The 72089-nt window shown below is 41.5% G+C and overlaps 2 protein-coding genes across 2 annotated transcripts; both read left to right on the top strand.

The window, feature by feature from the left end:
• Nucleotides 1–35762: 35762 nt before the first annotated feature.
• Nucleotides 35763–52231, top strand: IFNAR2 (interferon alpha and beta receptor subunit 2). The gene is made up of 11 exons (XM_059819557.1): nucleotides 35763–35822; nucleotides 35932–36001; nucleotides 37205–37263; nucleotides 38934–39030; nucleotides 41272–41313; nucleotides 41621–41750; nucleotides 41940–42103; nucleotides 45066–45238; nucleotides 46757–46919; nucleotides 47360–47478; nucleotides 50910–52231. Exons 1-11 carry the CDS (start codon nucleotides 35763–35765, stop codon nucleotides 51591–51593), a joined length of 1761 nt encoding a protein of 586 aa, XP_059675540.1. The 3' UTR covers nucleotides 51594–52231.
• A 1415-nt stretch (nucleotides 52232–53646) lies between these two features.
• IL10RB (interleukin 10 receptor subunit beta) lies at nucleotides 53647–66407 on the top strand. Its single transcript, XM_059822123.1, has 7 exons — nucleotides 53647–53695; nucleotides 56110–56233; nucleotides 57554–57723; nucleotides 59882–60048; nucleotides 61685–61835; nucleotides 63385–63542; nucleotides 65755–66407. The coding sequence occupies exons 1-7, from the start codon at nucleotides 53647–53649 to the stop codon at nucleotides 65965–65967; spliced, it is 1032 nt and encodes a 343-aa protein (XP_059678106.1). The 3' UTR covers nucleotides 65968–66407.
• Nucleotides 66408–72089: the final 5682 nt, after the last annotated feature.

Here is a 72089-nt window from a genome sequence, read left to right as displayed (position 1 = left end):
AAGGGACGCCTTGCAATCAAGGCAAAACATACTCAGGTAAAACTGGTACAAATTGTACCAACACACCAACATGCAGTGTAAAATGTAGAAATCATGCCAGACCTTCTGAGGAAACTGGTGGTTTTTTTCAGAATTACGTGAAACGTGTAAAATTTTATTACAACTTCAAGCATAGGAGTGAATTTTTCCCTTTTAACTTGCTCCAGTGAAAGAGTTTAAAGAGAGTTCTCCTTTCTTCAAGACTCATCACACTGTGTTATTTGAAAACATACAATTAGAGAAACAAATACCAGCCCCGATGTACTGAAATACTGTCAAGCACTCCAGGGGCTTTCACAGTCTGGACTGTGCTTCGTTTGGGCTTTGCCTCATTGCTTCTGGGTATGGACTACTACGCTTTGTTGGGACTTCTCATCAGTCCGTCACACTGAATCTGAAATGTCTGTGTGTTCTCAGGCTCATTCACATTATGGATACATTTTGAAAACAAGTCACTATACACTGCCCATGGCACCCAAACAAAAAAAACCCTATCCTCTACATTAAAAACATTTCTGGGGAAAAAAATTTTAGCAGAAAATTCTGCGTTGCAGAATTTTAGATACTATATGCAACACATGCAAAAATAATCGCAGCTATAGGTCCCCTTGCAAACCAATTTAAAATGACCAGCAATAAAGGAGGCAGCATTTGGAGACCTGCATTAGAAGTGGTATCATGGTCACACTGATGGCTTCCACAGCAAGTTTCAGTCCAAAGAAAAATGTTGACTTACGACCTGCTAAAACTAAAAATCCTTTATGGGGATATCTATGGCTCTCTCATCTAACTGCAAACTGCTGCTTAACATAGAAAGACAAAAAACAATAGAATGTACCATGTAAAATGGCCAGGGGCTTAAGTAACACATCCCAAACACAGCTTTTGCTTTGTTTTAAAATCATTTAATTTGAAAGCCAAGCAAACTAGTTATTTTTCTGACCTCCTTTGCCTTTTGTATCGCTATTTGGACAATACAGGCGGAGGATATTTAAATTTACATTGCACTGTAATCATTGCAGAAACAGAAAACACAGCAGCAGATTTAGAGACAGAGGAAATGAAATTCTTCCCAGCGCTGCAGCAAACAGCTATCTAGCTCCTTCGCTGACTTGCAGTGTGCAGACTTAAACCCATCACTTAATCTGACCGTGGCAAGCTAGAAAGGCTTATCCGCTCGCTGATGATACCTGTTGACCGGTTTCTCTCCCTCTCAGTTTCAAATCCTCTGTTGCTGTCAGCGACACATGCTTTCGTGCTCATCTGGGGTGGCCCAGCCTCATTAGCAAAGGATTTTGTGCATGTTAGTTAATTGAGCCCCATTCCCGCCACCTGCCACTCGCGAGCCTCATCTGCGCACTAACTGCTTCTAATTGTCATCATACGGCCGGCGCGCCGCAACAACTTGAGAACAGACCCGTAGCAGCACGCACCGGGCAGGGCTCTCCCGTGATCTAGGGAACGGCGGTGCGGCGAGCGGTGGCAAGTGTAACAATTTATCAGGGGACCAGATGTTTTGAGAGGAAAGGCACCTTGTGCTAACATCAGGTGCTAAAGCTTTGATGTTTATTACCATGTCAGATGCTAAGTCGAGATGCATCTCGCCGGTAAGGCGACTTGATAAATGGATTGGCGCTAGCTTCTCCACCACCTTATTGACAACGGAGCTATAAACGGGGGGGGAGCAAGTACAATGATTTAAACATATGTGAAGTTTTGCAGCTCATTAATCTACAGCATAAATCCCACAGCAGAAGTCCCATCACTTGCTAGGACTAGACAGGACAAAGCACGAAGAAAAAGGTATTCCGGAGGGACGAGGCTGTGAGAGGGAGTGGACAAATTGACCTACGATGTTTTTGACATCTCCAACGTTTATGCATAAACCGGTGCTGCTGGGCATTTTTTTACGAGCAAATACAAAACGGATGCGGTCTTTAATCTTGGAGGATCCGGCAGTGTAAGTGGGAAGTTCCCGGTTTCCACAGACCTCTTAAATACGCAGGCTGTCCACACACTGCAAAACAGTTCCCTGTTCTGAGGAGCGGTGGTCTTAAAAGAGCAGATAGTAAATAACAACAGCCTTTAAGAAGCAGATAAATTACAATAGTAAATAACATAAAAAAGAAAAACAAAGCAAAATTCATGAGTTTTTGTGTGCATGGCACATTAGTGTTATTAGTTGTAAAAGAGTTTTCCTGTACCACTTGGTAAGATATTTCCAGGTACACTGCGAATGTGTTCTGAGATTTATTTTTTTAAAAGAATACACAGATATTGTAAAAAACAGGGTATTTCTGGGCTACATCTGAAAATGTGAGAGAGTATATTCTGATGATGTGAAAACCTGATTTAAACATTGATAAACTCTGCCATCTGATACTCAGTTGCAGCACAGCATCAGGCTTTGAGATCCATACTGAATGCACTGAAACTGGGACCACCTCATAATGATCCCGCAATGCCCCCTCCACCTGTCAGGATCGATTTCTTTCCACCAGCATGCCCCCATGCCTGGGCTCAGGGTTTTCCCTGGATCCTGGTCCAGGACTCTCCATGGAGACCCTGCAGCTCGGAAGACAAGGGACTTCTCCCACAAAACAGACATTAAAGCAATGGTGAGACAATTGGTCTCTCAGGAATAACCTTCCCATGGCAGCATACCCTGCAATACGATTTTCTCTTTCAGACTCTTTCCCAAGCCTCTGCTCCCTAGCAGACGGCTTCCAGGTGCTGCCTGCAGGCTTCAGGGCACTCCGTACAGCCCCCACCATTCCTTCTTTCCTGCCCTTGGCCTGGGTTAAGCCATTGACCAGTGAGGTTGTGCAGGGTCCCTCCTCAGTTTTGAAGACCTACCTGAGCAAAGCCCGCAGAGCTGGCCCTGCTTGGGGCAGGGGCTGGACCAGAGACCTCCTGAAACCCTTCCAACCTAATTTAAACCCTCTGATAAAACCCACCCAGGACATTACAAGCCAGGCAGGCCCCTGTATGCAAAATACAGTGAAGGATTCAGGGGAAAAACTACTGTGAGCCACCGATCTTCAGGGGGGCTGGCAATCCTGGAGATGGGGGCATCTCTCTTACTTGAGCCTCTTGAAGGATCAGCATCTACGCTGACTGCAGTTGTCCTCCACAGTCAGTGGAAGAACTGGGCACCACCAGAGCGTGAACCGCCCCACGCGTCTCAAGCCCCTGCCTTAAGACAGGACAAATCCCTCTCCATCAGAGCATCAAGCAGTCTATGCAACCAGCTCGGGGTGGAAGTACAGCAAGGCAAATGATGCTTGGGCTCTCTCACAAGTTTTACTTCTTGTCTTTTTCTTTTGCAGTGCAGAAGTGCAGACAAATTCTAAAAATCAATTCTGCTGGCTCATTTTACTAACAAACCCCCCACATTTCTTAGATGATAATCAGGGAGGAAAACAGTAACAGTCAAGGATATGATCTGCAGAGGAGGGTGATGCTCTTAAGCCATAAATACAGTCGATGTGGTAGCTTAAAACACAGAGGTTAAATAAGAATGACCAGTGCTAGTGATCTCAAACACTAGCTTGATTTCCAGATATGCTAAGGTAAAATGGAGTGTTACTGAAGTCCTCCCTGCACCTTGAAAAATCAGACAGCTTTTATTTAGGCATCAAAATATAAGCAATCTCAGTGCTTCATTTTGTGCACCCCGGATTAAGAAGTAATCCCTGTGACAAATGTCAGTTGTACAGTCGCAGCGCAAACTTCCCTGACTCACGTGAGCCCAGGTTTTTAGAAAAAGTCAGGGCTGAGCGAGAACATCTCTTACTGGAGAGTCTTTGAACATCATACTATATTAGCCTTTTTTTCCTCTTTCTTTTTACATCTGTTTCTATAGACACCCATACCAGCAATGAAGCAATGCTGCTTCAGGCTTCAATTCATACTCGTTCACAAATGCCCGCCACTGATCCCTCAGTAAATAGAACCGCAGTCTCTTGAATGCAAAAGATCTAAAGAAATTGCCTTTTAAGTTGCAGACCTAAAGCTGGCCCATCACAATGCTTTTTCTTGATGCCTTGCCTAGGATTTCTCTTTATTTTCCTTTTGTGTTTTTGTTTACTCAGTTAAAGATTATCCTGACAAAGGAAAAGAAAGAGATTTTATTTTTAGAAACATTTGAAATTTTTTTTAGGATAGGAATGGATATATCATTTTGTGCCTGGAGAGTGTACTCACTGTATACCATCCTCTGGTGCAAATGCAGTGTCAAAAAGACTCTACTGGGATATTTTTTAAGCCTCTTGATTAACTTCTACAGGAGAAAGTTTTAAAATGGTGAAGTCAAAACCTGTTTTTATAATTCCAAGACTTTCCTAAAATGTGTAACTCTTTGCAGCATGGTGCTTAGGTACAGCAATAAGCAACTAAGAAATCTGTATGGGTAATCTATATATCCTGCATGTCACAAAATGATAAATATTATGTCATAACACATCTGAATTTTGCCATTTTACACTGATAGCCACAAAGAGTTTTAGCTCAGTTTGGCTTCTGCAGGTGACAGCAATGCAAGAAAGGAGTTAACACCATGAAGTGTCTCTGTAACAGGCAGCGCAGAACTGAGTGGGGTGCCACTGATTATTAATATCACTCTGCTGCCTGAAATTCTGGCAGGTTTTCCAGAACACTAACAGCTCTCTCTAAAATATTTTGATCACCCTACAGAATATAATTTTTTAAAAGAAATTAATAAACTGATGTACTAAGAGTGCTAGATGTAGAGAGTGTTAATTCACTCTGATTTCTTTTCTGCTGTATCACAGAGCTCATATCAGTAATAGTCACGCTTTGTATGCACTAAGTCTGTAGTGGAATTATCTTTTTTTTCCCCCTCTTTTTTTTAAAAGAGCTTTGAGTGAAGTCTTAAACTCCAAAAGCAGAACTCTCCCATAACTGCAGAGCTTCGTGTAAATGCATAATCCTTGATATACGTGATCTTTTTGTCCCCTGGCCTGTGAACCGGAGGCTGGGGCTTTGCTGCTCCAGAGATGTGGCAGACTTCAGAAGAAGAATGGCAGTTTGACACCGTACTGTCACAGTGAAAGCGGGTCCTTCATGTGACCCAGGCTTGGAGGCTGATGCTCTGTACCCAATAACAGCTGAAGCTGCATCTGCCACGTTTCGTGGGCCCGCCACACCATGCTGTGTGACCAGCTGCCTCTGTTTACGCTCGGCCCCTCGCAGCCTTCTGGCCGGGCTGCAGCCAGCCGCAGCCCCGTGCTCCGGCGCGGGACTTCAGATGTCGACGTGCGCCAGTCGCGGCGCCGCAGGACGCCCAGCGCATCGGGAAGGCTGGGAAAAGGTCTGCCGCTCCGCGAGCTGTACAGTGAAGCCAGAGAAGCGTCGTAGCGAGTGGCCTCTTTGCATGGGACAAGTCAGGCTAAAAGCTCTCTAGCAGGGAAAAGGAGCGAGGCTCTGGGACAGCTGCTGAAGATAATCACCTTAAACCCTCTTTTTATTAAAAATAAATCACCTGTGCTGCTCTGCAACAGTGCAGTCTTAATCAAATCAGATGGCATTCTGCGCATCCTACCAACAGCAATAGCTAACACTACTTCCTTCAGGCCAGTTTGCTGCAGAGCAGGTGTATGCACAAGATGATGCAGAAATCCCCGATACGGCGGGGCAGTAAGTCTTTATCACGAGCGTGGTAAATGCCTCCTCCTCACCTCTTTGGAGAGGAAGGGAAAGGGCCCCATCCTGCAGTTGCAGTATCACAAGAAGAATTTGCGGGATCAGGCCCAGGTATGTTTCCATCTACTGAGAAAACAAAGTGATCGCACTTCCTCAGCGCCCCCCCGCTGATTGCTGCCATGTGGCACATCGCTTCCCGTTCATCCCTTAAAGATGGCCCTGGGACGACAGGCAGGAATCCCTTCAACAGAAAATAATTTTGTCTTCAACAATGAGAGTTTCAAAGCAGTAATAAAATTGGCACCGTAATAAGAGAGTGCTGGACTTAAAGGCACGGGACGAGCATCCCAGGAGGCAAGTCCTGGCGCCGCCCGGCTCAGTGCGCTCTGAGTGCTCCTGGGCTTGGCCAAGAGCATCGGTCCATGTGCAACTGGTACAGCCCTCCTTTGAGAAAAACAGTGCTGCACTGCGTGTAACTTGGTCCCTGCAGCTTGGCTGCAGAGAGCGCTGACTCCCGAGCCTCTACCTTTGAGAAAAGTTTAATTAGTCTTGATTACTGCTTTTACCTAAATGGAAACAAAAAAAGCACAGAACGTGGCAGAGTTTCCTTCAAGTCTTCCTTTATGCATGGCAGCAAAACTTCTGTCCTAGTCACGGGTATCTCTCTGGGTAAAATACGGCTGACAATTTAGATTCTTTCTTTGGCAGTGATCTGAAAAAACTTTTGCAAAATAAAAATACTTCTTTCAACATAAAGTAACTATTCCCACAGCCTTAGCTTCTCCTACTCCTTTCCTACCATTTCTCAGTTTAAAAATTACTCTGAAGAATTACAGTCAGGAGCAGGCAGAATCAAGTATGATGCTAATTTTTGCTTCTTTCTGCTGCTAAATTATTGAGGGCAGCAGTCTAAAAATGATTAAGGGGAACTGAGCTAAATTCCTCTTCTCCATAGCTAATCTTGATCCTTGGTAATCCACCAGCATAACAGACATTTAAGGTAAATGCTACCACTCCTACATTGAAGATGCAATTGAGTAGGTTGTCAATAAGACTGCAAACAGCACTCAAGCACCTAAACAGTTTTAAACATGTAATGGACAGAATTGTGACTAGAAATCCCATTCACAGCTCTAAAGTCAGTGAGTAGGACATACTAAGGGAAGACCTGGGACATTAGCCCTGCCTCTTTCATGTTGAGCAGTACCCACTGGCAGTCTGGAGGGATGACAAGTCCACCTCCCAAAATTAGAGCTGCCCTGAATTGCAGCCCACCCACAGATAAATCCAAGAACAGCAGTAATGGTCCCTTACCCAGAACACTCCCTCCCAATCCGGGACCCTAAGACAATCACCTCTGCAAGTGAAAGGGATGGGGACGCACCTCTTTTAGCTACCAAGTGCAAGCTCAAGCCACCGGGCACTGCCACGTCCTGCAGTCTTCTCTGCACTCAGCATGGCGGGTGATAGCCTGCTCAGCACACACGCTTACGCATTGGCAGGGGGAGTGAAGGCCTTTCTCAGTGTAGTGACAGCACTTGGGACAGAGAAACTAGGATAACTTCCCCTGCTCTACTTAATAGATTATATTATTTGTTTTCCTCCCCAGAATGCCTAAGTCTGGTCTTTTAGAAGGCACAGTAGATGCTATTCACCTGGAACCCCAAGTTACTGGATTCCTGTGATTTTGAGAGAGCCATATTCATGATGTTCATGCATTGAGTACTTGTCATAAAGTGAAACAGATTCAGAAATTTGTTTCTACCAGAATACACATTTAAACTGCTGCCAGCCTTCTCTTTAACAAAATATATTAATGCTCACTCTTCCTTTCATATGTTTAGCCCCAGTCTTGGAATGCCTTACAGTATAGTCCTGAGGGCATTCATCACAGTGGTGGAAGACCCAGGTTCAAATTTCTTTGGGCACAAGTGGAAGTTAAACCAACTTGCTGGCTACTAGAAAAACAGCATCTGCAAGGAAAATAGTAGCTATGCTCTGAGGAAGCCAGGTGAGCCATGGCTAGGAAGCAAGACTGGTAGTGAATGACGGATTCATGAGTCTCAGCTCAACATGTCAGGTTGAACACAGAGATTTGGGGATCAGAGCAGTGCTAGGCACGCTTCTAAGCAGACATTTAGACAGGTCCAAGGTTAGGCAGCACCCTGATCATCTAAGACTGTAAGTTTGGGAGCCTATGGGAGCAACTGGAGCCCAAGTCTTCAGGTGGCACAGACTGCCCACCCTCTACTCAGACTGGTCTCTAGCCTGTGGACACTTTGGTGAGAATGGCAGGTACCCACAGTTGTCAGTTGTGCTCATGACAGAATTGCAAAGAGCCTTTGTGATGAAGAAACCAAGCTAGACATGTTAACAGATTAATTGAAGACCTTGCCTCACTTTCATCATTAACAAACACCCGAGAGAAAAAGGTATCCAGGCTTTTTTCTAAGGGACATGGTTTAGTGGTGGACTTGGCAGTGTTAGGTTTACGGTTGGACTTGATGATCTTAAGGGTCTTTTCCAACATAAATGATACCATGATTCTACAATTAAAGCCAGTTGAAAGTTTTGTTGAAAGTTTTGATTGTGTTCTTTGCGTGATTACTGCAAAGTGTCATTTAGAAGTCTCCTCCAGGGTAAATGCTCGAGTGGTGTAAGCTGGCATTATTCCCTCAAGAATATGGCTATGAGTATTTAAAAATATTTAAAACTTTAAAAATGTTTACAAACTCTTGAAGTCATCCACTCATAATTGTTGTACAAAAGCTAAGCAGAGGTATGGATTGGAAGGAGAAGTCAGACATTACTGTAAAGGTTGCTAGTATTTTCCTGACACCAATCCATGTTTTGTGGTGATGCTGCAGCTTCCAGATGGCGAGGGAAGGCTGAACTTTGGCAATTAAATTCAGCACTTATTTCAAACATGAAAGAGATCACCTTCAACCTTTCCTCCACCTAACCTTAAACTCCGGTGAAGAAAAAGAATGGGGAAAGCAGTTCTGTCTGCTCAAATGTTTTGTTAGGGAAAGAGAAAAATATTCACAGCCTAAAATCTCAGCAAGGACAGAAATGGTAGCTGCAGCACAGAAACTAGCAGAGATCCAGCTGGAGCTTTACATCCTACAGATCCAAGGACAGCAGGAGTGGAAAATGCTGAACACTTCCGACGATCAGATCTTAAATGTGGCATGCTGGCAGAGCGTGCTTCCCTCTCACCACGTTTTTGTTTTTAGCATCCACAATTGCTTTCTTTCAGATTCATATTCCACGTATAACAAAGAAGCGTCAGGCTGAATGAGTCTATGCAAAAGTTAGAATTTCTTGAAATTACTGCTCTTTAGCAATATGGAGTGAAGAAACGTGAAATTACCCAGTATACATTTTGAGGATGGAAACTGAATAATTTGAAATAGTCCGTGAAGACATTTCCTAGAGGCAAATACACAGATGAATGGGTCTTTCAAAAATTATCCCAGTAATTTGTAGGTGACAGCTAACTATTAATATGTAAACTGGTTTTAGTACTTCTTTTCCGCCTAACCAGGGAACGAATCTTCTGTTCAGAGTGAGCACCACTAAGGGTTACATAGTGTCACGGCTGTTCAGAGTCAGTTTATGCACCGTTGTGAGGACAAACTCACTAGCACAAAACAAACTTCACTCACTCATGCTTATGAGTGCCTGGGCACCAAAGTCTGACTTTACGTGAGTCACGACCCTGTTTGCTCTCAGACCAGTGGCTCGTTCATCCTCAGTAGTCATGTCACTCACGCTTCCAGTGGAGAATCCACCCGTGCTTTCAGAGCTGTTGCTCATGTCGTGTGTGCTGGGCTGATGCTTCTAGCCCCATGCAGGCAGTTGAGATTGTCTTGCTGGAGTTCATACAGCTGTTTGCAACATGTTTTTGCAACATGCAAAGCTTCCTGTGGGTCTGACTTTCACAAACCAAATGCCTTCTGACCTCACATTGCTCCCTTTCAAGCATTTTTTATTCAAACCATTCACACTCTGAGTTTCACTCCAGCCTTGCTGACTTCTTTCGGTTAGCAAACTGTAATTCAGTTGCTGCTATCTGTGGGTGGCAATGGTTGTCTGCCTGGTTTGTTTAGGATGGATCTTCTGTTTTCATTTCTTTTACCAAATCTCTGTCTGGACTCTTAGCACTGATTTAGACTCCAAAGGCAACACCCTGCCATGTTTAGCCTGGAGAAGAGGAGGCTCAGGGGAGACCATATCGCTCTCTACAGCTACCTGAAAGGAGGTTGCAGAGAGGTGGGTGCTGGTCTCTTCTCCCGAGTGACAAGTGATAGGACAAGAGGAAATGGCTGCACGCTGTGTCGGGGGATATTTAGATTGGATATTAGGAAAAACGTCTTCACTGAAAGGGGTGTCAGACATTGGAACAGGCTGCCCAGGGAGGTGGTTGAGTCACCATCCCTGGAGGTTTTTAAAAGATGTGTGGATGAGGCGCTCAGGGACATGGTTTAGTGGGGGACATAGCAGTGCTAGGTTTATGGTTGGACTTGATGATCTTAAAGGTCTTTTCCAACCTAAACGATTCTATGATTATAGCAACAAAACCATTTTCACTTTCTCTTTGCAATCGGATTAAAATTATGTTACCTTTCACATTTACATGCTGTGCAGAACAACTCTGACATATGTAAAGCATTTCATCGTTCCTTCATTCTCCCAGGTACCCATGGTTTGTAGATACAGAAGGAAGCACTATTTCAAAATATTTCTTTTCAGATGTTTCTAAAAAAGCTTCAGGTCAAAGAGGCTTTTAACTGCTACATCCTGCTGTTCCAGGTATTTTCTTATTTCATTTTCCTATCTGACCCCTTGCATGGAAAGAGAAAAGAATCACCCATAAAATCTGAGAGGTCTGCACCATTCAGAGCTCAGACTATCGCAGAGCACAAGAATTGTTCCAACCAGCTAACACAAAAACCTGTTCAAAGCTGCCGTTTCCCATAGCAAGACTGAAATCCAACATTTTTTAATCTCTCTTTTCCAAAAACAAGCTGCCACACTATCCACAAGATACCACCATAGAGATTTTTTTGGAGAATGAAGCTTGTTTGATTGCAAGCTGAAGGGAAGGTTGTTTGCAGTACAAGATAAATTTCCATTGAAGTGGTTCCCAGGCCTTCAGATTTGCATCTGCCAATGGCTGAGCACCCAGATTAAAATGAAAGTGTGGAATTTGGTCTGTAGGACCTTTCGTGGATTGGGGCTTTTCTCTTTGCAGGGCAGTATGTTTTATCTGGGCCATGCTGACCCAGCTGCAATCCACTGCATCATTTATATTGGAGCTACCAGGAAAGTATAAGGGCCTCTCAGCTTCAGTATCTGCTTCTCACCGGATCAGTCCTACAGCTTTGAATTCTGCATGTGGCAGAGCCCCTCTATTTCAGTAAGATCAGCTATGGGGAGAGAGGAGCTAAGGCCTCGTGGAGATATGTTCTGCTAGAGGTTTAAGCTGAAGGGCTGTTTTATGCTTTTTAAGAACTCACTGTTTCAGTTTGGCTTTCTTAATGGTATGTAAGTGTAATAAGCTGCCACAGAACTGGTATCTTTGCACCAGGATCCTTGCATACTATTTTAAATCATAAATTCCTAAAACATTTATGCTCCTGCCAGTTCAAGATATTTATTCTGACAAGTGAGACAATGTCAAAAGAGTCAGTAAAAACTTCTATATCAATCCAATCACTCCACAAAATTCTGGCCCCACTGAATCAAGTAGCATAATTACCTGTCTTCCTACTAACCAGCCACACCTCAGTAAATGAGACTCTTCACATGTTATATTCTATTCCGATTCTGAGGGATTCTATTTTAATTAAACAGACATTTTAGGAACGACCTCTAAACTTCCTGAAAAATCAACCATGCTGTCCTCCAGTCCAGCGATGACTTTCATATGATGCTTCTCATCTCCTGTAATAAATTCACAGATGGACCATCCTTGTCCTTCTAACGCCTAAGAATAACTCCTAAGTACTGTTCCCAGGGGATTTGATTTAGTTTACACACATCTGCTGAGATACGTGTCTTTGAGCCCAGATTAAGTCTTTGTTTGACTATATTTGAGCATTTGTGAAACTACTTGGCAAGAATGTCCTTATTTTATTCATTCAAAACATATGCTGATTGTTGCCAGTGTGATCTGAACACCTCTGACAGAATTGTTGCCTTTCATTTCCAACCTATTCACAGGGAGAAGGAAACCAATCACAGAAAATGGTCAGCTATATTAGCCCTAAAGCTGTGCTCCCCCAGTCTCTCTTCTTAAATAAAAAAAAAAAATTAAAAAAAAAAAAAAATTGTTCTATTTTTGAGCAAATGCATTTCAGACTCAAATCTTTTCCTAACTAGACTAGTAATTTTTTGCTTTATTAGCCCCAATCTCAGTTTAATACCTGTTTTGCTCGTTGCTCTTTGACATGCTGTGTATCAGACAGGGGATGTTTCAATTAAAGCATTTTATCTTTCGTGGCGGAGAAAGGACTAGGAAACTGCAAAACTTAAGCTCACGACTGGCTCTGCAGGAGAAAGGTGACGATGCTGAGACCGTGGTTGTAGCTTGCAAAAGCAAAACATGTCTTACGAAGAATACATGACACTCCAGCTACGTCCCGGACTGCCTCAGCAACATACAACTTAAACCTTCTTTTTTGAGTGTAAACCACCTAGTCTGTCACATAGCAAGACCACAAAGCTGATGCCACCGAACCTGCAGTGAGAATCTGTACAGCCCAGCACCTCGGGAGGACAGTATATCAGGGCTTGAGGTTTATGCAATTTTGTATTACACAACTGCATTAACTTGTTGATCTGTTCTTCTCAGTAGGTCTTGTCTTTACCCACTAGCGTAAGCTCTCTACCTCATGTTACTTCCATGACTTCTGTTACAACACCATCAACCAGAACCACATTGCCCAGCAGAAGCAATACCTGCATCTTTCTATAGGAAATATGGCACATGATGAGTTGTGGCCTTCTTCTGGTGGCTTATCAAGTTACCGCAGGCCAGCCCAATGACCTTCCTCATCCTTGGTGTGCAAATAGTTAGCTGGTCCTCTCTGCAACATAAAATGTGCCAGCTCAGATCTCTCCTAGAGGGATTATTACTACTATTATTTTCACAGAGAAAAGGGGAGGATCCAGCTGTCTGGGGACACAGGGAGCCAGTTCTTACCCTTTCCTTCAGGAGGAGCTTGTAGTGTAGGTGGATACAAAATGGTATTTTGGGGAAAGACAGAATCAGATTCCTCCTCCCCGCTGTACCCCCACCCACTCCTGAGGTAGGTGGCAGGACAGAGAAACGAGGCTGTAACAGCATCAGTAAGGGCAGGCTCAAAGCAGTGGCTTCACGGCTGTCCCGACAGGTAGGGGTGGTTCCTGTTCATGCCCCTCCAAGGCAAGGACAACCCGGGGACCAGGGCAGTAACCTCCTCGCACCGATCCCTGCACTCTCCCACTGTGGCAACAAACCTGTTTTAGGCAGATTTATCCCATGCCTACGGAGCTCCCCATTGCAGAGCTTTTATCAGGACCTAAGCAGCACCTCCAAGCACAGGCACAGACCAGCACCACGCTGCACGAGGTGGTACACAAGACAGGTCAAAGCAACGGCCTCTCCTCCGAACAGCAAGCAGAGGATACACGCAAATAAAACCACAGGTGCTTGCTGTGCCTTCTAGAAAGGCCTTCTAGAAAGCTGCTGGATGTTTTGTAGAAACAAGTCATTCATGGTTTATAAGTCATGCTTTAAAACCTAACACAGCTGATGTCACAGGAAGCCCAGCCAAGGGAAGTCAGAAGCCCTGGGACGTGCATAACCCCTCACGCTTAACCACAAAGAGCAAGCTCAGGCTAGCTGTAGCTTGTTTCACCAGACGCTCTGCTCACCACAACTGCAGAAATGCAGCTTTGTGTCCACTTTGTGGGAAGAGCTCTGCCTGGAGACAGAGATATTCTGACACTTAACCTGAGCTGATGTTTCTAAGTGCAGATGCAACAAGACCTGCCCTGTTCAGAGCACAGTCCCAGAAGTTTTGGGAAGCATTACCCATACAGGGCTGGTCCCTTCTCAATGCTACTTAAAATTTTAGAACTGAGACATTTTGTTTCTGGTAGCTGTGTAAGTGCAATACTATGTATTTTTCCTTCCATGCAATATTTGTGTTACATTTTCCTCTGTTTACAGCACTCTCTACTTAGGAGTGTTAGTAAAGTTCTTTCAAATTTGCTCCTTTAATGTACTTGGTTTCTGTGGGGAACTTCTCATCTCCATCTCAATCTGGAGACCAACCTACCTTCTACTTAGTATGAAAATAAATTTTAAAAAATGAAAACCAAGTAAAACCTCTCCCATTCCAGCATATTCTTAAGCATTCTGGCCAGGAGCTGTGTTGTCAGCAGTAGGTTGACAAGTCCCAGGCAAGACTGTCAAACATGGGATGAAATAAAGCTCACTGCTTTCAAATCATTAAAAGTTCTTTTATTTCGCCTCCCCGTCTCCTGGGGTGGCCACGTTCCCCTAGTACAGGGTAACCATGCTGCGACCGTCCCCATCCCAGCACTCCCACCTTGCACTGCAGGAGAGAACAGCAGTCAGTCCCCACACTCCTACCCAATTCCTGTATGACTTAGTTTGCTCTTCTTAGTTCCCCCTTATTATTTTGGTTTAATTACTGCTGGAACAAGCCCAAATATCTGAGTAAATATCATGAAGTCTATTTTTAAATAAAGACTTGTTGCATTGAAGTAATTATTTAGTATGACTGAGTCCCCAGGCTGTTCCCCCATAAAGTCCCTCTTCTTCACTGGTAAGTGCCGCTAACAGCAGTCACAGCTGGGAGGGGAGAAAGGGGCTTAGAGGGGAAACATGGACACATTGTGGCCTTGCCAAGGCTCTCTTAAAGTGCAGCTGACAAGTGCTCAGCTGTTCGTGATGGTTATGACCTCCTCCAATGTCCCCATCGTGTAAGCAGAGCAACAGCAAAGGTGGCTGTGAACCCAGGCATTTTCTAGGCTTTGGGAAGACTGAGATCACACACCACAGATTTGGGGTGAGTCGTTTATCTGCCCTTACAGTGCGTCAGTTCCCGGTCCCTGAAATGGAGGAAAGAGCGGTTCTTTACGTGCCAGGGCAGATGCTGCAAAGATAAACCTATAGTTCTTGTGGCAACAGTGACCCGGGTGTGAATACGCGTGATGTGCTGAGCTCACTACCACACTTGCACATCAGGTAAACATTTCCCTCCCCATGTCCCTCTCTGGAGCACTGAATGAGACCTATAGCAGATGAGGGACCAGGGTTAAAACAAGGAGGTGCCGATATAGCTGCAGCCAGAGGAGACATCAGAGAAAGCAAAGGACACAGGGACTGCCAGAAGTAGAGCAAGAGGAGTGGATGTTTTGCAAGCATTCAGCCTGCAGCCATAGGGGAGGGTGTTACCCTGTTTTTTATACCAACACATGGCAGTCTCAGTATGACTCCATGTTGGCTGTTGTGACTCCAGGAAAGCAGAGAAGGAATGCAAACTCCGGCACACGAGACTACCCGTCCATCCTTTGGAAGAACTGATGGGAGCTTTTTGTATGCCTGCCAAAGGGAAAAAATAGCAACACAATTTACCTGGGAACAGATGGGCCTTCCTAGGCAGGCAGCCTTAATTAACCAACAAGACAACTTAACAGCCTCAGGCCGCGGTGCGGCGCAGGGCAGTAGCCCAGGCAGCGAAGAAGCGCCAAGCCAGGAAAAGCCCTGGACTCAGCACAGCAGTGCGGGGGCAGCCGGCGAGTCAAATATGTCACTTGTTCTTTGCTCTCCCTGCTGCTCCTCCATATCACGCTGCTGACACCGCAGCCTGGGGCCAGCGCTTGGGAGGAGAGGCGGCAACCCAAAAGGCCAAGGACGTTTCCCTTTCAGGTCGGGGCGGGGGAAGCAGCACGCTGCGGTGCCAAACCTGAAAGCCTGCCAGGAGAATGCCCCCTCCCCGGCTGCTCGAAAGAGGTCACCTGCGGTGCCTTGTGCCATCTATTTTCTCAGTTTTATCAGAAGTTAAGAGTTGCAAAGTTAATTTGGAAGCACTCAAAGGCAGATGGGGAGGGGTAAAGGGAAGAAGCACAAAGGGATTGCATTTGCGATGCTGGAGGAAGCCTTCTCACTTGACCAATTAACAATTTTCTCTTCATTTGCCAGTCCGTACATGGTTCTTCCCAGCAGCTCTTCCATCAGGCTCAAGAACCATTAGTGAGTCCCCATGTGCCCCTTTCGTAACAGTAGATGTTTCTGGTTATCAGACATGGCTGAGACAGTGCCTCTATTTCAGACTGTGCATCTGCTGGCTTTCAAACACACTCACTCACTTTCTTACTCTTGTCCTTAACCTTTTTCTCGGCTTAAAAAAAATAAATAATTTTGAGGAGAGTCTCAAAAACATCCCTTACACATCTGAATTCCTAGACAAGGAAACCAGTGTATTTTTGCCTTTGAAATGATGGCACTTACTCCCTGGCTGCACACAACTCAAACTGGTTAGATTTACAATTTTAAAGCAACGCACAGCGTGAAATTGTAAATAACGAAATCTATGTATGGGACCTGTTGGGAGTTACACAGGGTTTTGTTGAATCTTCTATTGGGAACCACAGCCCAAGAGCAACTGTAGGTTAAAGACAAGAGACCAGCATTGGTTCACAAATAAGACAATTTGATCTTTGATATATATATTTCTGTACATACACATGTCTATCTGTCTCTGTATACCCAAACACATATGGAGACTGAGGATCTGACTTTTCCCCTTATTCCCTCCCCCATTTTCAAGAAGTTTTTAAAAACTGTCATAAAAACGCTGCAGATTAGACTTGGATTATTCTGTATATTCAACCAATGAATCACTGACCGTGCAGCACAGGGCTATCTATAATTTAACTTATAGATAATCCAGAAAGCAAGTACAATTCTCCCTCTCTACCCGACCATGTGTTGCCATCCTGCCAGTGCCATGTTTGTGGAGGCTATTTCTCTACACCATGTCTGGTTACGTTTGAGGGTGTCACATTCCCCTTGACATGGACCCTTTAAAAGCAGTGGGAAACCATTGTTCCCAGCACAGTAATTGTCAGAGTACACCTTTTCCTACAGACTCTGCTTAGCAATACAAAAAACTCGCATCCACCCAGCCAAAGCAAAACTAAGAGTAGGTACAGTAGTTTCTGTGATTATTGGATTAGTCTCCACAATGTACAAATACGGTAATTTCAGACTCTCTCTTCCTTATGAATGGTTCAGTTATAGTCACTTGCATAGTCATAAATGGGTAGCCAGTTAGCTGAAGAATTTTTTTTTTTCCTACAGAAATCAGATTATTGGGTTTTGAGCTAATCTTTGCATTTAAGACAGTGTCAACTGCCTTTGAATGTCTGGGATTTTCTGTTAAGGCAAATCAGGAAATTTCTAATATGCTGAGTAAAAGTTAATTAGCTTCTAATTTTTTATATCATTTAAAAGAATATTCCCTCCTCTTCTCTGCAAAATGCAGCTGAGCAGAGCTCTCTTTTACATGATGAGCAGACAGTGGGGCAATGCGAAGATAGTCTTCCTCCCAATCTAAGCAAGTCAAGCCCAGTATTTGTAGGCCAAACATTCTGGTAGGTTGTAGTCAGCCAAAAATATGAAGAAAACATCATGAAGGGAGAATATATGCTTTCTGAGACCCTTTCTTTTCCACAATTCTTTATTATTGGCCTTGCATTTCAAATAAGCTCATAGCATAAGACTATAGTTAGAGCCTTTGGACGAACCGCTCTAGGTCTGGCAATATCAGAAGGGAGGCATATTTAGATAAAAAATAAACTGTCTTTTAGCATTCCCCACAGCCAGCCCGATATCCATACCACATGGAAGAATTTTAGCTGTCCCACTTACCTCCCTCAGGCAACTCTTAAAAAGCAACACAGAACTCCTGATCATTAATGATTCATTATCTGTACCCCTCTCTTTCTCTCTTTTGTTCTAACTGTCACAGTGTAATTCTTTGTCTATTTACTGTGTATTATTGGCCAATAACACTTTGTAGAGTCTTTAAAAAGAGCTGTTTACTCAGAGTCAATAACACATTCATCCACGAGGAGTTAATGCTCTCACATACACTAAGGGGGACAGTTTCAGTGGGCTGCACAAATCCCACAGCATTGTTCATGGGGATTTGTGCTCAAACTTCTGCCTACCCCTCCTTGGAAATCTACATTTAATTCCGTGGTGTATGGTAATGAGAGTGCGGTGTGCTAACATTTCCATGGCTGGTAACCCACACAACTTAACAGAATATAGTTTTTATGTCATTGTCAGTCATTGATCGGGTAGTTGGTTGGCTTTAGTTGATAGGACAAAGGTGAAAGTCTGTCTGCAGCTGAAGAATTCCTGATCAGGAGAAGTACTGGAGGAGTTATAATCCAACTAGAACAATGCACTGCAAACGACCAAAGACAATGTGCAGCAACAGCAGCAGTCCCATGCCCAGTAGCAAAGAGAAGCTTGTACACTGCTTGTGTGATAGATTCAAGACATGCAATCTAACCACTGGGAATCTTCATCAAAAGAGACCTTGCACAACAGCAAACCTGCAAAGTTTGAAAGGACTTTTCAGAACCATGGGAAACAGCACATCAGAAACCTGTATATCCTAGGCATGTATAGAAGACATCTTCAAAGCACTACGCAAATTTTACACCCGCTGCAAAGCCCAGTACTTCATTACTGCCCCTACTTAGTAATGAGGCAGCAGTGTTTTGTCTACTCACTTCACACTGCAGGAAGAACTGGGCTAACTGAAGTTACCTCCTCCCTTCAGCATCGTTACCACACAGTATATAAACCTACAAACTCAGAAAGGGCTTCACAGCGTAGGAGGGCAGATAAAGCTCAGTCACAGTTTATCAGAACACCAAATTATTGAAATAGTGACCAATACTTTCATTCAGCTCCCTCTTTTGTCAGACAGCAAGTTTAAAATAGAATGACTCAGTAAGTCTCTCTCTGGCTCAGTAGGTCCTTACCTGTTTTCAAATTTTTTCCCTGTGTCCTTGCCACTAGCCAGTGGTCTCTGGGTTTGAATGAATTATTAGGGTACCCATTTTAGCCTAGAAAAAGAACCCCAGGATCTTGCTTCTTGTGTGTATTCACAGACTTTCTCACAGTCCCTAATGCCACCTGAGGTTGTCAGCACTAACTAACCAAATGGACAGGAGGACAGCAGGTTGTTCTGCTGCTTTTCCAAACCCCCAGGTTGAACACCAAACCTAAGGCAGATCACATCACACTTGTTGAATCAGCCTGGGTGAGCAACAACGATTTTCCCACCTGTGTGATCATCAGTTCTCTCTAATTCACCAGCGTAGCCCTGCTTCATCATCACACACAAGGACTGTGAGCACAGCCAACACCACCTTTGCATTTTTCCTGGTTCTCTGCATTGCAGGTGCTTGTAAAAGCTGGTAGGAGCATTCATGTGTGCCTGGGGCCATCGCATGGAGACAGGCTGTGGGGCTCAATACACATTTCTTCTGACCCTGTACAAACCAGCTCATGCACATTATAGCAGTGGCATTTGCAATAGCACAACTGAGCAAATAAGCATGTTCAATTTATATAGCATGATTTGGAGGGCACAAATGCTCCCCTTCTTTCCATAAGTCTACAGATTTCTTTCCCTCCAGGAATAGTCAGGACAGGTGCTCCCCGCACAGTCAGGTTACTGCCTCTTTGGAAGCCACTCTTGGTGCCTCATTTCCTGGGTGTTCCTCGGTGTTCCCACCTGTTTGAGAAAGAAAAATCTGCCACTTCATTTAATGATTGCTAAATTCTTCCATGCTCCTGGAGATGTCTCACTGAAAATCTGTTTTGGATTAAAGCTACTGGAATTTTTTCAAGAGTGACCTATATCACACTCATACATGAAAGGCTTTCATTCTACCTCAGAGCTGGCTAGGAACAAAATCCAACATCACCTGTCTATTTTCAGTGCCACAGAGAAATGTATTTAGTGAACAAATAGCCTGAAAGTCAAAATGTGGTGATCTTGGAGAAAAAAAAAATAATTGTTTCAATCAAATTATTTGGAGCACAGAGAAGGAAAACAATATTTCATTTCCACATGACAGCATAACTCTAAACATCTAATAAGTACCTCAATAAGCTGTCATTTCACTTGAAAAAATTACATGAGTATGTCTATATCCCATCTTCTACCTTGATCCAAGGAAGAATAACATGAGAAATCTGGACTTCACCACAGGCAAACTGGAGGCAGAATTTAGCAAAGGCTATATAGGAATTACTGTAAGAGGACTTAAGGTTTTAATCATGGTTTGCACCAGCAATTTAGGTATGTCCTACTGGAAAGAGTTGCTGAAAAGGAGAATGAAGGAAAAACATACCCTCAGAGAAGATAAATCTGAATATTAAATACATATATTATATCAAACTTATTTGATTTAAAGCATCATACACATGGATTGTCCTGAACGCTGTCGCTATTACATGCCACTGTTAAACTAAACTTATCAAGCTAAAAGCTTGAAATTAATGCTCTGGGAAAGAAGAACTGCTGGAGGACCCACTGTTAAATCCCAAATATGGGGGATTTATCATTAAGCTTTTGAGATCAATTGCATCAAATCCCTCTGATAAATTTAGTGGATTAAAGCTAATACAAAACTATTAGATTTATCAATGGAAAACACAATAAAGGAACTGAAAAGGGTTATTTCAAAAGATTAATCATATTTTAACATACCTCCAAGTTAAAGCCAGTGATCTTTTTGAAGAAAACACAGGCTCTGGGCATGATTTACTCAGGTAGTTACAGCATGACAAGAAATACTACAATGAAAATTATTTCTTCCCTTATCTTCTGTATTAAAGTATATATTCCTCCAAGAAAGAAATACAATCTCATAACAGAAAAAGCCATGAAAACAAAATGCAACTAGTGAAACTAATATTTTCTCCCCCAAAAAAGCGCTTTTTGTCTTGAATCCTATGAAGTATTACAAGTAAAAAGACTATATAACATCCGTTTTCTCAAAAAACACGCTGTGTGTTGTTTTGAAACCACTCTTTCACAATTGTACTAACATTTTCAATGATCAAAAAACTACTAAATAATACGAGATAAAGTTTCTTTGTTTTGAGCAACACAAGAGGCCACACTTATGTGAACCACTTACGTTATGGATGTGGAGGAGATTAAAAATAAACAGATAATAAAAAGAATGCTTCGATTACAAATACATATTTATGAGGCAGGGTAACTCTCACACAGACACTGAGAAATACTTTTATCCCAAATACATTCTAGTGGTGTTAATTTATTTCTACCAGATTTTACATTTTACAGCAGATCTCACCTGATAGAATAGCTGTAAAAATTATTTACAAATCATAACTGGGATCAAACACAGTTAAAGATAGAAAACTTCTTTTTGAAAGTCAGTATCATTATTTTCGTGTCACAGAGAAGAAATTGAGGCCCATGTAAGTACAGATCAGCAAGCAAGTTAAGAGAAAAGAACAGACCCAAGGTCTCCCAAGTCCAAGGACACGACACTGGGCTTATCATTAATACACAAAATTCAACAAATACCAAATAACCATCTTAGCTGTCCCTGAAACTTCTGGGAACCCTTTTACAACTTCAGGTTTTCACCAACTGTAACACAAGGATAATTTGGAGAACTTTACAAAGGGATTATCAGAACTGACTGCTTTGTGGTATCCGGCACCATGTTTGCAAGTATAAATATAGATTAGGGTAAAATTTATTTTCAAAGCAAATAGATGCTAAGGTTTCTCTAAAACAAAGTTGAAGAAATGTGGTTAGTTCATTCTTTTGTAACTCCAGGAGCTGTAAAGCTTTAGCCTTTGAAAATTATCTCTTCCTTCATTTATTTTAATCCTCTCTGGATTACCATCCATTATTTAGAAGTGTAAAGTGAGTTGTTTATGCAAACAAGAAAATGATAGTTTTCTGATTTTATATGCAGAATCATGACATTCCACTACAATGCATTATTAGCATGATAATACTTTGCACTTTTATAGTGGCTTCCATACAGGAATTCAAAGTGCTCTGAAGAAATTGCTACTTTGGCCATTCAAATTCATATTGCCAAATCAGCTAGGAAAATATGTTTCTGCAATCTTTTGACTGCTCTCAATTAAACAAACTGTATTTAACATAATGTGAATGCTTTATAATTCCAACTGGTTCAAAAACTGTTGCTTTTGAGTAAATACTATATGCAAATCAACATTTACTTGCATAGTAGTTTCCTACAGATCCCTGGATGTTGCAACTTTACAGATCTTCCCCATAGCTCAACTGATTGTATAAAGAGATCACAATTAAGGGTTGTCTCACTAAAGGTCTAAATGCACCAGCAGGTCCTGCTAGCTTCCTATGTATCGTCAGTCAAGCAGAGATTTGATATACATCTGCTTCTCCTGAGCCATCAATCCAAAAAAGCCCAACAGGATACTTGCTTGTTTTTCCTTTTAGAATTAAGAAATACTAGGCTTTTTTTCTGTTCTCAAGACAACTGCCCTATAGCTTGGGAATTGCCAGTTAATTGCAGCCTGGCTACACACAGGAGACACATCTTCTGAGTAAGTGTCTATGGCAAGCTGCACAGGAGCACTTCTGTTACTCTGCAGCTAGCTATCATTTGTCTGTGCACAGTGGTTGGATGCTATTTTCTTGGCAAGTTGCTGGCTGTAGAATTACCGTTATTGTCTTTGTGAAGCACCAGGTACCATTTACTTCATAAGGAAACAACAAAGCATCATCAGTGATGCTTACGTAGCCCTCCATCCCATATTTCAGAAGGGAAGGGAAGAAAAGAACGGGAGATTTTCAAATATGATTGAGATTAACAGGTATCTGATTCATATCTGACTCTCACTGACTTCCACTGGGACCTGAGTGCCCTCTGAGATCTCCCCCATACAAAACACATACGAGAGCTAGTTCAAAAAGGATTGTGATATTGACCCCACCAGGCAATCATGTCAACACTGCAAAAAACAGAATGAACAATGGTGACCACAACTCACCACCAAAAAAATAATGCCAGTACAAAGAGAGACCAACTATCATCCCTGTGACATGGGTCTGCAGGTTATGTTCTGGCAAAGGAATACATTTCTAAGAGCACTTCATAAAGTTTCCTGTGCATTCTTTCAGTTCCTGTATCTACAGGGACAGGAGATATATACATGTATATATATACACACACACAGAATTTTATTTGGTTTTGATCTGGGTTAATGAAAAAAAAAAAGCGATTTAATTCCTCAGCCTTGCAAGCCTGACACAGTTTAAGAAGCAGCTTACTCTTGAGACAAAGATGTAAAGGATGTCATGGCTCTGAGTGGCAAGATGCTGCTTTGGGCGCTTCTCTTAACATTATTGCCTACCCTGTTTCTGCTGCTTTAGAAATCACACAGCAAAAAAGTCTCACCACAATAACACTAAAATCCTCTGCCTTCCCTCCTATACACCAGTCATCCCTTCACTCACTGAAATGTCACATGCTAGCATTAATACTCTTCAGAGTCTTCTCAATTTCTTCCTGTCTCCTTGTGCTACAGTCCTCTCTCCATATGCCCATCTGTCCCTTACTGACCTCTGAGTCCCCTCCCTGTCCTCACCAACACACACAAAACTCAGTTACAATTTTTTTCCTTTTCTTTCTTTTTTTTTTGTTTTGTTTTGTTTAAGACCAGAATATGGATAACCCATACTCCAGGTATGGTGGGTCCCTACTTTTTCAATTTAGATAATAAGCTCTCTGAGTCTAAACTTTGCCTTGTTTGTTTATACAAAGTGGGGTGGGATGCTTACTTGGAGATGCAGTCTGTGGGATGCGCCTGCATTGCACAGGTTCAGTCTCAGCTAGGATCTTCAACATGCATCTTACAAAGCTAATGAGAGAGACAAACCTCTGGTTCAAAAGTCTTCTGTTCTGAAAAGCTTCTGGGATTCAAAACTAGGGATCAATAGATGGAGTTTGCTAGCTGGTTTCTAGTCTCAGTAAAGCCCACCAGTAAAGAGGTTACCTCGTCCCCCAGGCAGCCAGAACTATAATCGTCCACAGGGAGAATTTGGAGATTAAGTACAGCACCTCAAATCCTGGCAGCAAGTAAAAGAGTGACAGGAACTACACATAACCCATCCCACAGGAGAGTGAGGGAACACAGACCCTCATAGGGCTTGTGACAGCCAGCTTGTGATGCAATACAGCATCCACTTTTGTCAGGTCTCCCAGGCAGATGTTACTGTCATGTTCTGGATTTGGGCATCTTTTTCAGGAAGGAGGCCAGGGAGAGGTGCAGCTGAGGGACAGCAGGCTCTTTTCCTGAAGCTGATACTTTTCCTTCCCCTGAGGTGTCCTGGGAGACCATTGCACAAGGAGCTGCTTCTGCCAGCCCTCAAATGAGAGGAAAGTAGAGAGTTTTCAAATACATACACCAGCAGACTCTATCAGACCCTTAAATATATTCAGGTGGCTACTTCCTCTGAAAGCAATATAAGTTTTCTGCCACTAAGCTGATTTAAGGAGCTGGGCTGCAGAGTCTTTCACTTCCTTCTCTTGTGTTTTAATTTGCTTTGTTTCCTCCTTCCTGAGCCCTGTGTCTGCCAGAAGTAGAAGAGTGATCATTTCTCACACGTGTAAATCAAGAAAATTACCAGCAGGAAATGGCTCACACCCACCACACTTCTCACTGGTATCTTGACGTTTCCTGTGCCATCATCCAAAGAGGCAGAACTACCTCTGTTTAGTACAAAGCAACTACCAAAAGTTAAAATAATTACCTACAAAGAGAGTACATGTTTCTTTCATCTAATTAGATAATATGCCCAGGTGTTTAGCACCAAGGCAGCTACTCCTTAATTAGAAAAAGTCAAGGACAGAAACTAATTAGCAGCATTAATCAAAAGCAGAGGTCTAATTGTAATTAACAACACATCCCCACTACAAACCCAATCCCTTTATTATAAGGTGTTCCAAACTGTAAAATTAAATAAACAGAGTTTTACAATAAGTGTTTCCAATTGCCATCTTCTGGCAAAACTATGCATTATTTCCCCAAAATAAAAAATAATAATCAGACTAAACAATGTCATTTTTCACACAATGGCTGTAAGCAGTTTGTCCTGTAATTTGCAAAAAAAAAAAAAGAAAAATCAAATTCCTAGGTAACTCTCCATATTATTGCAGCCACTGAGTGCCCAGTGGCCAGACAGGTCTGTGTCCTTGCTGGGGCAAAATGCTACCTACCATACTCAAGGAAGTGCTCACACTAGCAAAAAAAACCACACGAGGGGAAGGGAAATACACTGAGTCTTGCTAAGGCGGTAATTTTGCTGCTCTCCACAAGCATGGAAAGCTACAGGTCTTAAAAGTGTTGGCAAAGACGTCAAACTATTGTGAAATAAAGGACTACCGAGCTGCAGCAAAAACACATCAGACTCACTGCCCTCCTGCAAAAGACTCTGGAGAAGGCAGGGCTGGAAGGGAAATTCCCCCTCTCCAGCTCTCCCCTTCAACTCTGCCATTTAGGAAGCCCTGCAGTTTTCCAAGCGTGTCAACACATTCAGACACATCCCAGAACACAATTTAAATTCGACTGCTCAGGGTTTTAGGTTCACTGGTGTTCAGTAAACTGAGGCTGCACTGGATTCACAAGAGGGAGAAACCGCTGGGTTGCCACATTAACTACATTCTTCTCTTCCCTGGGACTCTCCAGGGTCACTCCTTCCACCTTCCCTCCAGAATTCTACCCAAACTCCTATTTTAACTCTGCTCTCTTCTGGGCTTCCCATTACAGAGCTAATAGAAATACATTTTCATGGCAAGCTAAAAAATATCATCGCATGTAGAAACACAGTCTGCAGTTGGTTACTGCCAGCTGAGCTGCAAATTACATTATTATAATATTAACAATTATTTTCCTGGGCTCTGACATGCCATTAAGTGATTACTTACAAGAAGGAAAGCTTCGAGGGAGGGAAAACATTAAAACAGTGAGGCTCAATGTTTGAGACCGCAGGAGTTACGCTCTCAAGAACAAGATACCCTCAGAAAGACGAATCTCTGCCCACATGTGTGAAGCCTACTTCCCAGGTCCACCACAGCACATTTGGCACGTGGGGCCTGCAGCCTTTCACTAGCTGGGTAATTTCTAACACCATTCACTTGCTCTTTTCCCATCTACTCAAACACTCCTGTGAGGCAAAAAATCTTAACTGATTCAAAACTTAAAAGGAGTAGTCAAAAAACCGAGAACAGCAGAAATCTTTGCGCCGAACTAACGCATAGGCTGGTCATTTGCAAACAAAGTGTGCAGATCCTGACAGCTTTTGTAGGCTGAGAATCTCACTGCTGGGCAATGGAAGATTTTACACTCTTTCTCTCCCATTTTAAGGCCCTTTACTCACACACACTCATGTAAGGATTTAATAATCTCATTTATTTCACTGAGGCAATTTGTGCAAGTAAGACCAAGGACGTATGTAAATGCTTGCCAGGGCTGCAGTAACACCTAAGTTTCATCACCTCTATTTAGCAACCATACTGTGGTTTGCATGCATTTCATGTCAGATACAGTGCCTGTCAAATACTGAGAAAAACTTCCCAGGGATCTAAGCTGCCAGCTTTCCAGAAGCTGAAGTTTACAAAAAAGGAAAACAGAAATAAAACCCCCTGAGGTACAGTCTTCACATGTCCCTCAAATCAAGGTTGTTGGGATTTTTCATTCTTTTGCACCGAAGAGAGCTGCTACACATCATCCTTCTCCCAAAGGACTAAGGTAACGGAGACTGTTACCGAACAGCACCTGATACAAAATAAATCTAACTAACTACTCTGTCAGCCCGCTGCAGCTCCAACACAGTCTTTTTATTATTTTGGTATTTCCATGTTACATCTTAGCGAAAAGACAAAGCAAAACAGCAAAAATATAAGCATTCACTTCACTTGGTGTGTGGACTAAGAATAATTGCCATCAATATTGATTAATCCTTGGGGACACCACTGAATTTAAAACCCACAGACAGTGAAATCCCAGCTGATGCATGCTCTGGTTTGAGTAACACTTATTACATGTTTCTATGTTTATATTTGTCTGAGAAAACTGTGAAACTAATGGTCTCACAATGGGAATAATATGTTATCGTATGCTCCAAGATTGTGCAGTTTCTGCAGCTCTCTACCCCTACCAGGTACTAATCAAAATAGGTTGCTTAAAGTTCTTCCAAAACTGAGTATTCTGAAAAAAATCAAACCATTTCTGAGTGCTTAGCAGCCCCAGAAAGCATTTGATAGCCTTCTAGCTCAGTGCCAGTTTTTAATGAATATAAATCACCAGAGACCAGATACTGTACCACCCTACTGCAAACCCTGCTAGGTTAATTGACTTCACTGAGGTGGCATGAGTTCATGCAGAATTTGGCTTAACAAGTCATACCTGTACTGGTTTAGTTATTGCACTACAGGCAGTCAAAACTATGGACCAGTTACCAAATTCACTGTTAGTGCGATACCAAATCAGATCCCAACTCAGTTACGGGATATACCAAGGCATCAAAGGCTAGCACAATCATTTTAATAAAGAGGACAAGTTGTTGGTAACATTAGCCAGGCAAATTAATTCTCTGTAATCTATCTTCCAATTAATAAGTATTAAACCAGAATTTTTTCCCATGTATTTTATAGTTAAACTGTACAATAATTTCATCCATGGCTTACTCCATGCCTAGCAATGGATGTTTCACTGGGGCTTTGTATGAAGGTTCCGATGGTTGTTTTGTGATGATACAGTATTGTGTTTAGTTCCTGGAAATACTCACTATAGTAGACGTTTTAAACTTAAGAAAATATTCAGTAAATATCCTGATTTTGGTTTGTTTCGTTGTTGTTTTTTTTTTACTTAAGACTTCTCTGTTTGTATTATAACTAACTCACATGCAGGAGAAAGTATTTAATAGGACAGAAAAGGGCATGCTGTACTCAATCAAGTAATGAAACACTAACATGATTTTAAATTAAACCTTCTACCTGTAAAAAAGAAGAGATCTAAAGTGCTGAACTGTGCATCTGGCTTGCAAACAGCCATGTCCAAACCACAGAGATGTAGTTACATGGAAAAGAGTTCATATATTAACTTGCTTGTACAAAAGCTGTCTTCACGCAATTAGTACTACTAGTATTTGTAAAAGTAGATTTGGATTTATTCTATATGACACAGTGAGAGTAAGTTGTAAAAATACGCAGTAATAGGCAAAAAAGTCCTTTGTCATTACACATAGGAAAGAGTGGCAACTTGGAATTTTTTCCAAGGTTTAGACTTCAGAGACCACCATCTTTAGGAAAGGAGGTGTGGTACTTCCTGAAAGGTTAATTTTACACTGGAAAGTGGCTACATCTTCCCAACCAAAATAAGTGCCCCATCTAGAAGCATAATCATGGACTTCCATTGTGCCATTATAAGGCAAGGATAAGCACCGCTTCCTGCCCACCCTTCTGGGAAGTATATATATACATGGTCCTCATGCATAGCAACCCCTATAACTATCCTAGAACTGTGAAATACTGAATGAACTATACTTCACCATACTTGCTTAAAACTTACTTTTTAATCCCTGACTAGAGATCTTCAGCCAAAGTCTCAAAGCAGGTATGAGTTATATTTTAAAGTTCTCCCTTTTTCATAACAACATTGCACTGAGTGCGACAGCCAAAGAGTGTGGCCATGAGCAAGTACTGTCTAGCACTCCTTTCCTATCTGTCTATATAAAGTTGCACAGAAATTTAACCAAACTTTTGTTAAGACCACTTAACAAGCAGTAAGCTGCCAATACTGATTATCCAACCAGAAATGAAAGGCCTATTCAGACCGCCATTTTCAAACACAAACCATATTTTAGAGAGCACATAAAAGTCACTATAAAACTGAGAAAAAGCTTCCCATCTTTAGTTCTTTTCTTCCAGACAAAGAGTATGGGACACATTTCAAGGTGAAAAGTATTTACTAGACAACAGAGAGTCACCGTTCCTCTTCTACATCTCCCTAGTCCAAGGAGGGAAGTGCAACATCATGTTTCCAGCTGTGAGTCTCTACGTAATAAACCATGTAGAGATCAAATTAAATTTTGCAGATCATGGTAAGCAAGGATTCAGTTTAGCACCTGCATTTCCCCCGAGAAACTGATCAAGGTTACTTAAGGTAGCAGTTTTCAAAGAAAAGTTAGCAGGTTCTCTAGGATAAACAGTGTTGAAAGTTAGTATTTGTCATTGCTGTTACACAAGTGTCTCAAAATCCCAGCCAAAGATCAGAAATCAGCAGTAGTCACCTTTTATATGCACATGGCCTGACGGCTATCTTCACCCAGAGAGAGCTCGTTACCTACATGACTCACAGTACAACGCAAGCAGGACGTAGTGGAAGGCACGTAAAACAGAAGCAGCAGAACCTGTACAGCAAGAACATCCACAACCCAGGGGTAGAGGCTTAGGAAAGGAAAAGATCTGATGGACAATCCGTTTTCTGCAAACATGGAACAGAATCTTTCCCTGCGCAGCTGAAATGCCACCAGGTCTATGTAACATTGAGTTTCACATGCCTTGGCATGCCTGCAGATTTTATTTCTTCTACATGGCAGTTGTATGTAGGAACTCAGCTATATTCCTGGAGTGATTATGCCTATTAGTTTGGAGCCTTCACAGTACCTGAAACTCCACAAGGAACCTCTGGGAGTTCACAGGCACTGAAACAGCCCATGTTCACAAAATCCTGTTATCCTTAAGCACACTTGGCTTGGATGTCGGGCAGTCTGAGTCTGTCCTCCTGATTCTGCAGCCGTAAGGAAGCCATAAGTTTGAGTCAAAACACAGAGGTGGTAAAAACTGACTGAAATGAGTCATTTGCAAGGTTCTGAAGTAATACCAGAAACCTACTCTGTCTCTCGGCTTTGCACAGTGAAATCTTTCAAAACAAATAAGCATAAGCATCTTTTGTGGGGACTTGCACAGAAACCACACCTCTCTCCCACCAACAAATCTGAAAGCATGTCAAAGCACATGACGAACACAAGAAGACAGATTAAAGATATGCATGAATAATAATAAAAAAATTCAATGGCTCCTATTTTTAGCGTGCTGGTCCATGATATGCTGGAAGGTTTAATAAAGTACATTTGAGTTCTGCTAAGAGATGTCTCAGTCTTCCAAAGTGTTGATGAAATCTTACTAACACAAAGTCAAAAAGCATAAATAGGTGTATATCTAATTTTAATGCAAGTACTTTCTACAAGACTTCCAAAGTACTCCTCTTCAATGTCTTTTCCAATACTTTTTCCTAGAGAAACAGCATCACCTTCAGGCCAAAAAAGATCACATTCCAATTTCTTTAGTTAGGAAAGACTTCAAAATTACTTCTCAAAACCTTGCACATTTTTTATTTCTTTTTGATCCTAGATTGCAAAACATGAACATACAAAAAAAAATTTTATAGGGCTGTATAAAAATAATTAAAAATATGGGGAAGGGGCAATCTCTCCTAGTTTTGGATCCACTGAAGTTTCAGAACAGTCCACACGAGCTCAGAACAAAAGAGACAGCAAAATCAAAAATAAGATTTAATAGAAATAGATGTGTCAGAAGTAAATAATCAGGGAAAGTTATATAAAGATGCCTAAACCTGGAAATTGTATAACAATGTTCTTCCCAACACCATCCCTAAATCAGGTGCACCAGTACTAATGTTGACAGTAAGCATAGCAATTGGAAGACAGGCTCACAGCACTTTACACTAGTTTTAATTAATTCCCAGCATTTATATACTCAGTGATACCCTGCCTGTATAGAGGATCAGCCCTTACTAGAGGTATCAGTGGTGGGAAAGTAATAGGGTGTAAGGAGAAGAAATGAAATAATGCAGGACATAGAACAGTTGAGGATATCTCAATTGGATGTGTGAGATTAAATAAGCACCCCATGAAATCACAAAGAAAATAAGAGCACCTCAGTCCTGTCTTTCTACATCTTTCTTTAGTCTCTCTTTCTTTGCAATGGGCCAATTTTATCAACAAACCTATCAGCAGTCAACTACTATAGCAATTATTTTGCAACTTGAAATCCCCAGTAACAATAATACGGTCAGAAAGGTCAACATGGTCTATGAAGGGCAGAAAAGAGGATGTTTCAAGATGTGCAAGCAGAAGAAGCTATCAGCAAAATTAGGTCAAATCAAACAAGACCTACATGCACACTAGGAATTTCCTTCACATCAGGATAAAAAACAGATGCACCAGTGCATAACTTCAGGATAAATACCAGCTTGTTGAGCTATTCTGAAATGATAGTTTGAATTATTTTCATGCTATTGCCTGTCCTGGGGTATGGCATACACACATGATCATCCTTAATAGTAAAAACTATTGAGCATAATTAGGCTCAGCAGCCACAAGAGAGGAGGTGTGACAATGGTCTGTTATTCCAAATAGGTTGGGAACTACCATTCCATGCAGCACAGCATGGGGACTGCCATGCATGTTTAGCTGCTGGGCTTACTCCTACAGTTCTACAGCAGCAGTTGCACCCACAGATCTGCCCACAGCTGGCAATTCTTTGGCTTGTCTAGATACCACAGTAGCTCCAGAGAGGAATGGGATGATCTTTTTGTCATGTCCCAGGCTGGCTTGTTGCGATACACTTAGAATAGTTTGGGTCTCTGAACAATCACCATAAGCTTTGGCCTGCGCAGACAGCGACAGTCTGACCTCATGCTGATCTAGACAGATGAGACTGTCCTTCCAGACAGCCCTGCATTCAAAAACTGAATAGCAAAGTGACGACTGAAAATAGAGGGTGCTTACCTTACCAGTGTTAAAATCTAACTTTTAACCCAGGCGCTGTGTGCTAAGATTCCTGCTCCAAATTCAGACATAAAGTACTAAAACACGGAAGGAAATGTTTCTGCCATTGCTCTAATGAAAGAGCAACCACCTCTCTCCGCCCAGAACAGAACAAATGGATGACAGTGACTTCTTCTGTGTTAGTTAACCTTTTGTAAACCTTGCCTTTCTTATATTAGTTTTGAATCTAGTTTTAAAACTTCCTGCTCTTTTAACAAGCATGCATTTCATGGGTTAGCAGTAGCACATTTAATCCTGAGGAATAATTTTACTGTAAACTAAATTTGATTCATTGTAACAGACAAATCACAGTCAACTCTCCAGATTATTTTATGTAACCTTCTATCGCAACAAGAGAAACTGAGAAGTAGAGGACAGATGCCTTCATTGAATAGGAAATTTAACATCTCAGTTACTTCCTCAAAATGCCTTCCTTCCTACCCAGTATCAGCTTTACACAGCATGCTTCACATGTAACAAGCTGCTCTTCATCCAGCATTGACCTTGTGCAAGTAATGCATCAGATGGTATCTCAGAGAGCAACTGATCAACCAGTTACATGCCACTGATATTTCTGTAAACACACACGTGCACACGCACACACATTAACAGAACTAAGAAAATAATTGTCTGTGATACCAGTGGATTTAGTCTGTGCAATTTCTTCCCAATCTTCTTTGAAGAACAATGTCAGCATTCACTATGGCAGAGCCCAAGGCCAGGCTCCCCATTTCACTTACAAATTATACAGGCAATTTTTCACATGAAGTGCAACAGATGGAGCCATTCTCTACATTAAAAAACAAAACCAAAATCAAACAAACAAAAACCACCAAAAAACTACTGGAGTTTTCATTACAGACTCTTATTCCTGGTATAGCTGAGCATCCCTGTGGCTTCAGCACAATTTTTCTTTCATGGGAAATGCAAGCTGAGCTGCCAAAATCAAGAGGCTTTATACTTTGCACTAGCCAAATCTTCACTATTCCTTGCTTGTAGTCCTCCCCTCCTCCCCGTCTGCATTGGGTCAGCACCTGAGTGAGAGTGCTTTGCTGAGTGCTCCAGAATCAGGAACAGCTAGGAGTGGAAATAATATTTCAGGACCCAAGGATACATTCACCTGTAAGTCACAGACAGATCGTTATGGGAGGCAATTTATATTTATATTGGTAATAGCTATGACCTGGTGACTTGACCAAAAATTTGTGAAAACTGAGTTCTAGCTCTCCTTTGCCACCAACATACAGGATAACCTTGATTAAAGTCATTTCTGACTTTAATCCTAGTTACAAGAACTGCCAACAATCTGTAACTCACCTTAAAATCACCAGGGGTTGGAAGGGTCAAGCACCTTTGAAAACAGACCTTCTTACCTCTCTGCCTTAGTCATCTCACTTAGGAAATAATATTTCCGCATCCCCTGCAAAGGGCTCTGAAGCCCATGGAAGGAAAAGCCTACTTAAATAGAAATAACAAGTATGATATTATGAAAAATTAGTCCAAATAAGGAAGAGTTTTCTTATTTAAAAAATAAACAAATGCAGGAAAGGCATAATTCCAGGAATGGGAAACAATGTAAGAAAGAGCCTGAGGCTAGTTAGAAAGAAAAACATTTTGCATGGAGGAAGAAAGCAGAATATTAACAGATACTGCATGTAAGTGAGAGGGATTTTAACTTATGAAAAGGATCAAGTGCTCTTCAGGTAATTCAGCAACCTTGCAGCTCAAGGATATGCTACCAGCGAAGGGAACAATTCAGCTCTGGGTACTCTCTGTTAGTCTGAGCAAAAAGAATAAGCCGGCAGCCATGGAAAGGAAAAAGCAAAGGCAAAAAAAGACATATCCTAAAGTTAAAATATTCAGTGATATCAGAGATCGTGAAGTTGGCTTTGAGCATGGGTAAAGGACAACACAGATACCAGCACACAACTGATACGGCAAACTGCAATTTTATTGTAAGAGGTTTGCAAACAAGCTTACTCAGCAGCCACTGCATGGATGTAAACAGTTCCCTGTAGCCACTAGCTGGGGACCTGTAAAAAGGGAACCTTATCCACTGGATGTTCTGCTACATTTTTTCCAAAAGGCTTCCTTGGAAACATTTTTCAAGGTTTTTCTGGCTTTTTTGCCAATCACTCAGGCTGAAGGCTGGTGTCCTTACTCCTCCCAGCAAAATTCTTCTCCCTTTACCCGTACGAATATTGGTAAATAACAATTTCCCATGACATGGTCTCCTTTTTGCTGGCTTCCTCATCATGAGGTAGGTAGGTAGGCAAGCAGGTGGAGTCCCTGCATCTGAAGAGTCAAAGGCAAAGTAGCTGATTCCTGCATGAGCCAAAGCTGTTGAACTCTTTCCCCTCCTGCTGTTGCTCACTTAAGCTTTTTTCCCCTCACCACTCTCCTTCCCCCATACAATGGAGCCAGTGACTTGAAGGTTGCTTCCCCCCTTCTGTATCTAGGCCAGACAGAAGATTCACTGGATGACCAAGTGACAGCATTATCACTGGAGACAATGAGGAAGGCTGGTGAGAAGGCTGAAGATCTCACTTTTTGCCGTACTTGTAGTTTAAAGAAGTGGAGAGACAAGGAATAATCAGAAAAAGGGAGAAGGAAATGTAAAGAGAAAAAAAGCGCAGCTAAATTTCAGCATCTTCAGCACAAAGTGCTAAGAGACCACAAGAGCCAGTGAATTCATCTGATAGGCAGGAAAGAACAGAGTTTGGGGGAACTTCTGCAAAGACAACAGGAAATTAGAAAGAGGTTTCACTAAAGATGATGCTGAAAAAGGAGTTAACAAAAAATAGAAAGGCTCACAAGTAAAATAGCCTTAAGAAAAAAAATGTGTGCTGGAGCAAGTGAAACAACAACAACAAAATAAAGTTTAGGAGACCTTTAAGTTTGAATAGGCAGAAGCTGAGTGAGCCATGGGAAGGTAGTGTCAGAGGTATAAAGCAGATGTAAGCATGCTGAAAGGCACGGTACTATTATTGCAGAACTGATCAAGGCAGACTATCATTAAAATTTTGACTGTCCTTCTGATTTTCATTCCAGACTCTGCTTCCAGGTAAATGTTCTGCCCTTCAAAAAGTTAATTTGGAACTAGAATCAAGAAACACAAATAATGGTGCCACACTCATGGGACAAAGTCATGCAAAGACATACAGTGAACTTAGCCTGTTTGGAGTTTCTAGTCAGAACTGGGACTTTTTCAGTTTGCATCTCAGATCCAAGGTTATTTCTTCATGAAGTAAAATGGAGAAAAACTGTCTTCACTACTTTTGAGCTATTATTCATGGGTTAAAGCAATATATCTATTTAAGCAGAAAATGTGTAGAAGCTTAAGAGATGGTCATTAGAAATCTCAGGTTTGCTTTGCCCTGTATGGCTTAAGGAAATGCAGCATAACCTCATGTCCAACCGCCAAATGACTCCCAAAATTACACGTGCCTCAATCAGTGAAGACGCAGAAGCCAATGGACAAGGAGGTGTAGTCAGAGAGGCCGCAGGTGCAGCAGGACACGGCCACTAAGCAGACCTGGTCTCTCACCCCTCGCTTGCTTCAGGTAGGCACCAAGATCTTCTCATGAAGATCCCTCACATGACAAAGGCAAGTATTTACAAAACACTCAGAAGCAGCACCACCCTCTCTCAGCACTAAGGCCAAGGAGACCACAAACGAGGAGGGCGATCAGCAGGCGCTTTCGCAGCTTTCCGCCGAGACGACCTTCACAACAAGCATCAAAGACCGGGGGCGGGAGGAGCGGGTAAAAGAAAGCGAAACAAGGGCAGAAACCGCTTTCCGCGAGTGGGGGAGGGAAGCTGTGCTTCGCCGGGGGAGCCTCCGGCCACCGGCGCGGCGCAGCCCGCGCTCCGGCCGAAGCGGCGCCCTAACGCCGGTGACCAACGGCCCTAACGACCACTGCCCCCCCACACGTACGCTTCCCTACCCCCCGCATCGGGCGGGGCCAGCCGCACGCCCTGCGCTGTAGCGCCGCTTCCGCCGTTTCCCGTTAGGGGTGGTGTTTGGTGCGTCTCCCTCGGCCTGACAGGGGAGCCATGGGGAGCCGCAGCGGAGCGGAGCGGAGCGGAGCTCTCAGGGATGCCGCCAGCTGCGAGGTACGGCTGGGGAGGCGGCGGCGTGCCCCCACCGCTTTCCCTTAGGGGGTCGCCGGCCTTGGGGCGGGGGCGCCCGTCTGTGGTATGGGCGTTGGAGCTGTTCCGTTAGAGCCGCCGGAGCGAGGGCGGGGGGAGACGAGACGAGACTGTGGGCGCCAGGCCGGGCTTCCTGAGCAGCGGTCAGCCCCCGGGATTTCCTGGAAAGGCCTCTGGTTTCTGTTGGCGCTTTGCTGGGCGCGTTGTGGAGGCTGCTGTTGGCCGAAATCCGTGTCCCCGCAGCACGTTTTGGCGTAATCCCGGCTGAATCGTACGTAAAACCAGCGGGCTGTTGGGATTGTTTCTTCGGCAGTGTCACTGAATGCACAATTGACCCCAGCGATAGGCGGTGAGGTGCATTGTAGCTGGTTTTGATGCAGGTACTTGCGTAGCTCAGGGGCAGAAATTTCTAAGGGAAAATACACAACGGTAGACTCTGACAGAGCTGGTTGTCGCCAGTGCTGTTTCGTTGTCCCCCCCGCCGTGCCGGAGCAGCACAGGGCAGCCGAGGAGTCTGTTGGTGTGTTTTAATGCTGCATGTCCCACACTGGTTCCTCCAGGGGCACGTTTGGCTCACCAGGAGCACTGCTGGCAGTGTATGGAAAATGGACTTCTGGTTAATGGACTTGGATTATTAAGGGTAAATGAATTAAATATCCTTAGAAGCAACTTATCCAAAGTCCCCTAGCAAAGCCAGGAACAGAGTGTGGGCATAACATTAACGACCTACAGTGCGATTCCCTAGTTCGCATGGTTTCAGTAGTAAAGTTGATCCATACATTGCATTACCTGTGTAGGTTTTGTACATTCCTCTGCTGACTTCTCTGCCTGAAACATCTCCTGTGGTGTCTGTCTCTCTCTCTGTCTCTCTTTCAATACTCCAATAAGTAGATTTCTATAAATAAATATAGCATCTGCTTGTTTCAAAGAATAGGGTATGTTTTCTGCTTTACTGATATGGAGCTTTTCTGAAACACAAGCCAGTGACTTTCAAAACTTCAAAGCCTTCTTTTTCTCCTGATTGGAAGCAAATGCAAAACAACTCAGCCTGAACTCCAGTTAAATATGTGCTGCCACTGAAGATGATGTGGAAGTGTGAAGCTGAGTTTTGAAAGTGCTGGGGGCTTCAGGCAGCTCACAGGAGAGTTACGGTGAGACCAGGCTGATGAGGTGAGTGGAGGCTGGACTGACTAGTATTTCCATGGCTTCTCTCCAGGGATTGCTGAAGCTCTGAAGAGGAAGAGTAACAAAAACTAATCAGAGTTCTGACCGAAATGGTTTTCCTCTGGAATTTCTCCTGGAATTTCACTGGCATTGACAGATCTGCAGAGGACGTCCAGATTGAGGCAACTGTGCAAACTCGGAGATAAACCTGTTTTGTGTCATTTTTCTTACATATTCTAAGGTGCTAAACCCATAGCTTGGCTTTGAATATACATCATGTAAGATACATGTGTTGTTCAGCATACAGAGACATACACAAGTCACTTCAGATTCCAAGAGTGGGATAGTTGTTATTCATGATAGCATGCACATCAAGGATCGAAGGTAGCCAAATACATATATTGCATAGTACTGTATATGGAGTGCTTTGAACATGTGATAATTTGCGAGGATTAAGACATAAAGGAAATATTTTGCTAAGTGAATTCTGGATCCTCAAAGTTTTCCCCTTAAGAGAAAATTTTGAACAGCCTGAAAAATCAGATCCTGCAGGTGTAACTGTTCTTTAAAGGGACTGTGAAAGTAACACTGTTTGGTTTTAGGTTTCTGTGTGGCTTCTGAACAAAGCTGGTAACCTTGTTGAAGTAGAAAGATTTTTTTTTTTTTCTACTTGTGCAGTCTGTAAGCTTGATCTGAACGAGAAAGTCAAGTTATTTTATCTTCTGTCACATTCATTAGTGCCAAAACTAAATGGACTTGATAGATATGTGTGACTTTATCGTTTTCCAGTTAGCTGACATCAGTGATAAAGATTTTGTAACTAGTAAATCTTATCTTCTTATCTCCATAATTTTAAATTTTGATTTAAAAGGGGAAGACTGGTATTTTATACTCCGAAATATTCCTCATGCTTAAATGAATTAATAAAATGAACCAAACTGAAAGGAAAAGAACGTTCTCTTTGCCTGTGGAATTACAATTATCGGTCGCACAGATACAGGTTCTCAACGTTTATCCAGTGACTTCCTATAGCCATGCTAAAACTTTGAGCAGAGGAAGATATACATCTCAGATAAGGGTTTTTTTAATTAATCTGATTTTAACATACTGTGTTAAGTTTGATCGTAGTATGCCTTGTCATGATTTTAAGCTGTTTTGCTTTGCAGAGAAAATAATTTAAGTTGTATTTAAAAATAATTTTAAATTAAAAGCCAACTTACTTGTATTAAACCTGAGGCGAAGATTATTTGGAAATAGTTATACCCTTGCCCAGCTGTCCATAGATTCACAGTTGTTCCTTAGTACTTTGCCTGTAATTCAAAACCAGATCCTGCAAATATTAATGCTATGAGGATAATAAATAGAGTAAAATAATAACATCGAGGAAAGGGAATATTTTAATATATTTTATGTATTAAAAATTGTAACATAAACTTCATAACTTCCTTATAATTAATAATTTTATAAATTTTTTTTTCCTAACCTCCCTCTTGATCTGCCCTCTTTCTGGAAACATTTTTTAGAACAGTGATGAGTTCTTGTAATATTTCAAATAAAGCCAAGCAATGTTTATTTTCATTGTATTTAATAAGTTGGAGGGAGTGATGTAGGATTTTCAGATGTTATCTTCATGCAAAATTAATACAAATAATCACACAATACTTTCTGTATTTATTTGAACTGGTACAAGCCCTTTCCATGCGAAAAAAAGGAAAGTGCTATTGTCATAAATTTGCCTGTCTAATTTGAGGATCCTTGCCCCACCCCGATAGCAGTAATTGTTTCAGTACCACTACCTCCCTCCAAACATTGAAGAGGTTAAAATAACTCTTTGTACATAGACTTCATTTTACTTGCAAGTAACTTACTAAGATGATTTGCTGAATGTGATTGTTTTTAATGTATTTTTAGGTACAGAAGCAAAATGTTTATTTTACCATCAGTAGGTTGTATTTCTTAATCACTCTGGAAACACTGATGGGTGGACCAATGCATTTTTATCAACTTGGTAAGTTGCCTGTACCTTTATATTGTAAGAGGAGTAGTACTGCTAATTTTTTACTAACACTCCTTCTGAGTTACTGAAGTAAGATATCATCATCATTTTACAGAGCTCTCCCTGGAATAATTCACAGAATCAAAAATCTAGTGTATTATATTCTACATACTCCATTCTATACATAAACCATTATTTTCCCGTAAGAAAGAAATGCTTTGAAACTGCATACTGCATTCTCCCTCTCTAAGTGTCCAGTGAACTCTTAGTTGGATGGTGGTGTTTTTCATTTCTTGTTCTAATTTTTTTTCAGGACTCCTTAGTTTCTGGATTAGTAGGCACAACGAACATAGTTTGTTGGCTGAGTTGTAGTTGTAGTGGTAAACTGTTTTGATAGGATCATTTAATTCTGTAAAAAGGATAAGATGATAAAGAAGATTCCCCATTCAGTTTACAGACAGTCTTTATTTCTCCGGTCTTAAGTTTCCCAGTTACTTGGTCTAAGATTTTTTTTTTCTTGTCTGTGTCTCTTGTGTAAGAGTGTAACCTATACAATTTTGCAACTCTCCAAAAATCTTTGCTAAACATGCTTATTGAAACAAAGTTCTGGGGCAGTTTAAAGTATAGATGAAAGGAATTTGATTTTGATAGGGGAGAGGCATTTGAAAGTCACAAATATGGACAGAACAGAAAAAACATTTATGTCAACAGGAAATACATCAGCAAGACAGCAGACACATGTGAGGTGGCTGGCATAAGAGAGAATGGCAAAAGACTGTTTGCATCTCCCAGTACGAAGGGCTTAATCCAAGGAAGTGTGTCATTACTAGAGTCTGTGCACTGACACTATCTGCTTCTATAACGGGAATATCCTTAGTGTGCTAAAGGCTGTGTGCCTGTTGGGAGAAGGGAGAATTCCTGCCACAAATTATTACAAATCTGAGCTTGTGTTCAGGTAAAGAACAACAACTGTTAAAGTATTGCTTTATTATTCATACGCACTGGATGTTTTTTCCAGATAGGTGATCTGTTACTATATGGCAGGAAATCAGTTGTTCTACTTTTAACTGCACTTCTGTAAGGGGATGTTTATTACTCAGCAATAATGCAGAAGAACAAGTGCAAAAGGAAGACATTCAAGAGAGACAATATCTGTGGTTTGAATGGTAAAATGAAGCTTGGGAGAGATGAGTTTTTTGTCTTGTGGAAATACAAATTTGCTGCATGTGCAACTCAAGTGAGCTGCTTAATCTCTTTGCATCTAATTTCAGAAGGGATGCCGGGAGCATAGTTTAATATTTGTGAAACAGATGTCTGAAGAGCCAGATTTATAAGAGATACTTGGCTAAGTATCCATCTCAAATGGGTTCAACAAACTTAAGTGCCCAAGTGTGTTTGTGTGTGCTTCTCTGTGTGCCTACTGCTAATTAAAGGGCAAATTTTAAGGCACTTCTCTGCAGCCATAAAGATTCTGTGCAGGTACCTCCTTATTTAATTAATTGAGTAGGAATTTTTTCCTTTCCTCTTCCAGTACTCTTTGCAAAAGTAGACAAGGATCATAAAATAACTACTTTAATGCATTAGGAAAAGATATGAATGATGCAAGACTGCATTTGTCAAGGAAAAGAATTCTGGATACAGTGAGAATAGAGAGGGAGTTATGAAATAGAGCCTGAAATAGGGAGTTACAGGAGTTAGCTGTCTGAAGACAGTCAGTCAGTAATACACCAAAGTTGTTAAACAACAGCCTTGACGACTCCCCACAAGTAGCAAAGAAGGGCATCTGTGAAGATGATTCAATAACGTTCTTGAAGCAGTAATAGTGTCTTTTCCCAGACCAGTTTTAAGATTCTTGTCATGACTTAAAATGGAGTTTAATAGACAGAGTGACCTACCTGAAATATAGTCAGAATCCTTTAAGACAATATTTAGTAAGAACATCTTAAGTATGTTTATTCACACTGAGTCTTGAACCTCATCTGGCAGGGATCAGCATAAGCCTGAACCACAGAACTAGCTCCTAGGAGCCTCGAATTAATGACAGAGGTTGGAAGGGGACATCCCATACTCTGGGGAAGGAGGGAAGGGTAGACGAAAGTAGTAGGAAGAAGATGTGAAAGAAAGAAACTGTTCTTTGTTTGAGGGAATGCTGAGTATTGTCTCTAATTGTTGCAAATTAATATTGCCGATAGTAAGCTAATAATCAGATGTTGTAGACATACAAATGCATTAATACGTAGTTTCATTTTCCAGTGTACATCAGCATTCTGTCTACAGCTTGTTGCAGCTTGCCTGGTAAGAGTTTTTGTTGTCTTTCAAATGCTTTTCCTAACACAGTCCAAAAAATTTGTATATTCTCACCAACCATCATTTTAAAACTTTATGCTTTTTGAAGAAAGAACTTAATAGAAATATAATACAGGAGGACAGTCCTTTTGCATTGTTTCTGTTGTGCTGAACTCTGTTCTATGGTTGCTTTATTTTGGGGCAAATATTGGGCTGCTCTAATTTGGTTTATTGATGAGAATTGTTGCAATCTCACATTTGTTTGCTGTTCAAATTGGTGGGTTGTTTGTTTTTGGATTGTTTTTTCCCTTTCTAGAAAGATTTCTCGGAGGGCCACCTCACAACCTACAAATGCAATCCAGCAATTTTCAGCACATTTTGTCCTGGCAAGCAAAAAGTGATCCAGCTGTGCCAACATACTATCGTGTGCTGTACACTGACCGCAGGCAAGTCTTATAAGGCACAAATTTTACTTTTAATGTTTATCAACTCAAAATACTAAGGCTGGGGTTTTCTTGTTTGTTTGTCTGTTTTTCCACTTGGAAATGCTTCCCCCCCCTCCCCACAATGCTTTCTTGTATCAGAGAATCCAGATAGATTATTTTGGTCTTTTTTTAACTTGTTTTGATCTACAGGAACTGGAAGACTGCTAAACAATGTTCAAATACTGCACAACTCTCCTGTGATCTGACAGATGATTTTGAAGATATTTCCACTCAGTATTCTGCATTGGTTCAAAGCTTCATAGGAACTGAAGTATTCAATTCTTCTGTACTTCTTTTTATGCCATCTACTGACAGTAAGTTCTCTGTCTGCATTTGCTTGTTTAAGTAGTTTTTATTCCTAGCTGATGTATAAATGTGTCGTGGTTTAATCCCAGCCAGCAACTAAGCACCACACAGCTGCTTGCTCACTCCCCCCACAATGGGATGGCGGAGAGAATTGGAAGGGTAAAAGTGAGAAAAATCTTGGGTTGAAATAAAGACAACTTAATAGGTAAAGCAAAAGCCGCACATGCAAGCAAAGAAAAAGCCGCACACACAAGCAAAGCAAAATAAGGAATTCATTCACTACTTCCCAGAGGCCAGCAGGTGTTCAGCCCTCTCCAAGAAAGCAGGGCTCCATCATGTGTAACAGTTACTTGGGAAGACAAATGCCATAACTCTGAATGTCTCCCACTTCCTTCTTCTTCGCCCAGCTTTATATGCTGAGCATGATGTCATATGGTATGGAATATCCCTTTGGTCAGCTGAGGTCAGCTGTCCCAGCTATGTCCCCTCCCAACTTCTTGTGCACCCCCAGCCTACTTGCTGGTGGGCTGGTGTGAGAGGCAGAAAAGGCCTTGACTCTGTGTAAGCACTGCTCAGCAGTGACTAAAACATCCCTGTGTTACCAACACTATTTTCAGCAGAAATCCAAAACATAGCCCCATAGTAGCTACTATGAAGAAAATTAACTCTATCCCAGCCAAAACCAGCACAAAACTATATTCTGGTAGCTTTACAGTAAGATACTGGAACCTAACATGGTCGGAAGCTTATTACTTTATCTAAGAGAATATGAATTTGTATATAATCTATCGCATATCAGTTACAAGACATAGAATATATAGATAGCTTTCTAAAATTAGTGGCTACAGTAGTTCTGATAAATGGACAGGGCTCTGGTTTAGAAATAAAATATCTAGAGAGAGAGAAAATAGCATCGTGTCAAGCATTGACAAGCACAAAGTAAAAATCTCTAAGTGTGTAAGATACATAACTTGAAAACAATGTTGGGGTTTTTTTTAATGTCTTCAAGTAGTCAACGTTAAGAGTTAAAGAAATACCATGTCTGCAGTAGGTGTAGGGGAAGAGATTTACTTGTTTGTTCAACCTGCTCTTTTCCCTTTCCTTGCTGAAAGAAGTTGCTTATTAGCTGTTACATCTAATGCCAGAGGTGGCTTCACCCTTAGTTATGCTTGGTATTCAGTTCTGAAGTAACAGAGGCAGAGATTGAGGAACAGTTGGAGGACTGTGGAGGAGGAATACATCATGTTACCTCTGAATTCAGCACAGAGGTAGCTGCTGCTATGTCCACTTATAGCCTCAGAAATCATGAAAAATTGGAGGGGATGGGCAGAATAGCCACAAGGATAACTGAAGGATTTGAGAACATCTCTCTGAGGTGGAGGCCTTCAGTCTTTCAGCAGTTAGTTTATTAAAGAGAAGGATCAGAAGGTGCATTGACCACTAGTAAATATGATGGCAGGCTTCTTCAGTCTTGTGAACAACTCATAACAGCATGCCCTGACTGGAAGCTGAAGCTAGATAAATTTTGGCTAGGAACAAGAGGCATATTTTGAATTGACCACTGGAACAAACTGTCGGGTGCTCTGACTGATTGTCCCTCACTGGCGACTTGTAAATTGAAATTGCATGTTTTGCTAGTAGTTCTCTAGTTGAAACCATAAGCAATTGAGTGAGGTCATGTTTTCCAGGGCGTGGGACTTAAATGAACCCTGTAGTCCTTTTTTGTTTTACAGTGCCTGAATAGAACAGAATCAATATTCTGAGATACTTCCTTACTGGGTGTAGTTGATATCTACCTTCAAATACCTATGGTGGAATCTCACTTCTGTTGACAGACAGATTTGAGCAAGGACAGAAAGGCTTCATAACAAAGAGCCAGGAGAACAACCACATTTGACTGTAAAGAGATTTAAGCTAATGTTTATTTGTAACTTCAAAGATGAGAAAGGAGTAAGTGTGCAACCATTTGACTAGGATGTGCTTTCCTGTTTGAGGGTAGATGAAAGCTCACATTCGTTCTAAGTGTTAAACTTTTTTTTTGCTTTCTACCCTATTTCAGGAACAGAAGTAGTTAACAAATGTATATTGCTTTTTTTAATTTTGCAGAGGTTGGCAAACCAGTCTCCACCTTGATCAAAATGTACGTGCTTCTAGAAAAGACAAAAGTTAAATGCAAACTCTAAATTTTCATGGTCTTTCCCCCCACAATGTAGTAGGCAGAAATGGAGGATTATGGAGATTGTTCTCACCCGTTTTCCAACATTCCTACTTCTTTCCTGTGTTGGAGGAGAGAAGATCTTAGGCTTGATTTACTACAGAAGTTCCTCTGATCTTGATGGATGGGTAGTTTTGGAGAGAGGAGACAATTAGTGTGCATGGCTCTTCAAACACATACATGTTCTGAAGACCTGAACTTGAGAGATTACTTTGAACTCAGTGGAAGTCTCACAGAAGTGTAACTGTTTCACTAGCTCCTCCCTCCTACTGTCAGTAGAGTTTTTAGTCTTTGGAGCTCAGCTGTCAAGTTTAGACCTATAGCCTTCCTTGTAACCAGTATGAATATGTGCAGGGATACCCACCACTGAATTTCTACAAAAATTCCTTCCAGAGAGTAACTAGAAGGTGATGATGATGAGCAAGAAAGTAACCAGCTTTTCCTATATATTAACCTCAGCTTTCCTCTCAAATAGATAAAAAGCTCACATCTCTGTGGAGCTGAAGCAAAGCCTCTGTCACCTTTCTGCTTCTTCCCTCCCCTTCACTGCTTTCTGTTTTTAAAATCTAGTCGTGTGAGAAAAGATCGCTTGACCATGGAACTTAAATGTTGCAAGGCCTTGTGGATTTACAACAGTGACGTACTCTGGAGTCTGATTAGTCACCTATATATCCGTCGCTGAAATAGAATTGGTACTGAATACACAGTGTATATTTTTTTCCATGATTTTTTTTTCCTCTTTCTTTTTTCAATAGCATTCCTGGGACCACCGGAAGTAAATATCAGTTCCTGTCTAAACTGCGTAAATGTCACCATAAAGCTGCCAACCTCTCACTTCAGAAAAAATGGAAAGCGACTCTCTTTAATTGATATATATAAAGAGCTTGATTATGATATAACATTGAAAACACTTGATGAAGAGCATAAGGTAAAGAACATTTTGTTTTATTTGTGCTTTAGGGGAAAAATACAGAAAGCATAAAATGGCTTTGATGGTTAGCAGATTCACAGAAGCAAATATGTGAATAGAAGATACTTAGAAGAAAACAAAGAGAATGGCCAACATAATCTTAGCTTCCTTTTACTGCAGAGTAGCAGACCTAGAAGAGGAATACTAGTTGTCCTGTATCCATACTTGAAGTAAAGCACAGGGCACTGGCTCAAGCGATTATTCTCTGGGAAGACAAGGGAAAGGCAGTTGAGCACAAACTACTAGCAGGTGTATGCACAGCTGATAGGAAAATATGTTCAGAAAGCAGTTCAGGAGTTTTCTGTCTAACTGGAAAAATGTGTCCAGTTAGTTTCTGAAACAACCTATTCTGTGTCTGGTACTATCTAATTTTTTTTTTTTGTATGCTGAAATACAGGGGTAGACAGGCGTGATTAGAGCTTAAAATGATCCTCACAAAATGGAGAAACAATCTTAAAATAATAGGAGATAATTCAATAAGGACCAATGCAAGGCATAACACTTAAGAATAATTGTCTGTGTAATAAGTGGAGTGGTAACAGCTACACAGGCAGCAGTTTTGCCAGAGAAGATGAGAGCATTCTATAATATTACAAGCTAAACATGACTCGCATGTTGCTGAGAGATAAATCCCATATTTTTACGTACTCAGTACTTGCAAAACACACCTACCCTGCACCAGTCTGGGGTTCAGAAAAGGCACAGACCAGCTGAGCAGGATCCAAAAAGGAACAGTGAGGACAGTGAGGGGATCCTGACACATGACCTGTGAGGAAATGCTGGAATAATAGGGGACCACTTAGTGTAAGCACGCAAAGCACAGTTAGAGGCCAGAGTCTCTGAATATGTAAACATTTACTACAGAAAAGGAGGAAATAAACTATTAACTGTGACTGTGACCAAAAACAGTGAAGTGAGATTGGCAGTTGTGCAGACTTCAGGTTAAACATCAAGAGGGACATTAATACCTGGGCTGGCAAAGCACTAGAACAAGTTGCCTAACTAGAGCATGGGCTGTCTGCACTGGAAGTTTTGAACAGCGGGTCAGACTGGTACCTGTTGGGAATTTAATCTCTGTAACTCATTCTGCAATGAGTCACAGAAGAAGGACAACAGCTTGCCTGCCATGGATATTTTTCCCCTGATTTCTGAATCGGAATATCACTTACAGTTTCAAATCTGTAGAATCTATGTGAGGCTACTTCAAGGAGACATAACAGTGATCAACAGTTGAAGACAGAAGGCAATTTATCTTTGATAATATGATGTTTCACAAACAGGTGTAAGGTAGATATCTTGACATCAGCTAGAACTAGAGATGAAGCAGTTGTCTAGGTAAACCACTGAGTTACTGCGTCAGTTTTTACAGTTTCACGTGCTCCTGCATTTCTCTGAAATAGCCGTAATCTTTTATCAGTGGCTGGGGATCTCTTTATAGGCAAATAGCTAAGTTTAAAACATTGTCTTTCATGGCAGAGGTCACGTGAGAAAACCACAGAAGACATTTTTAATACTGTTATTGAAGAATTGTATGCAAATAGAAATTACTGTGTGTCTGTTACGGTCACTGCATCTCTAAACAAGCATTCCATCCCATCACACTGGAAATGTATAACTACAGACTCTGTAGTTCGACAAGGTAACTGTGCTGTGGTGCAGGAATGGATTGTCTGACTTGATTGTGTGCAAGTGTGTTCTTTTTACATACGAAGATTTACAAGTCAATTAATCCTAAAAATAATGAGAGAGAAAGTACCGTCTGAGTGATAAACATTGTGGGGATTTATAAGTGAAATATAAAAACCCATCCACTTTGGGGCTACAAATCTATTCTTAATCCTGTGAGCCATACAAATCTCCACTAACTGCATAAATAATTATCAAAGATGGTGTAATTTCTTTTTTAATTCCTGAATCTAATTTGAGATTTGGTCTTATTTTGACTTTGAACCACATGACCTCCAGAGGTCCCTTCTAACCAAAATTATTCTGTGATTCTAAATAGCTGTTCTGAATGTGAAATATGAAATGTGGTCATTGGAAACTTCATTCATGTATGTTTGTTTTTTTCACTTGCAGATTATCATACAGCTGCAATAGCAGGTGCTATATGTTTTTCACTGATGTTAGCTGGTGCCCTGAAGTGTATGCATGCAGGAGGTTATATTCTTCCAAAAGAATCACTTCCACGTACCTTGGTATGTAATAATTCTCATATTTAACCTTCCTGGTTGGGAGGAGGAAGTTAACCATCTGAAATTTCTAATCCTGTGCATTAGGTGCAAGTTATGTAAGTACATACAGTGTTTTAATTTGCAGTTTACCTTTGCCAAAGACAGTTTGTAGGCTGCTAAATCTTGTCTGTTCCGCGGAACAAATATTCAGTCTTTTTCAAAACCATTTCTTGCTACTTCTGTGACAAGTTACTAACAGAGATAAAGAGGTGATCATCCCACCCTACTCAGCGCTTGTCAGGCCACACCTGGAGTATTGTGTACCGTGCTGGTCCCCACAGCGCAAGAAAGATGCAGACAGACTGGAGACGGTCCAGAGGAGGGCCACGAAGATGAGCAAAGGGCTGGAGAATCTGCCCTGTGAGGAAAGACTGAGGAGTTAGGTCTTTTCTCCCTGGAGAAGAGAAGGCTCAGGCGGTACCTCATTACAGTATTCCAGTACTTAAAGACCGGCTAAAAACAGGACAGAGGCTCTCAAGACAAGGGGCAATGGGTACAAGTTGCACCATGAGAGGTTACATCTTGATACAGGAAATTTTTTACAGTGAGAACAATCAATCACTGGAACAGCCTTCCCAAGGATGTGGTAGAGTCCCCATCACTGGAGGTTTTCAATATGCAGTTGGACAAGGTGCTAGATAATCTCATCTAGGCTCCCTCTCCCATGAAAGGTTGGACCAGATGGTCTTTCGAGGTCCCTTCCAGCTTGGGCTGTTCTATGATTCTATGAAGTTAGAGGGGGCAAGCAGTAGTGAAGGGGAGACACCCCCCCAATGTAACTTTAAATGAACTCTTTAGGGTCACAGAAGCAGGCTAGGTTCTACAGCAGAGCACTCAGCATAAGACAATTAACCCCTTGTCCTTCAAAAATTACTTTATATGCAAATCCTTCCTGCAGCAGACAAATTTCTTCTACTATCTGAGCCAGGGCAATAACTCCAAAAAAAACCACCTACTCCAGTTCTTAGGTGAAGTGCATAGGGAGAAGACCTTTTCTCCACCAAGAAGGTTGCTCTGAAAACATTCAGGAGCAATGTGTATCCATTGCTCCTTAGCAAAGCAGTTTCTGGCACATTTTGCCTCCATTATTTCACCCTGCAGCATTGTACTCCTCTCTAAGAACAAAACCAATTACCCCTACAATATTTTTCCATTTATTACACCAAAAATCAGAGCGTTCCCTGAAAATTTGAGCATAGTTTAGCCAGGTCCCTGGCTGCTGGAGCTTAAAGGCATTTTGAGAGATTCTACAACTGAAAGCAAATATTTTAAACTTGCCTTCAAGGTCTTTTCGTTATCACATTTCCATAGGAAAGCAAGCTGAAAAGACAAAAGGTAGCTTTAAGACCCAGTTGGGTATGGGCCTATTGTTCCTGTAGTGATGTATAAAAGTGGCCTAGACTTGGGAGTTTTGGTCTCATTATCCCCAGAAAATGGGCCAGTTATTTAGGCACATCTGGAGAAGAGTCACTGTTAGTGCTCTAAGACTTTTTTTCCTAAAGCTATGCTTCATGGTTATTGTCTGCAAAAAGAGTCAAGGACAGCATGTGAGAAGTGTTAAAAATAAAAGTTCAGCAGCCTGGTAAGAGCAAGATCTGGATGGTTGTTGGAAATCATCTCACACACAACAAATAAGAACTTACTCTCAATTCACCTCAACAAGGAGATAAAGGATAGACCATCAAAGACCTTTGTAGAGATGAGACACTGCTTTGAGGAAGCAATCTTTAAAGCATGTTGTTTCTTAGGTTTCTGAAGTCTGCTTTGTAACATCAACAGTAGCTTCTCAGTCAAAAGGAAAATCCTCTTTACTGAAATCAGATATACCTTGCAGGTCCCCAGCCTTCCAGTTCCACATGTACCTCATACCATAGATTGGGATGCAGTTATGTGCGGATATGTCCCGGCCAGAAAAGTATCATAGTTGTTAGTTCCAGAACTGTTACTAGCAAGTTCAGGATCACTTCTCTGGGTAGCCTGATGTCTGTCTTCCTTCTCTGGTCTCAGTAATGATTGATTATTGTATTCTGTTACAAACAGGCATCAGTGAAAAGGATGCCTGATAGTGGAAAACTTAGTAGGAAAAAAAGGATATTTATATGCAAGTTGTCTCTGCCAGAATCTAGAGCTGGCCTAGTTAGGATTTTAGAAACTAAGTCCTGGACCAGGCTGTCATAATCTACCTGAATATTGGAGTTGAATGAAAACAAAAAGCAAAGGAAAGAAAAGAAACAACATAGCTCTGGAAGAAGACGTACTCAGGGTGGGGGTAGGGGGGAGGATGGGCACATACACAAGGCAAACAGTACCTGCATCGCCTTCTAAATGCTAAGGTATTCTCATTAGTCACATATAGTGATTGGTAAAAAAGTCCATGATTAAGGAAGAGTACTTAAGGAAGATAGAAAGGTAATGGTAATACATCACTCAAATTGTTGCACTGTTTTGAAGAAAATAATCTTTCTTTGACCTTTTCTGTGATCAGGTGTCATGTTTTAGCGCTTGAAGAAGCCAGTCCTGAGTCAGCAAATTTTTAATTTTAATAGAAGAGACGGAACTGCCACTAAATTTCAAGCAAAAATAACAAGATTCCTGGGACTTGTTTCTATCCATCTTTGCTTGCTTTCTTTTTTTTATTATAGTCTCTGATTTCTTTTACATTTAATTCTATGGGGTTTTTCAGCATAAATATTTTCCATTTTCTACAAACATATCTAGAGCAGATTGGTATCAACTTTTTCTAAGGCATTTTTCCTCATGTTTCTGTCCTTTGCTATGTCATTACCTTCATATCCCTAAGATCACTGAACATGATTTTGCCAAGTAGTGTCTAAGGTTAATTTTTTTTATTGTCAACATTTTCTCCCGATGCTTCAAATACTCCGTAATACTCAGAAGTGCAGAGTAAAACTGAGAAAATGAGACTGAGGATATTACACAGTTCGTGGCTTCAAACGGTACATTTCTAAAGGACATTAAAATTGATCATCTGTGTAAGGTTTCCTTTCTGCATGGTAACTGCAAGAGCTAATACAGAGTTGCAAGACTCGCATCAGGTTTCAGATGTGTTTCTAAAATGAGCTTTTATTCTTAGAAAGATATCTCAAAAGTTAGAATTGAAACATTTCATACCTGAAACTGCTTGGCACTAGCATAATTTCTTTGAGGCTGTCCAGTGCTGTGTGCTTTGATTTGTAGTGAAGTCTGTCATGTTTACAGGAATGGAGAAGAGGGAACAATCCTAGATGCCCTGAACTCTGCAGAAAAAGCCAAAAATGTGGCACAGAAGGAATAATTTGTTTGACAACCTCATGATTGAGGGTATTTTTTTCATATTTTTCCATGTGTGTGTGCAAATTTGGCTATTTTTTTTTTAATTCACTTTGTTCTTTTAGGTATTCATCAGGACTTTAGCCTATTCACCTTGGATATTTGAATCTGAAGAAATAACCTTTGTAGAGGTCATTTACAAAGAGGTTAAAAAACAGGCAAATGAATCCAGTGGTGGTGTCAGTGATGGAGATGACAGCGATGACAGTGATGCCATAAGTAATCATGACTATACAAGGCGTGATATCATAAGTAAAGTACCTCATTCCTCTGACATGCCAAATGTATTTGTGCAGTACTGTACAAGTAGTACATGTGACGACAGCAGCAGCCAGGCAAGTGAAAATCCAGATGCTGACCCAGAAGATTTTGAAGAGCATGAGATGGACATTGAAGACAACAAAGACGCAAGTAGTGGGTTACTTAATCCTTTTGCTGAGGTAAATTGTAACTATTCTTCTAGGCAAAGGAACAGTGCTTGCTTTACCATTAACTTAAATACTGTGCTGTTGGGAGCCTCTGAAGAGAACGTGGATAGTTCTGCAGCCCTTCTTTCTTCCCAGGAAGGTGCAGTTGACTGGCAATGTACTCGTGCTTTTGAATCGAAACTCCTGGATGACACAGAAAGTGTGCCGGAACAACACTGTCATAACGGCTCTCGTGGATGGCAAAATTCCTCTTGTTCTTCTGATGAAAGCGACTCGTCAGATTCAGATATGGGCCAAAAAACTGAATACATAAGAAGATGAATAAGTGAGAACCACTGCTATTTTATAACATATGAATTTATATTGTCCAACTTTATTTCTGGACTCAACATACAGATCTTGTCTTTTTCTTTTTTTAACATTCTGTGAGTATATGCCTGAACACTGAAAATACGCAACACTCATTTTTAACAAATATTTCTCTTATCTCTCCGGGTTGCTCCAGGTATGATTCAGGTTGGATTATCCACAGAGAAACAAAAATGACTGTTCAGATGCAGCAGAAAGAATGGCTATTTCATTTTCCAGTTTGATAGTGATTTATACCTTTTAGCTGTTGGAAAGTACATCTTTTCTATAACTCAAGTGAGAAGTTAGTTTGTAGTAAAGGGAGTTGTGAGTGGCTGGTCTGGTTGAGAGACCACTTTTTTAATTTGAAAGGACTCTTCTATTATTCTCTAGCTCTCTTGATGGATTAGTCTGAAACCTGTGCTGCTGGATGGATTGCTGTATTCCAGTCAGTGAGTGAACTGATTTCTACATTTTTGCAGAGAAAGCTGATCAAATGAAATAATGGGGGTGAAGATAAGACTACTCAGCTTACAAAAGAGTTCTCCTTACTGTGAATCAAGGCATTAAATATACCTTTTTATAGTTTTTTTATATATGATTTTGTGCAATTATTGAATACTACACTTTTTAAAAAATTTTTATAACACTTAAACGCTACTGCAGTGTACAGTTATACTTCAACATTTGTGCTTTGTAAAAAGACAATTTTTCATATCCCTGTCTGAATTTTTACTGTGCCTCCTACATGCCTTTGAAAAGCTACATGAGTTAGCCTGCTAAGAATTTACTCCTTACGGGAAGGCTTTTATGTATCATATGGCTGAAAAAACAACATTTTTCACCTTGTGTTGATCTGCTTAGGTACTACTCTTCTCCCCACATGCAGTTTCTGGCTGTCGTGGCTGGCAGTCATTCTGTTGGTCAGGATAACTGAGAGTAATTCCTAAGGTGCTGGAATATAATCTGCTGCTGCGCTACTGTTAAGAACTAAGTAGGTGTAAGTACCTGACAGCTTGGATCGTGACAAGTTAAATATTTGCAGATTTATGCATCCGTAGAATTAGTGGATGAAGCTTCGGCTCACAGTGACCCTGTGCTGTTTGTATAGTGCAGTTGACGTGCCCCTCTCCGCAGGGGTAGAAGTCAGGGGCATCACTCGCCCGTAAGTGAAGGCAGCGGGACTGCGCCCATCCCAGGGGAGGCCAAACCTGCCTTGTAGCCTTGTTTAGTAACAGGAGGTGACAAATGGGCCAGAAACAAATGTATTAACACCCCCCAAAGAACTGGTATTTTCAGTTGGCAACAGTAATCGCTTGAGAAAGAACCCTTTTTACTCTGCGAATAATGAAACTGCTCTCCTTTTCCCCCCAAATTTATGCTGGTTTTGATCAGAGATAGTGAGTGTTCTGGTAGAAGAAGGGGAGATAAACCTTTTCTTAGGTAACATTTGTATTGCCTGCAGTGGGAGTTTCACTCAAGATGAAGTTTGACACTATGCATCATCTGATGCCTGTTTATGCGTTATTTATCTATCTGTCCACTTTATGCTGCCCTCCCCTCTGCTGTCTTCCCTGCTGCCAGGCTGTATGCTGCGAACGCTCTTTAGAGACGAGTATCCAAGCAGCCAGGCATCGCTAATACATTTTAAAACACAGCACCGATGAACAGCTTTCCAAACCTGTGGGGAAGGTTCAGGTGCTGGGTATACTCTTTCTGGAGAGGGGAACGCAGCCATGGCGAACGAGGGAGGCTTCAGAAAAGTTGGGGTGAGCAGACGGGGTGCGGGGGATGGCCCCCCGGCGCTCGGAGGCGGTCAGCCCCTCGGCGGAGGGTGAAGCCCCGCAGCCCGGGCGGGCGCCGTGGCCTGACACCGCCCCGGCATCGCCCCGCCCCGCCCCGCCGCGGGAAGGCGGAAGGGTTTCGGGGTGGCCCCGCTCCCCCGCCTGCGAGGGCAGCGCCCGGTGCCATGGCGCGGCAGTGCCGGCGCCTCCGCTGCTGAGGGGGGCCCGCGCCGGGAGCTGCCATGGCCGCCGCCCTCCGCTGCGCCCTCTGTAGCTGCCTCCTGCTCTGCGGTGAGTCCGCCCCGGGCCTGGCGGGGGGGCCCGGCCCGCCCGGGCGAGGGATCGCCCTCCCGATACCCGCCTCGCCGCGGGGCGCGGCGGCGGGAGCAAGGGTCGCTGGGGGCGGCCGGCTTCGTTCTCCAGGGCCGCGCTGCCCCGAGAGCCCGGCGGCCGCCGGTGGGAGGGGCCGCAAGGAGCCGTCAGCCGGTGGCGGCTCCGCGGGGGGCGCCGCTGCCGTGACGAGCCGAGCGGCACCGACGGCGGGCGAGCAGCCGGGCGGGTGTCCTCCGCCGCGCCGTAAGGGGAGCGGGGAGAGGCCGGCGGCCGCCCGCCCGCCCTTCGCGGGGGCCTTGGCTGGAGGGCAAAGGGCTGCCGGGGCACCGGCGGGATGCTCCGTTGGCGGGGGCTTAGCTCCTCTGCCCACGCGCTGCTTTTCCCCGAAGGCTGTATCTGTGCCGAGAAACTGGAACTTTCCTTTTCTGTTTTGGACACTTGTGCAAGCCCCAGTGGTGAAACGCGCGTGTGGGAGCGAAACCACGCTCTTCCAGGCACAGTAGCCGCGAGCTGTGGGAGCGCGGGCGTAGCCGTGCCCGCAAAGGCCGGCACGGAGTGCCCTTCCTGGCACAGCTTGTGCTGCTCCGCGCAGGGCGAGAGCGCTGGCAGGGCAGCCACCGCGGCCGCTTAAGCTGGCCTAGGCCGTACGTTGCCCAAAACAGGCCGTATCCGAGAGTGTGATGCGAGCTGCGTACAAACCTTCCATTCGCAAAGAACAAAACCACAGAAGTCATTTTCTCAGCTCTTTGGGTCCACAGTGTGGAATAGAAAACTACCTGGAGACTTTTAAAGTAGAAGACCCTGTCAGGGAAGCGAGCCCTCAGAGGCGTCATGCTTTTTACTGGGAATTCACAAGCCTACGTCGAACCTTTGGAGGGAGCTTCCTCAAAGCGCAGGCAGCGCCCTAGAGAGGGTCCTTTGTGGCAAGGACCGTGTCGTGCGGGAGAGGAGAAATCAGATGCCTTGTACTAGCCAGGTTCTTTTTCAGCTGTGTTGTTCACGCTGAGTCTTTGCAGTATGTTACCTGCACCCGTCTTCCTCGGCGTTCTGCATACGGGGGATTTTGCAGGTAGGAGAAGGTACAGGAGCAGGAGGCCAGAGGTGCCTTCTACACTCCAGGCACAACCCTACATAGGGGCAGAGTGTGTGCGCAGGCAGAGATCTCTGGAGGCGAGTGCCCAACGTGGGTCAGTCCTGGTGGGGCCACGTACACACAGGGACGGCGTCTCTCAAGTTCTGGGCACAGGAGACCAAGCAACTTCTGCTTTTCCGATGTGAAGCACGTTTGAGTTGATTTGTTGGGCGTGAGGGTAGCATTGCAGGAAAGGGGTCTGCGAAATAGTTTTTACTTAAGCATAGTTTTTACTTAAGCAGGGTTTAGATTTAAAACCCTTGCTTGCTAAAGGTGGGTAACTGACACATTCATTTCATGTATTTATGTGTCAACTATAAACATGTAAAATAGGTTATTTCTTTTTTTCCTTAGAACATTTGTCATTAGGTTTTTCTCCTGTGACATTTAAGCACTAACCTGATCTGACAGGGTTTGTTTGCATTGATAAGGTGTGTTGCAAAAGTGGGCCAAAATATTTTCTATTTTAGTTTCAATACCAAGAATTATTTTAAAATAATTAAATCATAATAGTAATGGACTGTTCATCGATACTACTTTAGGGTTTCCTTTGTTCAGTTTCAATAAAGTAAAACAATTGTGTTTTCATCACTTGTGAAGAGTGCCAATTAATGATACATTTATCTGTATGGTGTATTTAATACCCCTCTTGCCTTCGAAGGTACTTCATGTTTATCTCTGTTTTTCAAAAGGGTGGTTTAATAACAGAGTGAGTAAAGCATTTTAAATGGCAGTGCTAATCCCTGCAGTAATGATATAAACATGCTTATAGTGGATTATTTTTTTTTTAATTATTTCAGTCTTATACCCAGGTATACGTAGTAAGACTGTTCATATTCCTCTTCAGAAAAAAACCCCAACAAATCAGTCCACACACCCGTGTTGTTTCCATAGTGCTACTGGAGCACGACTTAGAAAAAATTGATTTTGACGATCTCAGTGAGAGTTCATGCATTGTAGCCTGATGGGCCCTAAGTCTTGACAAGTCAGTCATGAATAATAAATGATGATATCATAAAGACTGTACTTACTGGAAATCATTGACGCTGGCTAATTTGTTGTTGTTGCATAAGCTCAGAAGGAACGATGGCATAGGGATTTAAATTAATTATATTAAAGTCTGTTTTTAAAAAAAGTGTCTGAGGCAAGGAAGAGAAGGGCGGCTCTATGGAAGTTCTGGATGATGAGAAGTTGCTGGAGGAACACATACTAAAATGTTTGTTTTTTATTGCTCCCACAGTATCTGGAATAGTGCCAAAACCCCAAAACGCAAGAATTATTTCAGTTAATCTTCGTAGCATTTTACAGTGGGATGCACCTAGGTTTCATGAAGGGAATATAAGTTACACTGTCCAATCTAAGAGGTAAGTCTGGGGGAGTTGTGCTTTCCTTAGTTCACGTTTTACAGTTGTGTGTGTTTGTGATTTGTTTCCTTTTTTATCGGAAGATCAGTAGCTGTCCTTTTCTTTTAGCTTGTGAGAGGCTTATCTTCTGAGCTAAGTAACAGGGCAGATGCATTTTCTACACATTTCACACCCAAGGCAGCTTCGTACGTACTTTTTTTGGAACAAGAAACACATTTTATTGTTGACTGTTATTAGCTCTGTGTGTGTTTTTTCTCTATCACATAGCTGTTACCTGCGATTCAAGAGACTTAGTCCTGCTGAGCTTAGGACCTAATCTGATCTTTCACTCCAGCAGCATTTTGTGCTCTGCCACCAGCGCAGCCCAGCTTGCCAAGCACCCTTAGTGGAAATGCCCGATGAACTGCAGGCAGGTGGCTAGTTCATTCAGTGCCTTAAACTTAGGGCACATGTTCTGAGGTCTCCTTTTGTTGTTTTTGGTGGGTTGATTTAGCTTTGATTTGGTTTTGCCAGTGTCCTTCCAAGTTGGTCTTTCCTGTTGGGAAAAGTGGTTTGTGCGGCTGTACTGAGGAAGGTGGCGGCTTCCCCATCTGAGTGGTGGGCTCCCTGCCTGCCTCCGAGCTTGGCAAGGAAGCCACACAACAGGCCAGAGGTCTCACGTTCCTGCTGGAGGTTGAATTCTTTGGCCAAGACAGGGTAGGATGTAAAGCGGAGATGATGGCACCCACAGGCAGGTGCCTGCTGAGGAGAAATCCCCAAACCAAGCATACTGGCCGTCTTAGTCAAAAGATTTTTCTGGGTTCTGGTAGCAATTACCTGTTGATCACAACATTCCTAGATGGGCCTTTGATGCAAACCAGAAAGAGTATCATGTATTATACCGTTCCCAGTCAGTTCTCCAGCTCTATTTTCTCCGGCTTTTCCTTATATGCATGTCTTAAAGACAGTTCTGAACAAAGTCCGAGGTAGGCAGCAAAGCCATGCATAGTGATACTGTCTTAATGTTTGCAGACTTGTCTGATATCTACTACATGTCAAATCAAGTTTTGTAACCACTGCCAAGAAAAAGGCATCTATTTACTGAATCATAATTTTAATCTCTAGCTTTATCACAGATTTATAGATGCATATAAAATGCTTAATGTGTGTGCACACATTAGTAATGATGTTTCTTACACACTTGATCTATTTTTTCTTGTTCATGAGTCATAATGGTTGTATTAACAAACAGATATGCTACTTTTCCAGTTAATTGAGAAGAAAGACATGTAGTCAGTTGTAATTTACACATCATATACATTTTGTTTCTCTTCCATACAGCATCAATTTCCCTGGAGACACATATGAAAATGTGAGCACAAACTTGAGACTCACAGAGTGTGATGTCTCTTCTCTGTCTGCGTATGGAGACTACATTTTACAGGTCAGAGCAGAGTCAGAAAATAACTATTCAGACTGGGCGACCATCAGATTTAAGCCAATGGATGACAGTAAGCCTTTTTCTAATCTTCCACAAAAAATACTGTCTGCTATTAATGCACCTTTACAATTTGGCTCCATAAGAAAAACTAGAGCATGCAGATAATTTTAAAATTTAATTACACTGAACTATAAAATCTTAGTTGTAACACTTCCATTTTTTGAAGGTGGAAGTTGCTGTCAGAAAGCATAGTAGATTCACTGTTACAGCTAGATGTTAGATACTCAAAACATCTTTTGAGGAGGTTTTCAAAAACTGTATATTTTTCCCTTAAAATAAGGATAGTTTATATTTTTCAGCCAGGGAAAGCTTTTTTCCAAGGATTCAGACTTCCTATATATCTACATAAGTTCAATTACTTTCTTCTTCATTGCTGTGTCAGGCAAAAAGCTTTATTTTTTAAATAATTTCACAGAGAAATATTAATTTTTAGTTAAGAAATCTTCATTGCACAATATTGCCATTCTTTTAGTGAAGCTTTACAGTCTTTTGTGAGAGGTGATTTAGACATTGCCTTGCATTAGAGTGCACAACAGAGATCTTAATCATGTTGCTGTCACCTGAGCTTGGGAATGAGGGAGTGGTTTTTACCAATGAGCGTCCTTTGTTTTGTACATTCTTACTTTACTCATTAGCAAAAGTCAAATTATTTTAGATTACACAGTTAATGTTACTGAAGGCTTTTTTTGCCTCACAGCTCACATTTTTCTCCTCACATACAAAACCATGTTGCACCTCATCTTTGAGAAAAACTTTTAAAAATCCTTTTCTTTCTTGTTCTGCCTTCATTTGCTTGAATTTTATCATTCTGTACCTTGAATTTCAGAGTGTAATTTTACATTTTACAGCCTTGTTTTTCAAAATGCTTTTATTGGTTATCTCTCTCCAAAAGCATAATGTTAATATAATTTAATCTAGAACAGAAGCACTGAAACATAGCACAGGAAAAAATCCCACAACAACATTGCAAGTATAAATTACAGCCAAAAGAAAGTGTAATACAAAAAGTATGGATGGATTTTCAGAGCAGAGAGCAAACGTGTAAATTATTAACAGAGTTGTGGTTTGACATGTATTTGAAAGAGCGTGTGGCATTCAGAGCAGGCTTGGCTTTGGAAAGGCAGCTTATTCCTGAACTGAGAAAATCTGGATATAAAACTACCTGGAAAGAAAGACCTGTGAGTACTGGCCAACTGGCCAAATCTCTGAGGGGGACATGAGGTTTTTTAATGTTGTCATAGCTGATCTGAGCAGGGCATCATGATAAAAATATCTGATATTCCTTTCTGTGTTATTATTTCTGCTAGTGCTTTTGTAAGAATTTCCACACTGTATTGTAGGAATAGCCTAAGAAAACCATTCCTCACATTATTTTTCACAAGTTCAGCAACATATTCATGAGCATTACATCAATGCATGGTAGAGCAAGCAGATTTTTTTTTTTTTTTAATTTTTAATTAAAGAAACACATATTTTTAGAGGAATGCAAAATTGCCTGTATATTGAGCTCTTCCTTTGTTAGACACGTGGTAGTCTGGCTGTAGCCAGGCCGAACTTTAGTAGAGGCAGCCAAGGCAGAGTTCTTCATTGGAACTACAGGAGACGTTAATGGAGAGCTCATTGCAGACACAACGTAGCTGATAACTAAGCTACTCATGAATTAATTTAGGTAGTGGCACAAAAACCTAATAAGGACAAGCCATTTTCAAAATACGAGAATATAATATTCAGTCTAAGGAGCTCAATCTTTAAGACATACAGAAATAATTCAAATGTTTCAGTTTTTCAAAGTGATCACAATGAAAGAATTGTTAAAACACTTCACTAGAGGGTCTCCTCAGAAAAGACAGATGTTGCAACAGCTTGGCCCAGAAAGAGAAGTGAGTAGTAACCTATAGAAATAGTTCTTCCTCTCCCAGGAGTCACTACAGCTGGCAAAAGAGAACTGAGTTAGTGTATGGGAAATGTAGTCTGCAAAAACATCTGTTAGTTAACAGAAAAAATAAATCCCTTTCAAGACCAGTTCTATAAGGAAAGGATTTATTTATGCCTGGCCATGAAAGGAAATTTAAAGCACGAATTGTCATAGGTTGTGTAAAAATGTTAAATTGAAAACAACGTAAAACTGAATTCCATTCTTTCTTCTCTTCCACCATTCCAATGTATAGCAGTCATTGGGCCACCTGATGTAAAAGCGAAGTCAGAGTCTGGGTCCCTGCATGTGGATTTCATAGGCCCTTTCGCTGAACATGAACATGACAAGTGGCCTCTAAAGCAATATTACGGCTCGTGGAATTACAGAATACTGTACTGGAAGAAAGGCAGCAATAAAGAGGTAACTTCTGCTTCCTGGATGTTGTGACTCCATGACTTTGATATATCCTTTTCTTGGTAAAATACCGAACTGATGAAGTTCTGAAGTACTGAAATAAAAATATATCTCTACTAATTACAGTATAGTAAAGTCTAATCATTACAACTGGCATTCAGAGCAAGTGGCAGATAGCTCTGTAGTTAAACAGTAGCATGGATATAATTTACTCTTTCCATAATTAGAAATAACTGCTAAATTGTTAGAGTTTCTTCCCTCAGTTTAGTTATGTGTTTATTTGCGATGCAGTCTTCCCCGCCAAATCTCTGTATTTCACATATACAAGCAAGAACATAGAAGCTGCAACATCAGCAGTATCTGCTGACTTAGATTCAAATCTGATGTAATTCAGATATTTGTGCTCTTCTTGGGACTTTGGGCTTTGAATACCACCATGAGGCCTTATATTAACTGTGGTCACCTTCACCTCTTCAGTTTCTATCAGTTGTAATTCGCTTTCTTCCTTTCGTGGACAGCCTCTTCCACAGACAGATGTTACTCAGCTCAAAAGACTTCTCCATACAAAATGCATGGAGAAAGATCATAAATAGTATATTAATTATAGGGTCGTGAGTTCTATTACAGGAAAAAAGGAAGCCCTTTACTGGAAGGTATCAGTCACAGTATAATTAGTGCTTTGTACATCAGTGCAATTTTCATATAATAGGACTTCACTACATATGATTCTGATTTTTATTTGTTACCCTGCAAAATTATTTGGCATTCAGTTCCAGAAAATGAGGGATCATCAGTTCCCAAAAACCAGACTGGTTTTCAATTCCCAAACTACAAAAAAAGAAGGTATTTCTGCATATGGGATGCAAACTTAGGCAGATTACAAGAGAAAGCAGAAACTTCAGGTAGAATCTGTGCTTGTAACACTTCAGAGCAGAAGTCTGGGAAATTTCCATAGGGATCAAAGAAGCAAAAGGCATAGACTATGTAACGTCATCCTTTTTTTTTTTTTTTGAAGTGGATGCTTGCTCAAAATGTTGAAACTTAGCTATAGAGTCTTCTCACCCCTGAGAAAGAATCTGTTGTTATGTAATGGGGCATGTTGTAGGCATTCCTATACTCTGCAGGGGCAGTATAGTTACAGGGACATAACCAATCATGCCTTTAAACAACAAGCTGCATCAGCTGTCAGTTACCTAATAGCTTCCACAAGCCTTTTTGTTTCTCTGATTTTTTTTTTTTTTTCATCTAGATCATCCATCCTCCTTGCTCTGTCTCAAATTTAATTATGTTTGCCTGTGATTTGCCTGATCTCGTTTGGTTAAGCAATTGTTTCTCTCTGCAAACAGATCTCATTTATCACTTCTCTGTAGGCCTCTTCAGCCTAAAACTTCATTAATGCTGCTAGAAGCAGCCAGAAAGTCAGTGGTGTGAATGGTCTCACACTCTAACCATAGGTGAAATCAATGCAGAGTTATCAGTTATGTCACATAGGTAGGGCATTTCATTCTGCCTTTAAAAGCCTTATTCACATAGCAGCTATAACTGCTAGGATTTGTCCTACTAAATGTAATTTTAATTACTTAGCTAGTCCATTCACTGGACTTGTGCTTTTCAAATTTTTTTTATTCTTCTCTGATATTAGGTAACTCACATAGATACTAGACATAACTCTGAAATACTATCTCAGCTGGAGCCATGGACGATATATTGTATTCAAGTGCAAGCAGTTATCCCCGAGTGGAACAAAACAGGGAAACTGAGCGGAGAGCTTTGTGAGCAGACAACCCACAACGGTAATACCTGGTGTATCAGAATGGGACACGTGCTGTAGGGAACTGGGAAATGTGCAAAGCCATTCAAAATGAAAATCGGTGTAACGTGTAAACCTTCCAAAACCGGATGTGTTTTATTTTAGTGCTGTTTGGTGGTTAATACGTGGGTACCTTTGGAGCGAAGGAGTTGGAAATGAATTGAAAACTACAAGCAATATAGCACCGATGGCATGATCTTTTACTTTGCTGCAGAGGCCTCTGCGTTCCTCACACTCTGAAAATCAGAGTTAAATGGAGTATAGGCTCTTCACTGGCCACACTCTGTGTCTGAATCTCTTTTACCATCAGCTGTATTCATTATCCTATGAAAGCCTTTGTTCCGTATAACTGAGAAAGGAATTGGACCCTGTGTTGCAGTCTGGTTCATCTGTGTCAATAGTGCCATGATGCTCTTTCTCTGTGAAACACAGCAGTTATTAATCAAAAATACAAACAAATATTTTGTTTAGATAGTTTCTTTCTCATTTTGGGGGCAGTTAAGTACCAAAAGTGCTCTCCTTTCCAGCCATGCCACCTTAGCTGCTGTCTGTGGAGTCCAGCAATAATCACCACGTTGTCTGACCCTGTCCTCTTAGCAGGGAGCTTCATGTCCCTAGTTAAAAGAAAGGATGGGGTCCTAGATACTGTCTTTTTCATAGGCATAATATGTATTTCAGCTAACTTACACCCTCAGATAACGTGTGGAAAATCAGAGGCAGAGAGGCAAGTTAATGAGGAAGTTATCTAGGGGAAGCCTGGGGAAGCTACTGGGCTAACCTGTTTCTCGTGGTTTTCCTCCTAAAATGTTTCCTCATATATTTTTCCTACATGTATATTATCTGCCTGCACTGCAGTTGAATTGCAGGTGGGTTTTGGTGGTGGTGTTGCTTGTTAGTTCGTGGCTAGAACAGTGCTTAGCAAGCGTAGGTTGGTTTAAAACATTTATACAGTGATGTATGGATACGTCTTCATTCCCATTGCCTGTTGCGAAATCCCTGTGCATGACATAATCTTTTTAAAGTCTCAGTAGTTTAGAATTTTATAGACTTTTGTCCCCTGCTGTCTTGTCTTTGCTGCCGTTTTTACAGATTTCTTTAAGAGAAAAGTGGAAGTCTATACTCTGGTAGTGTTATATGCCAACTCCTACACTCCAAACACCGAAGACTGTACACCAAAGAGTGTACAATAGCTTTTTACATGCTATCACCTTGTGGATAGTTCTGTTGATCTTTTTTCCTTTAATCATTTGTCTAGTATTGCATGTAGAGTCACCAGTATGTGTAATTGTAAATGGCTAAATATGAAGGCTTGTAAGCTTACTTTATTGAGAACTTCCTCAGCCTATTCAGGCTAGAAATTTAAGAGCTAAGAGGTATTTTGCATCTGGAAACAAAGACTTATGTTTGCAGTTGCAATTTTGTAACAGGTTGTGGGGTTTTTTTAAATTCCATAGAGAGAGTGATTATTTGAAAAGAATATGTTAAGAAATTAATAATCACAGTTACTATTTTTTTTTTCTTGTCTCTTGCAGGTGTAACTCCTGTGTGGATAATTGTGACCATTCTTATAGGATCAATGTTGGTTATTGTAATAGCTGTTCCTGTTTGTTTCTTTTCCTTTTTGTATCTGTATCGACTCACCAAACATGTTTTCTGCCCTTCGTATATTTTCCCACAACACTTGAAAGAGGTTTGTTTCCTACCCAACACAATTCTTTTCAGCAGAACTGCCTGCTTTTCAAAGGCTCTCTGTGCCAAAACCTTTAGAGCTTCTTTTATTTTGCCTGGTTTCATTTGCACTTGATTGTTAGCCATCTGTAAAGTGAGGGGGTTTTAGACTATAAGGAGTAGTGCTGGTTATCTGTTGTTATACAGTTGTTGTTTATGGTAAAACTCGCTCTTCTGCCAAACATAAAAAGCCATTCAAATAAGCATAAATGATAAAGTCATGAACTTTGGAAAAAGCTGACAAAGGAAGGTACTTTTCAGTGTGAGAAAGGTAGCGGAAGTTAGTTCATTTAATATTTAATTTCTGGCATTATAAGGTCATACATTTTGCATGAATGTTACCTCAGTTTTTTCATCAAGTTCTGTGGCGCTGCATAGACATAAGTAAGAAGCAGTGAAATTAGACTTCCTTTTGAAGTATACCGATGTATAATAAACTCTAAAATACTGTCATTTTGAATTGTTCTGCACAGAATGGTCCAAAATATTGAAAAGCTGAACAATTTAAAAACTTGGCATAGGCTTTTATTCCTAAAGCAAATGCATAATTTGTAATATGAAGCTTTATATGGCTTAGAAACAGGACGTTTTCTTTCATTTTAAAGTGAGAGAATAACAGGTGTTAACCTTCGGTTCCCCTTTTTAGATAGTGGACAACTGAGATATCTGTCTCCGCTGTCTCATTTTAGACTTAAAATTGCACATTTGTTCTCCTGAAACAAAGTTCTTTTGCAAATATAATAATGAGTTTTAACTTCAGTAAAGAATGTAGTGAAATCTGAAAATTCAAGATAAAATGAGAGCGATGAATGTTAGCCATTACTGTTCGGGAATACCACTGACCCTGTTAGCCATACAGCAACTTCGGAAGGCTGTATCATAATCTCCTCCAAGAAACAAGGCTATACAAGAGTGTTAGGTATGCTAAAGTTTCCTGCAGTTTCTCTGGGTCTTTCATTTTGACTCATTTAGAGTGCAGCAGACTAAGGCTTTGCAGCTGACTTAGCGAGCGTCTTGTGCTTTAAGCTGAGCGCATGCTCAGCACACAGTAGCTTGCTGAACCTGGAGCTCAGCTGTTGGAAGGTAGCATTGCTCTGATCAGTACAGGATATGCTCAAATTTCAGTTTGCTCACAGGTTTCTTACAAGAAAGGGAGAATTTTCATTTTGTGCTAGTGGTTAATCACAGTAATCAAAGGTCAGTCGTGCTCACCTAAAGTGACATTTATCAAAGGCAGTGGTTTCACTAAATGAACATTTGAGATTGCAGGTTACTGACAGAACATTTCTAATCACATTTTGCTAGAAAAAGGTCTAATAGCAATAACATTAGTATTTATTTTTGTAATTACAGTGAACAGGACTCCTGATAGAGCAGCTTGTTTCTTATGTAAAATGCACTAAAGTAATAGACAGGGGTCAGGTCACAAGAACAAAATGCAGTTATACTCCTCCAGCCACTACCAATAAAATGAACTGCCACTTCAGCTGCCAAAATGAGTGGTTGACATGTTATTACTGTGTTGAGTAGGTGTGCTGTTCTTGTGTTGACATTCAAAATACAGTCATGACATCCTGCGAAGTCCATGTTGATTCTTGAGGCCAGTTCCATCTTACCAGTAGAACAGGGAGTGGGAGGAAGTTACGGTGTTTCGGTACTAAAATTAAGTCATCTTTCTCACTGAACTGCATAGCCCCGCAAATCTCCCTCCCTCTCCTTTACTTGACTAAATGGTTATGGTTTAGGTTGACATTTAAAGCATCACTATTTGATGTCTGAGCAGACAGTTCTCTGAGATGGCAGGAACAACTCACATCTCTTGGAGCTGTTTGACAAATCTCTCTGCGAACTCCTTCACCTACAGTGAAGTCACCGTTTTTAGTTTTTGTTTCCAAACAAAACCTAGGTATTTTATTTTTTTTAAGAAAGTTTATGTTCCAAAGAAGTCACTAATCCCTGGAGTATCTTCTCGCAAATAAGGGCACTGCCAACTTGCTTCCAAGCCTTGTACAGGATGTTAAAGCGAGCAGAGAGGTTATTACAATGTCACCACTCTGGGACTTCTAAGGATTGAGAAAGCCAATTGATGTGTGGAAAACAATATAAAACATTTCTAAGCAAACAGGATGGTATGGCTGGTGCAGCCTAATTCTCATTTCCTCTTTCCTTCACAGTTTTTGAGCAAGCCTCCCAGTGGTTTGCAAGTTTTTTCTCCACTCCCACAAGAAGAGCATCTTTTTTATGACAAGCTAACTGTCATTTCAGAAGAATCCAAAAATCACGGTGATGAGACTGGGGATGAGGCCATTAAGACAACAGAGCACCTTCAGGACTCTGAACAAGCAGATTCTGATTCAAGAATAGTACCAGCTTCAGCAAGGGCTTAAATGCCCTCCTTGTACTTCACTCGGACCAAAAGAAAAGGAAATGAGCTGCTGACTTTATTTTCTTATTGCTGTATTCTTAAGACAGTAAAAATTCATATACTGAGATGTGTACAAGACTTTTGACAGAATCCTATTATTTTTATAAAGTACAAGAAGCTTGACTATAATGAGGAATTAAATGATACGTAATTTTTGCCACTGTTTGTAGTGGCTCACTGTTAAGTTGTAGCAATACCTAGGACTGTATTATGACATTAAATTAAAAAGCAAATATATATATATAAAAAATACTAGATAATTTAACTTTGATGAACTATTTATTGCAAAAGCTAATAAAAATGGCATATTATATAAGGTTTGTAAAAGAAAATCGTATTTTGTAAAGAAAGACCTGATCTGACTTTTTTTTATGAGAAATTGTGTGTATTTCTTAAGGATATTCCTAGTGGTATAATCTTTCTATTGAATATTTTTTTACCTGATGCAAAATTGTGAAGTTATTATGACGGTATGAACTTGATACGAATAAACCAAACACAAATACTCAGTGTGTTTTGCCTTGCAAGGTGTTACTCATACTTCATTGCTAAGGGTAATGGGAACATACCAATGCACTGCCAGATAGCCCTCTATGTTCAGGTATTGCTCAGTCTCCTGAGCCTCTGCCCTGCAGTTTCTATGGGTAATTAAATTTTGCCTACCTAATCCAGAGTCCGCTGAAGTCTGTGGAAAACTCCGCAGCTAAAGTGGGAGTTAAAAAGTAGGTTCATTTTATTTATCTACTGATATATAATTCCAAAAAGTAAATCTAGGTTGATGTGACCTGTTACAATACACTCCACTCTCACTAATGTTGTGAGTGACACAATTTTTTTTGTGTGTATTATTACATCAAAATGAGAGTGAAAAATTAAATTCTGTCAGCAAAAGTAACTTGCCATGAGTGAAGTTGTGTGTAAATCGTAACTTGATGTGGGAATTGCAAACTTCTTTGCGATGGTTTTGAGGTTTGTTAATTAATGCATAAATACTCACTTTTTGGGAACTGCTGCAGGAAGAAAACATAAGGAGAACAAGCATTGATTCTTTGTATCACCCAGCTATATGTAATTGGCACATGGTTTTTTCTGCGCTTTTTAATTTTCTTCATATTTTGGTTTAATATGAAATATGAAAAAAATGGGGAAGCATTTTCATTTTGGATTTTTTAAGACATTTTGTTTCACTGGTGCTTTTCTTCACCTCTCACCAAAGCTGCTCTGTGAGTGCTGATCCTAATGAAGGCCGATGTCCTGTTTCTGGTACACCTCTCCACAGTAAAAATTCAGCTCGCTGTGTGTTCCCTATCCCTCCTTCCACAGTAGCAGCTGCTTCTGGGTTTTTTGGGGGGTTTTTTGGCTTTCAGAAAGGCAAAAAAACCATAGCATAGCTCATATGACCAATGCATGTGCTAGTTGGCTGGCGTGCTGCTGTCAGAGGAGAAAAGGGTTGAGATTTCCCTGCCTTTTCCTCGCTCTTTTAGTAGAGCTGCTTTGATCTATCCGGCAGCTGATTTTCGTGGAAGAGCAAGAAATGACTGTCTGTCGAATGTGGCTGAAATCAATCGGCTGGTTCAAAGGTTATGATGAAGGCACAGATAAGGCTGTGCCACTTCATTACAGGTTCATTGGTAAGCCATATTAGGGGAGAGAAAAAAAAATAATCTTGGCTTTTCAGAGATACAGTCTTTTTAGGTTAAAGCAGGAAGAATATATGCAAGAACATCGTCTCCGAAATTTCGAGAGGTTGGCTTCCCCCATTTAAAAAAAGGAAGCATTTTTCCTCGTGTCTTTGCCAATACCAGTTGTTGTACTATCACATGTGAGGAGAGGGAAGGACTCTATTCTCAGAATACTGCTTCCTCTTTCAACACATCCAGACACATGGGGAAAGGAAGGATTTGTCATGACCGCTTTGTTTAAGTTTTCTTTGATACGGAACATGATGTCTTTAAAGAAACAGCTGTTTTAAGTTGATGCGAGCCCACCTTTAACCTACTGTCTATATCATCATCAAAAAGCCTTTATATAGTGAATTCCAGAATGAATAATATGTTAAGATTCCAGCTGCACCACGACTAGCATGAAATAGGAATGAATTCCCCAACTCTGCATCTCAAAAGGTCACCAAAGTTTCCAGAAAGTCCAGACATCCGTTCGATCCTAGCAAAGGTACAACCCTCGATCATACCATGCTCCAGTTGTCTGAGGACATCAAGCTGACAGAGCTGTTAGGCTACACCATTGCTAGTGTTGATCTAATGCACATAACTTGGTAAATAAAGTTAGGAGATTATACACCACACCGAACAGAAATGAAGGCTCCAATGCAGAATATATTTAATAAAGATCAGCCTAAAAGGGCAGAGAGACATTCTGTGAATCCTGATTCGATTATCTGGTGCCGTAAGTCTTATTTCACGTAGAGCTAACCTTGTCATCAGGGCATCCTCTAACACTGATGTCTGCTTGCTTGTCTGCTCTCCCTTCATCACATAAGCATCCAGCAGATGCATTTGTGCAGTGTAGCAAAGCATTGTTTGTATTCCTGTTTATAAAGGCATTCAAAACCAATGTTAAATAATGATTTGACCTTGCAGAGGACTGTGATTAATGCTTCATTGCTGACTTCTCACCTCAGGTTAAATCGTTTAGCTGCGTTGTCCTTATACTTCCCTCAGCTCTTAAATGAGGATTATGGTATGCAGATCCCGAGTGATGGGAGAGGCAGAAGCTCCCTAAGTAAGGTGGGCATCGTGTGAGTAATGACAGAGCAAGCAGGAGAGGGGTAAGGCCTGTAGCTAACGCATACAGCGCCTGAGAAATCTCAGCAAGGCTGTTCAACGCACTGTGAGGAGGACGGGAAGCTGTACATTCAGTGACTGTTGGAAGACAGATGGAGCTTGCTGAACCAGGCAAGGCATTTCTTGGCTGACTCCTATTTTCTTTGCTAAATTTCACTCTTCTGACCTCAGAAGAGGGTTCATGACTAAAAAGACGGTGATAAGCTGTACTTCAGAGCTCCTACCTGTGGTGCTCATCTGACTTGCAGTAAATGTGGAGCGTGTCACCTCCAGGCATGACCAACAGCAGTTGACGGAACCTGCCACAGACAAACAAGGTTTTTCCTTCACACATAGAAGGAACTTTATGTAAAATTTCAGGCACATGATGTGAAGAGCAACTACAGAGCAGTGCAACAAGGATAGGAAGCGTTCAAAGCACTATGAAAAGGGAAAGCCCGGCTCATTTTTCACTTCTGACTTCTCACCTCTGACATATTTTATTCATCTCATTTCGTATTAACCTGACTAAAACCCAGCTAAGCCATAAATGTCTACAGCTTTTACTCACACTTTGCTAAGCAGCTGTTCCTGGGGACTTCGGGTTTTTCCAGTGTTTTGTAATTTAATGGGCTAAGACCCAGTACATCGGTTACAGTCAGATAAAAGGGCTAAGTGACAAGGGGTGATGTATTCAGAAACCCTAATTTTAGCCCCATAAGGCCAATCCTTCAGACTGTCCCAAGACAGTACCTCCTTTAGAAGGCAACTGCCTGGGATCCTTCTCTGGAAGAACATCCCTGATGACTAGAAAAAAAACCTAGGCTACTTTTTCCTCTTAGGCAACGTTAGTCCATACAAATACTTCTCGGACATCTTGTATTCCTTCCTTCTGCCCTGCAGGGAAGTTGGGAATCTAGTTGTGACTGGCACTGGCATGGCTAAGGTCAGATACCACAGTGCCACTGGAGAGGAATTAAAGCTGACTTTTACTTTTAAAGGTCACCCTTGCCTAAGAACTCCTAAAAGCAGTCCAGATTGTTTTCTTCAGACTGACTTGCAGTTTGGTTTGCTTCAGATGTCTTCCTGTTCCAAACTGAGTCCTCACAGGAAAGCATTTGTAGGTGAGAGCCCTCTTCTTCAGCCACAAAAGCCACAGCTTCACTGGGATGTGGACAATGAGCCAACAGGCCTGGGGACAAGGTGCAGCCTCCGGCTGTGCCCAGATGGGCTGCGTGGCCCCACAGATACCTCAGGCAGTACATGGCACCTAGAGACTCTTCAGAGAAGCAATAATTTAAAGAAGAGTTGATCTTGAGCTAAGCTTGTGGAGAGGTCAATGAAAACGAATCAATAAAATAGGTGAACTTCTAACTGTGTTATGATTTAAACTGCAAAGTACGGAAGCACGCTGCTAACTCTGGCACAGTGTGCCAGGGGTTTTGGCAAAGTGATGAGTAAAACAGACTACTTTGAAGACCTGGGAGTTATTGGAAAAATATTTTAGACATGAAATGCAAAGCCGAACAGGATGATTAAGGAATGGAGAAGTGGGGAAAACTGAGGGAGAGCAGTCTAGGCTTGTGGTGAACAAAACAGATTATAGAAGAGGGCAATAAGGTAAGACAGTAAGAGAAGGAACAGGAGTTTAGCACGTTCTGGTCAAGGGAGTGGAGTGACCATTTCAGGGAGAAAGGGAACACTGGAGCCCATGGCCAACCAAGGGACTAGGAATGTGCCCACCAGCTCCAAACTCTTCTTTTACCTCTCCGTATTGGTAACTTCAATGTCTTCCCTCCCCAGCAGGTCCTAGAAGCATCAGGGAAGGCTGCCTGGCTGCAGAGTGCAGATCTGCATCTACTGGCTGCCTGGCCATGAAGAGTCCTGCTGAACAGCATAGCCAGAAAGGCTTTTGGAAACTTTAACTCTACATCCATGACAAGCTATAGAAAAAGCTTTTAAACAGATTCTTAACCAGAAATACAGCATCAGAATTTGTGATATTAAGTTACCCATTTTTTTTCTGAGGCAGATTGGGAAATAACCATTATTACTTGGCAAAATGTAATTTTCTAGTAATCATTGGTTATTGAATAAGTGGTATGAAGTGGCTGTGCAAATCAAGGCTCCTTCCCTTAATACTGCACTGCCATGAAAAAGAAAGGTGAACATAGCTGTTTTACAGAAAGAACTGTGAATAATCAACAGGCTTAGCTGACCATCTGCGTGCAATATACTGCAAATCGCTCATTTGCACTTCCTAATACAGAGTACTTTCTTATTTCTTCCTTACAGATTGGATTTCCTTAAGTTAATTTTGCATGATTTCAAGCAATTGCTGTAAAAGGCTGAAGGCATGGAATGATAATGATATCAAAAAGACAAATGAGAAACCACTGGGGAAATCTTACAGAGGCAATCCTTGCTCCAGCAGTGCCGGTGTGCACTCACGAATGCTAGGATTTCACACTGGAGAACGCACCAGACCAAAGAATCTGTTTAATAACTTTCAGCTCTTCCATTTTCCCATCAACTCTGACATCACGTCACTCAAATATTGTCTCTCATTTCTAGTCCCTTCTCTCAGCTCCTGTTGTTTACACTACACTTTCTAAAACTAGATTGCAAGGTCCTCAGAACAGGGACTTTCTTTTCCAATCTATGATGTGAGTAACGTAGTTACAAAGGTGATGTAAATCACAACTGGAGCTTTGCACACAGGTTAGATTTTCAGACATGCTGATGTAACAGTACAACCAGGCTCTGAAACTCACCCTAACCAAGCACAACTTGCTGATCATTATGAAATATTATGTATGAAGATGAAAGCTGTAGATGTATTATAGTTAGGCATTTTGAAGATACTAGATAGGTCTTCACAGGCTGTAAAAGGACAAGTTGAGAGCAGGCTTTCCACATTCTTCCAGTCTGGTTGATGCAAACTATGATGCCTCTGTCCTTCGAAACCTAATGCACTGTTCTGAGCAGATGCCTGTGTTTTACTTACCTGACTTTTCTCATGTGCTGAAAATATTCTGCTGTCTCGTGGCTAAAAACATTTCTGATACACAGAATTATACCTGTCTCAAAACCAACTTTGTCCTTGTAGATCTTAGGGTGGAGGGTCAAAAGAAAAGGGCAAGAGCTGAACCTAAGAGTCTTTCTAGGACTTCATGAGTGTGAGAATAAAATACTACTGTGGGAAATATCCTTTGAAATATACTTAATAATAAAGTCCTGTGGTGTAGCGCTACCACCTTTATCGCTCCAGCTCAGAGCCTGGCCTTGCTCATTGTATCCT

Source organism: Gavia stellata, chromosome 1 (assembly GCF_030936135.1).
Source record: "Gavia stellata isolate bGavSte3 chromosome 1, bGavSte3.hap2, whole genome shotgun sequence".
NCBI lineage: Eukaryota > Metazoa > Chordata > Aves > Gaviiformes > Gaviidae > Gavia > Gavia stellata.
Note: the sequence above shows the minus strand (reverse complement) of the source record. Positions and strands in the feature narration are given on the sequence as shown.

Bases quoted from the DNA above. Each gene is read 5' to 3' on its own strand.
- IFNAR2 (XM_059819557.1), top strand. From the start codon at position 35,763: ATGGGGAGCCGCAGCGGAGCGGAGCGGAGCGGAGCTCTCAGGGATGCC. The intron at 36,002-37,204 runs GTCAGCCCCCGG...GTCCAGATTGAG, and splicing joins GCCGGGCTTCCTGAGCAGCG to GCAACTGTGCAAACTCGGAG. The intron at 41,314-41,620 runs GTAAGAGTTTTT...TTCCCTTTCTAG, and splicing joins AGCTTGTTGCAGCTTGCCTG to AAAGATTTCTCGGAGGGCCA.
- IL10RB (XM_059822123.1), top strand. From the start codon at position 53,647: ATGGCCGCCGCCCTCCGCTGCGCCCTCTGTAGCTGCCTCCTGCTCTGC. The intron at 53,696-56,109 runs GTGAGTCCGCCC...TTGCTCCCACAG, and splicing joins TAGCTGCCTCCTGCTCTGCG to TATCTGGAATAGTGCCAAAA. The intron at 61,836-63,384 runs GTAATACCTGGT...TGTCTCTTGCAG, and splicing joins TGAGCAGACAACCCACAACG to GTGTAACTCCTGTGTGGATA.